This window comes from Somniosus microcephalus, chromosome 4 (assembly GCF_052327205.1).
Source record: "Somniosus microcephalus isolate GS21.2 chromosome 4, FLI_Smic_1.0, whole genome shotgun sequence".
Lineage (NCBI taxonomy): Eukaryota > Metazoa > Chordata > Chondrichthyes > Squaliformes > Somniosidae > Somniosus > Somniosus microcephalus.
In genome coordinates, this window is record NC_140990.1 from 98,619,833 (window position 1) to 98,691,008 (window position 71,176).

The 71,176-nt window shown below is 48.8% G+C and overlaps 1 protein-coding gene across 2 annotated transcripts; it reads right to left on the minus strand.

Moving 5' to 3' along the window:
• Nucleotides 1–506: 506 nt before the first annotated feature.
• Nucleotides 507–33,104, minus strand: LOC147119568 (uncharacterized). 2 transcript variants are annotated; one of them, XM_085985133.1, is made up of 2 exons: nucleotides 32,244–33,104; nucleotides 507–1,841 (listed from the first exon to the last, which is right to left on the minus strand). In XM_085985133.1, exon 2 carries the CDS (start codon nucleotides 1,726–1,728, stop codon nucleotides 577–579), a length of 1,152 nt encoding a protein of 383 aa, XP_085841259.1. In that variant the 5' UTR covers nucleotides 1,729–1,841; nucleotides 32,244–33,104; the 3' UTR covers nucleotides 507–576. The 2 variants fall into 2 exon arrangements, with proteins under 2 accessions (XP_085841259.1, XP_085841258.1); XM_085985132.1 differs by lacking the exon at nucleotides 32,244–33,104 and adding an exon at nucleotides 3,213–3,444.
• Between the last annotated feature and the right edge of the window lie 38,072 nt (nucleotides 33,105–71,176).

A 71,176-nucleotide genomic window follows, 5' to 3' on the forward strand; every position in this document is an offset into this window, starting at 1 on the left:
CACTCCCACCCTCCCCCCCACTGTCTACCTCCTCATTGGACAGTTCCTGGGCCTGGCCAAAGTGGCCATTAACTGGTCCGGGCAGCGGGCGGTCGAGGGGGTCGTTCGGCCCGATTGCCTGCCTCTCTTCCGTGGCCACGTTCGCGCCCGGGTGGCCCTGGAGTTGGAGCACGCCGTGTCCGCCAGCACGCTCGCTGCCTTCTGCGACCAGTCTGCGCCGCGGGGGACTGGAGTGCATCATCAACCCGGCCAACCAAATTTTAATTTAATTTGTTAAGATTGTTTTAAAGTTTTATTAGTTACAGTCTATTTGTTTTACACAAAAGAGTACACCCCACCCCCACCCCCCACCATCTGCCCCACCCCCAGACCAAAAAAAAAACCATTTCAGCTTTTAGGGTGCAGTGCAAAAAAAACAAACAAGCTAATTTATTTGACATTGATACAGAATATTCAAATTTCCAGCCCAGCTATTAAACATCAGCACAAACAAACCCCACCCACCCTCCCCACTGGCCAGAACGAACAGGGTGCAGTCCTGTGATGGGCCGAATGGCCAAACCCATCCGTCTGCGGTCAGACATGGACCCGCTGGTGCCGGAGCAAGTGGGAGGAGCGGCTGAAGCCCTTGCCGCACTGGGAGCAGGAGAAGGGCCGCTCCCCGGTGTGGATGCGCTGGTGGGTCAGCAGGGAGGAGGACTGGGTGAAGCCCTTCTCGCAGACGGAGCACTGGAAGGGTCGCTCCCCGCTGTGGACCCGCAGGTGCCGCAGCAGGTGGGACAAGCAGGTGAAGGCCTTGGCGCAGACCGAGCACTTGAAGGGCCTCTCGCCGGGCTGGACCGCCCGGCCGCTCAGCAGTAGCGCCTCGCCCTCCGGCCCGTCGAAGACCCCGCCACCCTCGCTGCCGCCGCTGCCCTCGGGGTACTTGACGGGGTTGTTCTCGGCGTGGACATGCTGGTGGGCCAGGAGCAGGGAGAGCTGGGTGAAGCCCCGGCCGCAGACCGAGCAGCGGAAGGGCCGCTCCCCGGTGTGGCTGTGCTGGTGGGTCAGCAGGTGGGAGGACTGGGTGAACTTGCGGCCGCACACCGAGCAGCTGAACGGCCTCTCGCCGGTGTGGACTCGCTGGTGGGTCAGTAGGTGGGGCGAGCGGGTGAAGCCCTTGCCGCAAACCGAGCAGACGAAAGGCCGCTCCTCGGTGTGCAGGCGCTGGTGCCGCAGCAGGGTGGACGAGTCGGTGAAGCCCTTGCGGCAGACGGGGCAGGAGAAGGGCCGTTCCCCGGTGTGCAGCCGCTGGTGCCGCAGCCGGTTGGACAGCTGGCTGAACCCCTTGCCGCAGACCGAGCAGCTGTAGGGCCGCTCGCCGGTATGGACCCGCTGGTGGGTCAGCAGGTGGGAGGAGCGGGTGAAGGTCTTCTCGCAGACGGGGCAGGGGAAGGGCCGCTCCCCGGTGTGGACCCGCTGGTGCACCCGCAGGTCAGACGAACGGCTGAACCCCTTCTCGCACACGGAGCAGAAGAACGGCCTATCCCCGGTGTGGCTGCTGCGCCGGTGGCTCTCCAGCTCGGACTGAGAGCGGAAGCCCTTCCCGCAGTCCCCGCACTTGCACGACTCCTCCCCGGTCTGGCTGCCCTGGTCTCTCACTGGGTTCGGCGACTGGCCGAGGCCTCGTCCACGCGCCGTGCTCGGGCATGTCTTCTCCTTGTCGTGACTGCCGCTTTCTTCTGCCATATCCAAAAGGCCTGATGATATTCAGGGTCTTAACGAATTGAGCGACTTTTGTCAGATCTTGACGTGTTGTCTGGTTTGAGCTTCCCGCCTGCAAATCCTCGTCTTCTAACGCCCTGTAAAAGGAGTTTATAAAAAAGTCATCACTATAAGTACAGAATAGAAATTCAGATGCTGGGAAAACGTTTCCCTTGGCTGGGGAGTCTAGGACCAGGGGCCACAGCCTCAGGATAAAGGGTAGGCCATTCAGGACTGAGGTGAGAAGAAATTTCTTCAGAGGGTGGTGAATCTTTGGAATTCTCTACCCCAGAGGGCTGTGGAGGCTCAGTCATTGGGTATATTCAAAACAGAAGTCGATAGATTTCTGACTGGTAAGGGCATCAAGGGATATGGCGATAGTGCCGGTGAATGGAGTTGAGGCAGAAGATCAGCCATGATCACATTGAATGGCGGAGCAAGCTCGAAGGGCCGAATGGCCTACTCCTGCTCCTATTTCTTATGTTCTTAACATACAATTCTAGGTTCTACAAAACATTCTTTCCTCTCTCGTTCCCCAAATCTGTAAATTCCAAATCCCCGCACACTCTTCTTCTCTGATCCTCTTTGAAATCATGCAAAATTCTGACAAGCAAATCAAATAGTTCGTCAAAAAGAACATACTTTAGAAACGCTGGAGTCACTGAAATAAACAGGTTTGCAATCACCGCGCTGAGTACAGAAGGGACTGAGTGTTAATGGGAGCCCTGTTGGTGAAGTCCCTCGACACCATTAAAAAGGGAGAAAATATCTCAGAATGACTGCAACCAGTTCATCAACACTGACAACCGTCTACACAATTACATATATTAATTAACGCCACCGCACAAATGGGACTATCCATTTAATTGTAAACACGCCGAGAAAAGTGAGTCGCTATCCCTTTAAATATCTGCCCCTCTATAGACAAAAAAAAAATCAGCCTGACAAAAGTTCTCAGTTTCCAGAGATTCAGGTCACAAGAACCATAAGGCAGAGAAGTAGGCCATTCAGCCCCTCGAGCCTTCAATCAGATCTCCACCTCAACTGCATTTGACCGCCTTTGCTCCATACCCCTTGACAAAAACAAAAACCTATGGATCTCAGTCTTGGAAATGCCAGCTGATCACCCCCACCCCTCCCCACATCCACAGCCTTTTTGGAGAGAGTTCCAGATTTCCATTAGCCTTTGTGCAGAAGGTGGGAGAATGCAATTTTAACCATAAACCTGCAGATAAAGCAGAGTTACTGCCACCTTTTAAATATTTGCCCCAGGTAAGGAGGATTGGGGGGGGGGGGGCGGTGTTGTACCTTTAAGTGCCATAAGCACTCTTGTCCCTTGAACAGTCAATTGCACAGAGACAGTGTCCCTTTAAGAGCCAGACCCTCCCCCCACCTCCCTCCCTTCCTTCCCCACTTCCCATCTTAACCGCCTGAAATCCCAGCGAGAGACAAAAAAAATTCTCACAAACCCCCAGGCTGCAGATCGCTCCACCAAATTTCTTGGGGTTTTTTTTTTTGCAAATAACAATGCACGTTTCTTTTTTTTTTGCAAATAGCAATGTGCATCTGTAAAATCCTCCGATGCAAAAAAAAAAAAATGATAATAAAGGTACGGAGGCGCAAACAGTGCAATGCAATGCAGTGCAGCGCAGGCCCAGCCCGGATCAGGGCTCCAGACAAAGAGACACTGGCCTCAGATCCACCCGGCTCGCCTGGCCCAGGTCCCGCCCCCGCGCCTGCCCGCCATTGGTCGGAAGGCAACCGCTCCGGCTCCCGCCCCTTCCCATTGGTCGCGGCCGCGCGTCAATCACCGCCGTGCCGAGGAGGTGACGCAAGCACGTCACGCACGGTCGGCACGCAAACGCAACGCACGCACGCACCAACGCTGAGGCTGCTGGGCGGCCGGATGGCCAACCTAGGCCCAGAACAAAGAACTGACAGAGGATTTTGTAAAAAAAAGAAAAAGAGAAAGACTAGCATTTCTGCAGCGCCACTCACGTCCCAAAGCGCTTTACAGCCAATGAAGTACTATTATTTGGAGTTGCAGTCACTGTTGCAGTGTAGGAAACGTGGCAGCAGGCCAAATAGCGCACAGCAAGATCCCACAGTGAGCAAGGTGATAAAGACAGAAAGACTTGCATTTATATAGCGCCTTTCACGACCACCAGACGTCCCAAAGCGCTTTGCAGCCAATTAAGTACTTTTGGAGTGTAGTCACTGTTGTAATGTGGGAAACGCGGCAGCCAATTTGCACACAGCAAGATCCCACAAACAGCAATCTGATAATGACCTGATAATTTATCCCTCAATCAAAAAACAGATTTTGACCAGGACACCGGGGATAACTACCCTGCTCTTCTTCAAAATTGTGCCTTGGGAACTTATATGCCCACCTGAGAGAGCAGACAGGGCCTTGGTTTAATGTCTTATCCAAAAGACAGCACCTCCGACAGTGCAGCGCTCCCTCAGTACTGCACTGAAGTGTCAGCCTGGAGTGGGATTTGAACCCACAACCTTCAGACTCAGAGGCAACTGTGCTACCCACTGAACCACAGCTGACTACAAAATGAGCAATGTGATAATGACCAGATCATCTGTTTTTATCCTTCTGCCTGAGGGAGGCAAGAGTGCCAGCCACAGCTGACACTCGCTATATGATATATATAAATGAAAGAAAAACTTGCATTTTGTAAGAACATAAGAAATAGGAGTAGGAAGCGGCCATTCGGCCCTTCGAGCCTGCTCCGCCATTCAATGAGATCATGGCTGATCTTCTGCCTCAACTCCATTCACCGGCCCTATCGCCATAACTCTTGATGCCCTTACTAGTCAGAAATCTATCGACTTCTGTCCTGAATATACCCAATGACTCAGCCTCCACAGCCCTCTGGGGTAGAGAATTCCAAAGATTCACCACCCCCTGTGTGAAGAAATTTCTTCTCATCTCAGTCCTGAATGGCCGACCCTTTATCCTGAGGCTGTGGCCCCTGGTTCTAGACTCCCCAGCCAAAGGGTGGATGCTGGGAGAATGTTTCCTATCAAGCCCTGTAATAATTTTGTATGCTTCAATGAGATCCCCTCTCATTCTTCTGAATTCAAGAGTGTTGTGTATGTACCTTTAAGGGAATAACGGGTCTTAGACTGCAGTACCGGCAGTGACCACCCCTGTATAAAAGGCCCTAGCGGGCTTCTGTAGTTTCAGTTTCAAGCTGCCTCTTGTTCAGTAAAGTACCTGTTAAACTGTTCTCCCGAAGTCCGTGTATTATTGAGGCGCGGACTTTACAGTGGTGACGAGTAAGTTCGAACTCACCTGTAGTGTGGCATCATCTCACGGGGATCTCGCCTGAAAGGAAGGTCCTGGAAGGTCGTAGTCTGAGCAACGGGCGTCGACCGAGGGCAACCGCCCAAAGAATCCATCGGTGTTTGGAGAATTGCGGGAGAGACTGTGGTTCCAGCGAATCGTGCTGGTAGCAGGTAGCGCGCTGACCTTTCCGGACTGCGGCGGGCTCAAGCTCGATCGAGCGGCTCTACAAATCGGGCCGTGCAGCGTCGCCGGGAAAAGAAAACAAGAGAGAGAGGGTGGAGCACACGGGGCGCGGTCGGTGCTCGAGAACAGGACAGCGGAGAGAAACCAAATGGGGGGGGGAAGGAAAGCGAGACGCGCCGAAGCTGCGGGTCGCCGCCATTACCCTGTAGAATGCTAGGAGCAGCGTGGCAGTAAGGGGAAGAAGCAAAAGCGCGGGAGGCGCCATTTTATCCCGTTGGGGAAGAAGCAAAAGCGCGGGAGGCGCCATTTTATTCCATTGGGGAAGAAGCAAAAGCGTGGGAGGCGCCATTTTAAATCGCCCAAGATGCCGAAAAGTGGCAGTATCACTGCTTTCGACAACGAGGTAGAAGACTGGACCACGTATGTAGAAAGAATCAAAGTGTACTGCAAGGCAAATGAGGTGGCCGATGGAAAGAGGGCGTCGGTATTATTAAGTCTGATGGGTGCGAATACATACGGCCTATTGCGGAATTTAATTACCCCAGCTAAACCAATGGAGAAAACTTTTGAGGAGATTGTTCATATCTTACAGGAACACCTAAGCCCTACACCACTGCTGATAGCAGAAAGATTCAAGTTCCATAAAAGAAACCAGCACAAAGATGAGAGCAATGCTGACTATCTTACGGAACTACGCGAGTTATCGAAGCACTGCCAGTTCGGAGCAGGACTGGCAGACACCTTACGGGATAAGTTTGTCTGCGGGCTCCAGAGTGAAGGAACCCAGAAACGACTACTTTCAAAAAAGGAACTGACGCTAGAACAGGCTTTCAGCGTGGCAGTATCCTACGAAGCAGCAGCACGGGGAGCTGCGGAAATACAACAGAAACCACAAGAATACAGCGCTAACGAAATAGCGTATGGAGCCGAAACGTGCTATCGCTGCGGCAGAACAACCCATGAGCAGAAGGACTGCTGGTTTAAAGACAAAATATGCAGGCAATGCGGAAAAATAGGACATATAGCAAGAGTCTGCAGGTCGGGAAAGAAGACCAACACGACAAGAACTACTAAGGAACAGTACAGGAAAGTAAAGAAACTGACAGATAGTTCCGAAGATCAGGAGAGTGATAAGGACTCCGGGAGCAGGTGACTAAGTTGTTTAAAATTACACAACGTGATCGCAAAAGAAGATCACTGAACCATTTGGGTCACCCTCATGATAGCAGGGTCCCCAGTGAAGATGGAATTGGACACAGGATCAGCCCTAACTGTCATGAATCGACAAGACTATGAGCGGCTATTCTCACACATACCCTTAAAGGACACGTCCATTGTATTGAAGACATACACGGGGCAAAAGGTCTACCCCAGAGGAAAAATAAGGGTGCCAGTTGAATATAACGGAAAGGAAACACAGAAACTATACATGTATATACTACGAGATGGAGGACCACCATTATTGGGACGTGAATGGATCCGAAGACTACAATTGGATTGGCATTCCATTCTGGCACTAACTGTGACTGACAAAAAAGATGATGACGTCGCACTTGGACGTCTGTCACAAATTCTATCTGACGCGGAAGAGGTGTTCCAACAAGGACTTGGGACTCTAAAAGGAGTAAAGGCAACCATAAAGATTGAGGATAACGCAACCCCAAAATTTTTCAAGGCCAGACCGGTGCCATACGCGATACGCCCAGCTGTGGAAGCTGAACTGGAGAGTCTGGAGCGTTCGGGGGTGCTGTCTAAGGTGGACTGGAGTGAGTGGGCCACACCCATCGTTCCTGTAATGAAGAAAGCATTGAGCAGCACGCCTGGGGAGCCAAGGAAGGTTCGCATCTGTGGGGACTTCAAGGTGACTGTGAACCCAGTCCTGCACACAGTACAGTATCCGCTTCCACGGATAGAAGATATTTTCGCCTCACTATCTGGAGGGAAACGCTTTACAAAGATTGACCTGGCTCAAGCGTATCTACAAATGGAGGTGGAAGAAGCACCTAGGAAATACCTCACGATAAACACTCACAAAGGCCTTTACCAGTACAATCGACTGGTATTTGGGGTAGCATCGGCCCCGGCTATGTGGCAGAGGGCAATGGAACAAGTCCTGCAAGGGATCCCGGGGACCCAGTGTTATTTGGACGACATCCTGGTTACGGGCGAAAATGACAATGAACACCTTGCCAACCTGGAACAGGTGCTCACGAGATTGCAGGAATATGGGCTACGAGCCAACCGTCCCAAATGTGAGTTCTTCAGGAGACAAATCTCGTATTGTGGCCACATGATTGATGAGGAAGGGTTGCATAAGTCGCCGGACAAGATTGAGGCTGTAGTCAAGGCTCCAGCACCAGAAAATGTGTCGCAACTGAGGTCGTTCCTTGGGTTGGTGAACTACTACCATAAGTTCTTGCTGAATTTATCTACAATTCTGCACCCACTGAACGGTGGCATAGTGGTTAGCACTGTTGCCTCACAGCGCCAGAGACCCAGGTTCGAATCCGGCCTCGGGCGACTGTCTGTGTGGAGTTTGCACGTTCTCCCCGTGTTTGCGTGGGTTTTCTCCGGGTGCTCCGGTTTCCTCCCACAGTCCAAAGATGTGCAGGTTAGGTTGATTGGCTATGATAAATTGACCCTTAGTGTTAGGGGGATTAAATACGTGGGGTTACAGGGATAGGGTGGGATGGGTGTTGGTGTAGGGGTTACGGGGATCGGGTGGGATATGTGTCGGTGCAGGCTCGATGGGCTGAAATGGCCTCTATCTGCACTGTGGGGTTTCTGTGATTCTGTGAAACTGGTGTAACATGGAAATGGAGTGATGAGTGTAAGCGTGCCTTTCAGGAATGTAAATGCCAAATCACTTCAAAAGAAGTATTGGCCCACTACAACCCAACACTACCGATTCAGTTGGCATGTGATGCGTCACCTTACGGCATTGGAGCGGTGCTGTCACACAAATTCCGTGACGGTTCAGAGAGGCCAATAGCCTTTGCATCGCGCTCGCTAACCTCAGCCGAGCGTAACTACGCCCAGATTGACAGGGAGGCCCTCAGCCTGGTGTGGGGGGTGAAGAAGTTCAATCACTATCTGCACGGGCAGAAATTCACCCTACTGACTGATCATCAACCCCTGGTCTCAATTTTTAACCCAAAGAAGGGCGTTCTGGTGATGACGGCGCAACGGCTGCAGAGATGGTCACTTTTTCTAGGGGCACATCAGTATGACATAGAGTACAAAGGTACGAAACAACATGGAAATGCTGATGGGCTGTTGCGCCTACCGCTGCCTACGGCGGAAGAAGCATCTGCAGTGGACCCTGTGGAGATATTCCATGCATTGAGAAGGAAACCCGAAATGACCCGACACACTCTCGGGTCTATGATTTGACGGTGAAGGGATGGCCAGCATATGGGGAATCACTGTTGCCAGCATTCTCGCCAAGGAGGGAACAGCTGTCAGTGTGCCGGGGGACCTTGATGTGTGGATCCCGAGTGGTAATTCCACCCAAGTTGAGAGATAGAGTGCTCAATGAGCTTCATTGGGGTCATCTGGGAGGGGTAAAAATGAAGAGCCTAGCCAGGGCGTTTGTGTGGTGGCCGGGAATCGATAAAGAAATCGAGGATATGACCAAGAGATGCACAGGATGCCAGAAGGTCCAAAACGCTCCACCACAGGCCCCACTACATCCATGGGAGTGGCCCTCATCTCCATGGCAACGGGTACACATTGATTTAAAAATCAAATCAAATCAAATCAAATCAACTTTTATTGTCATTGTTAGTGCACAAGTGCAGTACAACGAAATGTAGGCTTGCGGCTCCCGAGAGTGTACATTTGGATTAAGACATTTAAACATTCAACATACATTTGGCTTGTAATACATTAACATAAACATAACCATAATAAAGTGCATTGGCAGATGAGTTTATTTGTGGAGTTCAGTAGGATGACAGCCCTGGGAAAGAAGCTGTTCCTAAATCTGGTCGTTCGGGTGCGAATGCATCTGTAGCGTCTCCCAGATGGCAGGAGGGCGAACAGACTGTGGCTGGGGTGGGTAGGGTCTTTGATGATGGACCGTGACCTCCGTAGACAGCGTTTCTGGTATATGTGCTCTATGGTCGGTAGCCAGGTGCCGGTAATGCGTTGGGCAGTTTTGACTACCCGCTGCAGGGCTTTCCGGTCATAGTAGCTACAACTGCCATACCATACTGTGATACAGTTTGTCAGGATGCTCTCTATAGTGCAGCGGTAAAAGTTGGAGAGGATCAGGGGTGCCAGGTTACATCCCTTCAGCCTCCTTAGGAAATATAGGCGCTGCTGGGCCTTCTTCACCAGAGAGGAGGTGTTGAGGGACCAGGAGAGGCCTTCCGTGATGTGGACTCTGAGGAACTTAAAGCTGTCCACCCTTTCCACCACAGCCCCATTGATGTGGATGGGGGTGTGACTTCCGCCTTTGGACTTCCTGAAGTCCACAATGATTTCTTTGGTTTTCTTGATGTTAAGGGCCAGGTTTTTATCGGCGCACCACTTCACGAGATGCTGGACCTCCTCCCTGTAGGCTGACTCATCGTTGTTGGTGATCTGGCCTACTACCGCTGGTCCATTTATGGACTCAATGTTTCTAATCGCTGTGGATGCCCATTCGAAATGGCCAGAGGTCATTAAAATGTCCTCCACCACCATGGAGAAAACTATTGCAGTCCTAAGGACCATCTTCGCCAGGAATGGGTTACCAGAACAGATCTGTTCCGACAATGGCCCACAGTTTGTGTCTGAGGATTTCCGGAGGTTCCTGAAGAATAATGGGGTGAAACATTACACATCTGCCCCATATCATCCAGCCACAAATGGATTGGCTGAGAGGTTTGTTCAGACCTTTAAAAAGGCCATAAAGGCAATGTATAATGACGACATACCACTGCAACACAAGGTGGATAACTTCCTGTTTGCTTACCGGAATGCGACACATGCAGTAACCAACCAAACTCCAGCCGTACTGTTTTTCAACCGGAGACTAAGATGTCGCTTGGATTTGCTCAAACCAAACATAAGACGAGATGTTGAGGATAAGCAGTTCCAGCACATAAATGAGAAGCCAACCAGGAGCTTCAAGATAGGGCAACCAGTCTTGGCCCGCGACTACCGAACAGAAAAATGGCAGCCAGGCACGATATGCACACAGCAGGGACCACTAATGTACACAGTGGACGTTGGAGAGAGCATCGTGAGACGCCATGCTGACCAGATTCTAGAGTCACAGGAACAAGCCAAACCTGTACCACAAGCATGTGCACCTGGTAATGAGCCCGAAGTACAGATTGCGTCTACCTCAGAAGCAGGGGTATTGGAAGCTGACGAACCAACCAATGACAATGAGCCAGAATTGACTCCACCGCCAGAACAGGATACTCGAGAAAGGCGCTATCCAGTCCGGATCAGGAAGCCTCCTCAAAGACTGAACTTATAAATGACTATTCCAGTTGATGTATATATTACTGAAGAAATTGTAATTGTAATTAGTTATTTAGTTAAATGAATGTTATGTACTGTTTATCTAAAAGGGGAGGAATTGTTGTGTATGTACCTTTTTAAGGGAATAACTGGTCTTAGACTGCAGTACCAGCAGTGACCACCCCTGTATAAAAGGCCCTAGCAGGCTTCTGTAGTTTCAGTTTCAAGCTGCCTCTTGTTCAGTAAAGTACCTGTTAAACTGTTCTCCCGAAGTCCGTGTATTATTGAGGCGCGGACTTTACAAAGAGAATACAGGCCGAGTCTACTCAATCCCTTCTCATACGACAGTCCCGCCATCGAAGGAATCAATCTCGTGAACCTATGTTGCACTCCCTCTATGGCAAGTATATCCTTCCTTAGGTAAGGAGACCAAAATTGTACACAGTACTCCAGGTGTGGTCTCACCAGGGCCCTGTATAATTGCAGTAAGACTTCTTTACTCCTATATATAGTGCCTTTCACGGCCACCGGACATATTATTGTATTCCATATACAATATCCCTTGCCCTCCTATCCAACTTCATTTAAAAAAATGCTCAAAACAACTCTTCCAAAAACTTGTATTTGACTTCTGAAGAAATCTCTTCACCCATTTGATTCTAAAGGATTTTTTCTTCAAATCAATATCTGGGAAATTGAGTCCTCCCTGTTTTCTCCATCCAATGATGGTATCGTAAGCCACCAAGGCTGGTTTCCCTTCCCATAAAAACCTCACACAAGCCTCTCGGATGGACTTTTCCACCCACTCAGGAATATCCTCCACCGTCAATAAGTACCATAGCTTAGATAGCAGGAGAGCAGACACCACTGTCGCTCTTCCTTGCACTTTCAACCACCTTCTTTCCCATCTTCCCAAAATCTTTTTAATTTTCATAACCTTCGGTTCCCAATTTAATCGATCCACTTCATCCCTGTCTTTCTTGCACCCCATATGCACCCCCCAGAACCTCCAAAACTGCCACCACCTTAAAGGGACTTTCCCCCAACCATTCCCCCCTACCCCTCCCTGCAACCAGACATTGGGACTTACTATAATTCACTCTGGCTGCTGAAGCTCTACAATATTCCTCCACTACCTCCATAGCTTTCCTCACTGACTCCCCATTTCTCAATGTTAAGGTTCTGACATCTACATATTAGTGTATCACCGACACCAGCCCAGAACTGGGAACCACAATCCCAACTACACCTTGTTTCTTTCGCATCATGTAACCTAATGGTTCTGCTACCAATGTGTACAATGGGGACAGGGGACAACCCTGTCTCACTGATCTCTGTATCGGAAACCATTACATTTAACACAGCTAAATATGTTTGAATAAAAAATCCTTATCCACTCAATGAAATTTTCCCTGAAACCAAATGCTTCCAAAACCTTCAATAAAAACTCAGGAGAGACCCTATCAAAGGCTTTCTCTTGATCTATCTTTAATACATAAGCCTCCCTCCCACTCTCCTCCATGAGCTCTATCGCATCTCGGATTGAGACCACAGAGTCTGCGATGTCCCGACCTATGACTCCATAGGACTGAGAGGGCCAAACTATCTCCGGTAACACCTCCTTCAAACGATTTGCCATAACCCTCGCCAAGATCTTATAATCCACATTTAATAATGTGATGGGCCTCCAATTCTTCAGATCCCTTCTATCCCCTTTATTTTTATAAGCTAAGCTTATGATACCTCTCCTCATAGATGGGCCAGGCTTCCCTCAATTTTAATTTCCTTAAAAACATAAGAGCAATGGACTTAAAATCTCAAAAAATTCTTTATAAAATTCTGCACTTAGTCCATCGGACCCTGGGCTTCCCCCTCCCCCCCCCCTTCATTCCACTTACTGCTACTTTTATTTCCGCTAATCCTACTTCTTTATCACACATGCTTCTCTCATCCTCCTTTAAACCCTCTTCAATAAAAGCACTAACCTTCTCCATCGCCAAATTGGAAATGTCTTCTTTTGTATATAACTCTTGATAAAAGCTGCTAGCCGCCTCTAAAATCTCCCCACTTTCATGAATGATCTTCTCCCCAACCTTCAACTCTTCAATTGACGATAATCTCTGTTGCAGCTTCTCTTGCTCTAGAAAATATCTAGTGCATCTTTCGCCCTCCAATGCATCTCTAGCCTTTGCACGGAGAATGGCCCCCTTGCATTTTTCAGCTTGCAATAATTCCCACTCTTCCTTTAGCACCCAGAACTTAGTCTCAGCTCCCTTATCCCCTCCGTCAACTGCTTTACAGACATCCGTAAACCTTTTGTTTATATTCTCTTCTCGACGCTGGTTAGCTGCCGCTCTCTTTTTCCCCTAACGTACTGAAAAAACTTTTACCTCATATTTGAAATTGTCCCACCAAACTCTTCTTTCTTTCAAGAACAAAGGTTCCTTCTGAGCATTCTTTATTATATTTAAAATTCCTTCTTTCTAAGCAATTTCTTTCAGATATTGATTGTTTAAAATCCACACCCCTGAACCGATCTTAACTCTGCTGTTCCTAATTCTAAGAACCAAAGCCGAGTGGTCACTAAGAAATACTGTTTTATAATAAATCTCCATCACCTCAGAACTTAACCCTTCCCGCATGAACACAAAATCTATTCAGCTCTGTTTTAAAACATCACCCACCCAACTTGTTCTGGAGAACTCCCTTTTTATGGGGTTCCGGTCCCTCCATAAGTCTCTCAAATTTAAATTTGCCATCATTTTTACAATCATCCCTCTGGAGTTATCATCCTTAAAGGTCATCTGGGCTGAAATGTCCATCCGAGATAAAAATACATTAAAATCCCCCACTATACAAGGATTTTCCACCTCTGCCACTTCAGTGAATAACCCCATAAAAAACTCGCGACACTTGCAATGGTCATTCGGTGCATAGATATTAAAGAGATCGCAATTAAATTCCTCCAGTTTTACCCTTAGCCGTAAAAATCTCCCCTCAGTGTCCTTGTCCACCAAGGCAACGTTCTCTTTTATGGACGGACTCACCAAAACAGCCACCCCTCTACAGTTATTGTTTGCACAACTTGCAAACACCTCTCCCTTCCAAACCTTCTGAACTCTTTCTAGGATATCCTCATCCCAAAAGGTTTCTTGCAGACACAACAAGTCCAAACCTTTAAAACTCTGCAACAACTGCTGCAATTTCTTCTCACCCCTCAGTCCGTTCACATTAATCGAGACCAATGTAATCATGGCTCCGAAGAAGGGAAGTATGCCTGATAATCTCCCCATCATTTAATCTCTGGCCCTTCCCTCCTCTCATGCTCCTTCCCAACTTTTTGGTCAGCTGTTGCTTTTTCCTGCAGCCTCTGACTCTTTTTCACCTCCTGTTTGAACTGTCCCTGCTGTTTCAGCCTCTTCCTTGCATTAACTTTGGGCCAAGGAGCTGCCCTTTTGCCCTTCTTCTGCCCCTCACTAACCTTTCCCTTTCCACATGATGCCACCCCACCCCCCACTTCCATGTCTCTGTCCCCCTCTAATTCCTCACACTCAAGCTCTTCTGTAACCCTCTGTGCCTGCTCCCCGTCAGATACATAATCCTGCTCCCCGTCAGATACATCATCTCCCATAGAGAGTCTTCCTGCCATCGCGGTTTCTCCAACAGTGCCGTTCCCTTCGACCTCATCTCCACCTCTGACCCTTGCTCCCTGATCCTTCTCTCTCTGGGACAATGGAGCACTTATATTGCTCCCTTCTGGCGTCTTTGTCTCGCCGCTCCCGTCCTGCTGCCCCTTTAAGGCTCCTGCCTCTTGCACCCTCTCCTTGTCTTGCCCCCTCCTGCTCACCGAGATGTCTGACTCCCCGTCTTTCTTTGGAGTACTTACATTTACCACGCACCCCGCTCCCGCCTCCTCTCCCTCCGCGGACACCAGATTCTTTAGGGAGAGCTGAACCGTATTAAGGCTCGAGTCTGCACTCGACCCTTGCTGCCCGCTGCTATCTTTGTTCTTTTCCAGTGTACTTGGTGTATTTTCCACCATCTCCACCCTGTTCTCTGCTCCGCAATTTTCTGCCTCTTCCTGTGCTCTTTTCTCCTTCAATTTACCAGCGGTGTCCTCCGACTGCTCCGCTCCTCCAGCCGTTCCACTCACACCTCCTGCTCCTTTTCCCATCTCCTCATCACTCATAGAGCTTCCTTCTGCCTCACACTCACAGTGGGTGGGGCCTTTGTGACACACCCCACAGCTCGCCGCCTTGCAGCTCCAAGTGAGGTGTCCAGATTCGCCGCAATTATAATAGTACAAGTCTGGACAGTTTCTTACAAGATGGTCGTGTCCAAGACAATAATAATAAACCTTCACTTGATTATCATGCAGTACTCGGAAGTACTGCACTCCTTCCATTGTCTCGCATTTCATGCTGTACGGTAATGACTTCACCCCCTCTGGGAACCGCACCTTTACGTAACGGGTTCCATCTGCTACCCATGTTCCTGGATAGTATCTCCTCTTTATTGCTGAGCAAATTTTAATGTCCCACGACTCCAACTTTTTGATTAGCATATCGTCCTCAATATAAACTGGCAAGTTTAAGAATGAGCCCACCACCTCTTCCGAATATAGCAGAGATACCTCCAAGAACTTATCGCCAACTTTCAAACTAAGTAAAAGGCTTTCCACCTCCTCTCGGCCACTGACCGTCACCTCGAACCCAACATTCGGCTTTGGTCGGCAGGCAAAGCAGCTTCCCTCGCCACAGTCCTCATGTACCGCTTGGATAATATCCCAAGCTCGTATCTCCTTATCCTTGCACTGAACCACCACCATGTTTTCTTTTCCAAACTGTTGTGTATGTACCTTTAAGAGAAGAACTGATTCTATACTGCAGTACCGGCAGTGACCACCCCTGTATATAAAGCCATAGCAGGCTTCTGTACTTCAGTCTTAAGTTACCCTCTGTTCAGTAAATACCTGTTATTATTGTTCTCCTGCAGTCCGTGTATTATTGATACTCGGACATTACATTGGCGACGAACAGGTTCGAACTCACCTGCAGTACTGCATCACCTCACGGGGATCTTTCCCTGAGAAGAAGCTTCTTGGAGGTCGAAGTCAGAGCAACGGGCGTCGACCGCGGGCAACCGCCCAAGGATCCATCGGAGTTCAGAGAGTTGCAGGAGAGGCTGTGGAGAGCTGGGCTTGGCTCCCCAGTCAAGGTGTTCCAGCAAATCGTGCTGGTAGCAGGTAGTGCGCTGACCCTTCCGGACTGCGGCGGGCTCGAGCTTGATCGAGCGGCTCTGCAACGGGGCCGTGCAGCATCATCGGGAGGAAAAGAGAGAGAGAGAGGGTGGAGCGCACAGGGCATGGTCGGTGCTGAAGAACCGGGCAGCGTAGCGAAAATAAAACAAGGGGAAGGAAAAGTGAGACGCGCCGAAGCCGCGGGTCACCGCCATTACCCTGTAGAACACTAGGAGCAGCAAGGGGAAGAAGGAAAAGCGCAGGAGGCGCCATTTTATTCCATTGGGGAAGAAGGAAAAGCACGGGAGGCGCCATTTTAAATCACCCAAGATGCCGAAAAGTGGCAGTATCACTGCTTTCGATAACGAGGTAGAAGACTGGACCACGTATGTGGAAAGAATTGAAGTGTACTGCAAGGCAAATGAGGTGGCCGATGGAAAGAAGGCGTCGGTATTATTAAATTTGATGGGCGCGAGAACGTATGGCCTATTGCGGAATTTAATTACCCCAGCTAAACCAATGGAGAAAAGTTTTGAAGAGATTGTTAATATCTTACAGGAACGCCTAAACCCTACACTGCTGCTGATAGCAGAAAGATTCAAGTTCCATAAAAGAAACCAGCACAAAGATGAGAGCAATGCTGACTGTCTTACGGAACTGCGCAAGTTATCGAAGCACTGCCAGTTCGGAGCAGGACTGGCAGACACCTTAAGGGATAAGTTTGTCTACGGGCTCCAGAGTGAAGGAACCCAGAAACGACTACTTTTGGAAAAGGACCTGACACTAGAACAGGCTTTCAGCGTGGCAGTATCCTACGAAGCAGCAGCACGGGGAGCTGCGGAAATACAACAGAAACCACAAGAATACAGTGCTAACGAAATGGCGTATGGAACAGAAAAGTGCTATCGCTGCGGCAGAACAACCCATGATCAGAAGGACTGCTGGTTTAAGGACAAAGTATGCAGGCAATGTGGGAAAATTGGACACATAGCAAGAGTCTGCAGGTCGGGAAAGAAAACCAACACTACAAGAACTACTAAGGAAAAGTACAAGAAAGTAAAGAAATTGACAGACAGTAGTTTGGAAGATCAGGAGAGTGATAATGACTCCGGGAGCAGGAGACTAAGTTGTCTAAAGTTACACAACGTGATCGCAAAGGAGGATCACCGAACCATTTGGGTCACCCTCATGATAGCAGGGTCCCCACTAAAGATGGAATTGGACACAGGATCAGCCCTAACTGTCATGAATCGACGAGACCATGAGCGGCTATTCTCACACATACCCTTGCAGGACACGTCCATTGTATTGAAGACATACACGGGGCAAAAAGTCTACCCCAGAGGAAAAATAAGGGTGCCAGTTAAATACAACGACAAGGAAACACAGAAACTGTATCTATATATACTACAAGATGGAGGACCACCATTATTGGGACGTGAATGGATCCGAAAAATACAATTGGATTGGCATTCCATTCAGGCGCTAACTGTGACTGACAAAAAGGATGATGACGTCACACCTGGACGACTGTCAAAAATTCTAACTGACGCGAAAGAGGTGTTCCAACAAGGACTTGGGACTCTAAAAGGAGTAACGGCAACGATAAAAATCGAAGATAACGCAAACCCAAAATTTTTTAAGGCCAGACTGGTACCTTACGCGATCCGCCCAGCCATTGAAGCAGAGCTGGAGAGTCTGGAGCGTTCGGGTGTGCTGTCCAAGGTGGACTGGAGCGAGTGGGCCACACCCATCATTCCTGTAATGAAGAAATCATTGAGCAGCACGCCTGGGGAGCCGAAGAAGGTTCGCATCTGTGGGGACTTCAAGGTAACTGTGAACCCAGTCCTGTACACAGTACAATATCCACTCCCACGGATAGAAGATATTTTCGCCTCACTGTCTGGAGGGAAACGCTTTACAAAGATTGATCTGGCCCAAGCGTATCTACAAATGGAGGTGGAAGAAGCATCTAGGAAATACCTCACGATAAACACTCACAAAGGCCTTTACCAGTACAATCGACTGGTATTCGGGGTAGCATCAGCCCCGGCTATTTGGCAGAGGGCGATGGAACAAGTCCTGCAAGGGATCCCGGGGACCCAGTGTTATTTGGACGACATCCTGGTTACGGGCGAAAATGACAGTGAACACCTTGCCAATCTGGAGCAGGTGCTCACTAGATTACAGGAATATGGGCTACGAGCCAACCGCCCCAAATGCGAGTTCTTCAGGAGATAAATCTCGTATTGTGGCCACATGATTGATGAGGAAGGGTTGCATAAGTCGCCGGACAAGATTGAGGCTGTAGTCAAGGCTCCAGCACCGGAAAATGTGTCGCAACTGAGGTCGTTCCTCGGGTTGGTGAACTACTACCATAAGTTCTTGCCGAATTTATCTACAATTCTGCACCCACTGAATGCCCTGCTGCAAACTGGAGTAACATGGAAATGGAGTGATGAGTGTAAGCATGCCTTTCAGAAATGTAAATGCCTAATCACTTCAAAAGAAGTATTGGCCCACTACAATCCAACACTACCGATTCGGTTAGCATGTGATGTGTCTCCCTACGGCATCGGAGCGGTGCTGTCACACAAATTCCTTGACGGTTCAGAGAGGCCAATAGCCTTTGCGTCGCGCTAGTTAACCTCAGCCGAGCGTAACTATGCCCAGATTGACAGGGAGGCCCTCAGCCTGGTGTGGGGGGTGAAGAAGTTCAATCACTATCTGCACGGGCAGAAATTCACCCTACTGACTGATCATCAGCCCCTGGTCTCCATTTTTAACCCAAAAGAAGGGCGTTCCGGTGATGATGGCACAGCGGCTGCAAAGATGGTCACTTTTTCTAGGGGCACATCAGTATGACATAGAGTACAAGGGTACGAAACAGCATGGAAATGCTGATGGGCTGTCGCGCCTACCGTTGCCTACGGTAGAGGAAGCACCTGCAGTGGACCCTGTTGAGATATTCCATGCGACCATAGTCGAATGTCTACCTGTTACAAACTCAAGTATAGAGAAGGAAACCCGAAATGACTCGACACTCTCTCGGGTCTATGATTTGACGGTGAAGGGATGGCCAGCACATGGCGACTCACTGTTGCCAGCATTCTCGCCAAGGAGAGAACAGCTGTCAGTGTGCCGGCGGACCTTGATGTGTGGATCCCGAGTGGTAATTCCACCCAAGTTGAGAGATAGAGTGCTCCATGAGCTTCATGAGGGTCATCTGGGAGGGGTAAAAATGAAGAGCCTAGCCAGGGCGTTTGTGTGGTGGCCGGGAATCGATAAAGAAACTGAGGATATGACCAAGAGATGCACAGGATGCCAGAAGGTCCAAAACGCTCCACCACAGGCCCCGCTACATCCATGGGAGTGGCCCTCATCTCCATGGCAATTGGTACACATTGATTTTGCTGGTCCATTTATGGACTCAATTCCTAATCGCCGCGGACGCCCATTCGAAATGGCCAGAGGTCATCAAAATGTCCTCCACCACCACGGAGAAAACTATTGCAGTCCTACGGACCATCTTCGCCAGGAATGGCTTGCTAGAACAGATTTGCTCCGACAATGGGCCACAGTTTGTGTCCGAGGATTTCCGGAGGTTTCTGAGGAATAATGGGGTGAAACATTACACATCTGCCCCATATCATCCAGCCACAAATGGATTGGCTGAGAGGTTTGTTCAGACCTTTAAAAAGGCAATAAAGGCGATGTATAACGACGACATACCACTGCAACACAAGGTGGATAATTTCTTGTTTGCTTACCGGAATGCGACACATGCAGTCACCAACCAAGCTCCAGCCATAATGTTCTTCAACCGAAGGCTAAGATGTCGCCTGGATTTGCTCAAACCAAACATAAGACGAGATGTTGAGGATAAGCAATTCCAGCACATCAATGAGAAGCCAACCAGGAGCTTCAAGATAGGGCAACCAGTCTAGGCCCGTGACTACCGAACAGAAAAATGGCAGCCAGGAACGATATGCACACAGCAGGGACCACTAATGTACACATCGGACGTTGGAGAGAGCATCGTGAGACGCCATGCTGACCAGATTCTAGAGTCACAGGAACAAGCCAAACCCATATCACGAGCATGTGCACCTGGTAATAAACCCGAAGTACAGATTGCGTCTACCTCAGAAGCAGTGGTATTGGAAGCTGACGAACCAACCAATGACAATGAGCCAGAATCAACTCCACCGCAAGAACAGGATACTCGAGAAAGACGCTATCCAGTCAGGATCAGGAAGCCTCCTCAAAGACTGAACTTATAAATGATTATTTCAGTTGATGTATATAGTACAGAGAAAATTGTAATTGTAATTAGTTATTATTTAGTTGTTAAATGAATGTTATGTACTGTTTATCTAAAAGGGGAGGAATTGTTGTGTATGTACCTTTAAGAGAAGAACTGATTCTATACTGCAGTACCGGCAGTGACCACCCCTATATATAAAGCCATAGCAGGCTTCTGTACTTCAGTCTTAAGTTACCCTCTGTTCAGTAAATACCTGTTATTATTGTTCTCCTGCAGTCCGTGTATTATTGATACTCGGACACTACACAAACCTCCTGGTGTCCCGGCCCAAATCTTTGAGCCTTTTTCTTTCCCTTCCAACCACAGTTTCTCCCCTAATTAAATTCATTTTGGGAACACTCTCCTCTGAGGGGCACGGCACTCCGGACCCCTCAGCAGCCATCTGTCTGTTGTTTATGGGCCAAAAAGGCCCTAAAACCTGAAAGCAAAAACCCACCACCAACTTTTTACAAATTCACTCCAACTCCCTGCTACAATCAGGCAACCAGTAACACCTGCTCACTCCTAGCCCCTCCCACCTAGAGAGTGCCACAGCTGACACTCGCTAGATGCACCAGTCACTGAAGGTAAGCATGCAGGTGCAGCAGGCGGTTAAGAAGGCAAATGGTATGTTGGCCTTCATAGCGAGAGGATTCGAGTACAGGACCAAGGATGTCTTGCTGCAGTTTTACAGGGCCTTGGTGAGACCACACTTTGAGTATTGTGTGCAGTTTTGGTCGCCTTATCTGAGGAAGGATGTTCTTGCCATGGAGGGAGTGCAGCGAAGATTCACCAGGCTGATACCTGGGATGGCAGGAATGACGTATGAAGAGAGATTGGGTCGATTGGGCTTGTATTCGCTAGAGTTTAGAAGAATGAGAGGGGATCTCATTGAAATTATAAAATTCTAACAGGACTAGACAGACTAGAGGCAGGAAGGATGTTCCCAATGGTCGGGGAGTCCAGAACCAGGGGTCACAGTCTAAAGATAAGGGGTAAGCCATTTAGGACAGAGATGAGGAGGAATTTCTTCACCCAGAGAGTGGTGAACCTGTGGAATTCTCTACCACAGAAGGCAGTAGAGGCCAATTCATTAAATATATTCAAGAAGGAGTTGGATATATTTCTTAGGGCTAAAGGGATCAAGGGTTTTGGGGAGAAAGCAGGGACAGGGTACTGAATTTGGATGACAAGTGGCAAGTAACATTCGCACCACACAAGTGCCAGGCAATGACCATCTCCAACAAGCGAGACTCTAACCATCTCCCCTTGACATTCAGTGGCATTACTATCGCTGAATCCCCCACTATCAACATCCTGGGGGTTACCATTGATCAGAAACTGAACTGGACCAGCCGTATAAATACTGTGGCTACAAGAGCAGGCCAGAGGCTGGGAATTCTGCGGTGAGTGTCTCACCACCTGACTCCCCAAAGCCTTTCCACCATCTACAAGGCACAAGTCAGGAGTGTGATGGAATCCTCTCCACTTGCCTGGATGAGTGCAGCTCCAACAACACTCAAGAAGCTCGACACCATTCAGGATAAAGCAGCCCGCTTGATTGGCACTCCATCCACCACCTTCAACATTCACTCCCTCCACCACCAGCGCACTGTGGCTGCAGTGTGTACCATCTACAAGATGCACTGCAGCAACTCGCCAAAGCTCCTTCAACAGCACCTTCCAAACCCGCGACCTCTACCACTTAGAAGGACAAGGGCAGCAGACGCATGGGAACATCACCACCTACAAGTTCCCCTCCAAGCCACACACCATCCTGACTTGGACCTGTATCGCCGTTCCTTCACTGTCGCTGGGCCAAAATCCTGGCACTCCCTTCCTAACAGCATTGTGGGTGTACCTACACCATATGGACTGCAGCGGTTCAAGAAGGTGGCTCACCACCATCTTCTCAAGGGCAATTAGGGATGGGCACTAAATGCAGGCCTAGCCAGCGACGCCCACATCCCATCAATGAATAAATAAATTTTAAAAAATGATCTCATTGAATGGCGGAGCAGGCTCGAGGGGTCGAATGGCCTACTCCTGCTCCTATCTTCTATGTTTCTAATGAAAGAAAGACTTGTATTTTATACGACGCCTTTCACAGCCACCGGACATCCCAAAGCGCTTTACAGCCAATGAAGTACTTTTGAAGTGTCATCACTGTTGTAATATAGGAAAGGTGGCAGCCTGTAGTGTATGTATCTGTCTACCTTTAAGAAAATCATTGTATGTAACCGTTCACCTTTAAGAGAACTATTTTAGGTGTGGCATTACTTTGTTGGCTTCTGTATACTGTAATACCGACGGTGACCACACCAGTATATAAGTGCTGTGTCAGGATTTATTTGGCAGATTCGCCCTGACCTTCGAATAGTAAAGTCCTGTTTTAAGTTACTCTGGTAGTCTGTGTATTAATTAACTAAACAACCCACAGACTTTACAGTGGCGACGAGTCCGATCGTACCCTGCGGCAACAATACTTCCGAAGCAGTTAACGAGCGTCGAGAAGAGGCAACCGCCCTCGTCATTCTGCTGGGAGAAAACTCGAGTCTGCAGAGCTGGAAAGGAGGAAGAATTCAGAGACAAAGACTTCCATCAGCAACAGGCACACACTGTCCCTTCTGCCACGGTGAGGAGTGAGCCGATCAGCACGAGAAGCAAGCCGGCCACGGTGACTGTGAGTAAGGGAAAAGTAAAAAGAATAACCGGAGGATAAGGGCGGTGCACTCGACCACGGTCGAGGGGGAAAGGAGCCGGACAGAAGTCGGGCCCAGAGGCGCTGAGACTGGGGCAGCGTGGAGCAAGGAAGCCACAGTACAGACAGGCTGGGGACGCAACGGCGTCGTGAGACAGCTAGACCACGACCGGCGAAAAAGGCCGGGCAGTGACCGAAGCCACGAAGCGCTGCGACCGGGAGCGTAGGTGCGGGAAGATATAAAAACTCAGCCGCAGCCGGGGAGGGAAGCACCGGACTGCGAGAGGGCTGGGAGACGCGATTGGGAGCTGAGCGAGCGGGAGAGGCAGAGCCGACCAAGGGAGACTGAGCGAGAGCCAGTCCAGCGGCTGAAACTGTTCGCCGTCGACGGGGTGTACCCAGTGCCGGTAGAGCCGAGCGAGCGGGAGAGAGACAGAGCCCGAGCAAGGGGAACTGAGCGAGAGCCAGCCCAGCGGCTGAAACTGTTCGCCGTCAACGGGGTGTACCCAGCGCCGGTTGCCCTGCCGAGAAAAGGGAAAGCACTGAAGCCGACGCGCAGGCTGTGAACCTGAAAGCCAGCGGCCGTCGCCCGTGGGGAAAGTGTACCCCTCCCGCCGGGGAAGAAACGCGGGAAGCCGCCATTAGGCGGAGAAGAAGATAAGCGCGGGAAACCGCCATTTTCGCGGGAACCGCCATCTTGGAGAAAAAAAAAGAAAATTTAAAGAAATAATCCGTGGTGTTATCAGGAAGAGAGGAAGATGCCTAAGCATGGTAACATCAACGATTTTAATTCCGAGGTAGAAGACTGGGCCACGTATGTGGAACGCATTGAGATCTATTGTGAGGCCAATAAAATAGAAGAAGATGACAAAGCTATAACCTTGCTAAACTCGATGGGCGCGAAGACATACGGGCTCTTGAAGCATCTACTAGCACCAGCTAAACCGGCGGATCAGACTTTCGATGATATTGTGACTGTTCTGAAGGATCACTTGAACCCCACACCGTTGATGTTGGCGGAACGATTCAAATTCTATGCGAGAACGCAAAGGAAAGACGAAAGCAACGCAGAATACTTGGTCGAACTGCGTAGACTAGCGAAACACTGCCAGTTTGGAGAGAATCTGACAGAGGCATTGCGAGACAAGTTCGTGTGCGGGTTGTCAAAGGAAGGAACGCAAAAGCGACTACTCGAAGAGAACGACCTTACACTTGACAGGGCTGTCCTTATTGCAGCATCGCACGAAGCCGCAGCGAAGGGAACTGCGGAAATGCAGCTAAAGGCAGCGGCACTCAGTGTGGATCAAATTACCTCGAGTACAACAAAATGCTATCGTTGTGGGAAGACAACACACGACCAGAACCAATGCTGGTTTAAGAACCAGGAATGTAGGAAATGTGGCAAACTGGGTCACATAGCTAAGGTATGCCGGTCAGGGAAGAAGACCAACAACCAAAGGAAGCCATCACAGGAAAAGTACAACAAGGTACACAAGGTGGCTGAGAAGAGTTCAGATGAACAGAATTCGGACTCAGACCCAAACGGCCAGGAGCTGGGCAGTCTGAGAATTCACAATGTGAGTAAGGAAGCTGACCTACAACCTATCTGGGTCATGCTAAAAATAGCTGGAGTCCAAGTGAAATGGAGTTGGACACTGGATCAGCTCTATCAGTCATAAATCGAAGGGATTACCACCGGCTATTCTCACATATACCCTTAAGAGATACCAAGTTCGTATTGCAGACATACACGGGGCATAAAGTATACCCCATGGGGAAGATAAGAGTCAAGGTGAGAGATGGGGGTAAAGAACACACAAGAATGAACTTATACGTACTACCTGAGGGAGGACCACCACTTCTGGGATGGGAGTGGATCAAGAAAATAGATATGGAATGGCACTATCTAAAAGCCATAACGAGTGAGGACTCGGTGCAGACAATCAGCTCAGATTCTGAAACGGATGACGATAAGACCAACCCAAATATGAAAGACAAGGCTAAAATGGACTTGCCGACTAAGGTTGGAAGAATGAAGGCATGCATAAAGGCTTATGCTCCAGAGAAGAACAAAGTTTCAGAACAGAACTCCACCGAACAACGACAACATAGTTTGACAGAGAATTCTGAGTCTGTTCAGGTTACGGACATATCCATGACTGACGAACACCGAGCTCGGACTCAACTTCATTTCAAATTACGACAGCAAGTAGAACAAGTGAGTTACCGTCTCGAACAAGAGATGAAAACAATGAAAAAGTTCTATGACACCGAATGGGAGAATCTGGAAAGACAACAGAAGCAGCTAGCTCAAGCAGAGAGCGACCATAGAGCCATTGTGACCAATTACCGATCACATCTCCCTTATGCCGTTCAGGAGTTAGAATATTTGCAGGAAGGAGCAAATGAAGAGGAATCTTCAGGAAGCCAGGATTTTATTCCCGTTCTTCTCTACGACTCCTTACAAGCAGAGTTTGAGAAGTTGAAGGAACAGTATGAACAGGCCCAGGCTACAATCCTGGAGGAAATTAACTCAGCAACCTCTGAAAAGCTAGTTTCAGTAGAAGCATATGAGCAACTAAAGGTTGAACATGAGCAAGAAGTCCAAAGGCTGCAGGAAATTCTTGATGAGCTCAAGGCCAAGACAGACTCATCGGTAGAAGTTCCATCCATAGATGAGAAATTAGAGGTGAAAGGCATGGCAGAACATGAAAGACAAGATGTCCAAGAACTCATAAAAATATTGAAGGAAACCCAAGACAAATATGAGGCGGCAATGACCGAGGTTCAACAACTTGAAGAACAGATTCAACTGGGAATCCTTTCGGTGGAAGAAAAGGAAACTGTAAGAAACACAGAGACTGTAAGAATGGCCCCTGAACATGAGCTAGAGAGCATCAAGGCGCAACTTCTCCGAGCGCTGAAAGCCAAAGTACAAGAGGAAAAGAAGGTGAAAGCATTGGAGGAAAAGGTGGATGAAATGGAGAAGACTCTGATCCACAGTGTTCCCGTGGAAGAGTTAACGGTCAGCCAACTCCTTCATATGCTGAGGGACAAGACTCTGCAATGGGAACAATCTGAACACGAGCTTCAATCTTCAAAGGGAAGGAGTTCGGAGCTCTCAAAAGTTATGGAAATAGCTGAGGTTGCAACACAGATTTTACTGGGATGCCAAAAGTACGCTGAATCACGTCTATGTGAACAACAGAATGTTGAAACAGCTGCTCCAGTAGAAGGATTGAATAGCCCGATCAATCAATCCCCGATGGAAGGGGAAGTATTGAAATCACAAATGAGGTCATTAGTGAAGGATTTGCAGGAAACCCAGGAAGAGCGGGATGAATATGAACGCATGAAAAAGTTTCTTCAGGAAAGATGTCTAGGGAGGGAACAACAGTCGGCTAACGTCCAGTTGGGTAAGGAAGAAGTAGCAGGCCCTCTCGTTAGACTAGTTCAGGACAACACCGAATATTACCATGACTTGTTGAGTGACACGGAATATTACGAGGACTTGGTCTGCCCAGCTTGTGATGAAAACTCCCAAAGTGCAGAAATCAGGATGAAGCACTTAAAGTCTAAGGAACATAGGGAGATGGTGGCGCTACAGCTGGCAGCTGATAAGGGAGCCCCGAGAGTCTCCAAGAAGCAGAAAAGAAAAAGACGAAGCAGAAGGTGATAACCATCTAAATCATTATCACTTCTACCAGATCATGTACGTGGGCCCTACGAAGGGAGCCAAATCAGTTGGCAAGTAGGAAAAATTACCAAGGCAGTCCAGCTGTTTGTAAAAGTCAGCACTGCTGGTTCAGCAGGACGGAAGTTCAAGCTGTTAAGTCAAGGGAAAGACTATTGGATGAGTCATGCTAGCAATGTGAACCGGCTACACCACAGAGATGTTGTTCGGACCGAGTCAAGACCAGAGACTGAATCTGTGAACTGTTCCCGCAGAGACTGAATCTGTAAACTGTTTCCCGCATAGATTATACCTGTGAATTGTTTTACATGAAGTTGAATATATGTTATGTTTAATGGGGGACTAAGTATGTTGTAAGCTAAAAAGGGAGGATTGTAGTGTATGTATCCGTCTACCTTTAAGAAAATCATTGTATGTAACCGTTCACCTTTAAGAGAACTATTTTAGGTGTGGCACTACTTTGTTGGCTTCTGTATACTGTAATACCGATGGTGACCACACCGGTATATAAGTGCTGTGTCAGGATTTATTTGGCAGATTCGCCCTGACCTTCGAATAGTAAAGTCCTGTTTTAAGTTACTCTGGTAGTCTGTGTATTAATTAACTAAACAACCCACAGACTTTACACAGCCCAATTTTCACACAGCAAGATCCCACGAACAGCAATGTGATAATGACCGGATCATCTGTTTTTGCTATGGTGATTGAGAGAGAAATATTGGCCCCAGGACACCGGGGAGAACTCCCCCCTGCTGTTCTTTGAAAATAGTGGCCGTGGGGATCTTTTACATCCACTTGAGAGAGAGCAGAGGGAATCCCTCGGTTTAAGGCCTCATCTGAAAGACGGCACCTCCTGACAATGCAGTGCTCACTCAGTACTGCCACTGGGAGTATCAGCCTAGATTTAATGTGCCTGAGTTCCTGGAGTGGGATTATCAACCAACAACCTTCTGACCCAGTGGCGAGAGTGCCACCAACTGAGCCACAGATGGCACTCGCTATATAATATACTAGCTGGGGAGCCCCGCGTTGCGAGGGCAATTTTGGGGCGCTTGGTCTCCCTGCCCCTGTGTGTCCCCCCTCTCCGTCATGTCCTCTCCCTGTCCTATCCCTCCCTCCCCTCTCTCCCTCCCGTCCTCTCCCTCCCCTCCTCTCCCTCCCTCCCCTCCTCTCCCTCCCTCCCTCCCCTCCCGTCTCCCTCCCTCCCTCCCCTCCCCCACACCTCCCCTCCCCTCCCCCGCTCCCCCACTCCCCTCTGTCCCTCTCTCCAGCCCCTCCCCCTGCCTAGCGCTTGAGGTCCGGTGCCAATGTCGGAAACGCGGCAGCCAATTTGCACACAGCAAGCTCCCAATGTGATAATGAGCAGATAATCTGTTTTGGTAATGTTGATTGAGGGATAAATATTGGCCCCCAGGACACCAGGGATAACTCCCCTGCTCTTCTTCAAAATAGTGCCATAGGAAGTTTTATGTTTACATATAGGCCAGACCAGATCAGTACGGCAGATTTCCTTCCCTAAAGGACATTAGTGAACCAATTGGGTTTTTACGACAAGCCGCTAGTTTCATGATTATGATACCAGCTTTTTAATTCCAGATTTATTTAATTAACTGAATTTAAATTCCTCAGCTGTCATGGTGGGATTATGAACTCACGTCTCCGGATCATTAGTCCAGAACTCTGGATTACTAAGCCCAGTAACATAACCACTATGTTACCGTACCCTGAGTGATGTTTTTTCCCCGCGTTTTTATGGGATGTGGACGTCGCTGGCAAAGCCAGCATTTATTGCCCATTCCTAATTGCCCTTGAGAAGGTGGTGGTGAGCCGCCTTCTTGAACCGCTGCAGTCCGTGTGGTGAAGGTACTCCCACAATGCTGTTAGGGAGGGAGTTCCAGGATTTTGACCCAGCGACGATGAAGGATGAGCGATATACTTCCAAGTCAGGATGGTGTGTGACTTGGAGGTGGTGGTATTCCCATGCGCCTGCTGCCCTTGTCCTTCTAGGTGGAAGAGGTCGCGGGTTTGGGAGGTGCTGCCGAAGAAGCCTTGGCGAGTTGCTGCCGTGCATCTTGTAGATGGTACCCACTGCAGCCACGGTACGCCGGTGGTGGAGGGAGTGAATGTTGAAGGTGGTGGATGGGCTGCCGATCAAGCGGGCTGCTTTGTCCTGGATGGTGTCGAGCTTCTTGAGTGTTGTTGGAGCTGCACTCATCCAGGCAAGTGGAGAGTATTCCATCACACTCCTGACTTGTGCCTTATAGATGGTGGAAAGGCTTTGGGGAGTCAGGAGGTGAGACACTCGCTGCAGAATACCTAGCCTCTGACCAGCTCTTGTTGCCACAGTGTTTATGTGGCTGGTGCAGTTAAGTTGATGTTGATTGAGGAACAACTATTGGCCAGGACACCGGGGATAACTCCCCTGCTCTTCTTTAAAATAGAGTCATTGGATCTATTTATGTCCACCTGAGAAAGCAGACGTGGCCTCAATTTAACATCTCATCTGAAAGACGGCACCTCAGACAGTGCAGCACTCCCCTGGAGTGTCAGGTTGATTTTTGTGTTCAAGTCTGTGGAGTGGGAATTTGAACTCTCAACCTTCTGACTCAGAAGGCAAAGGTGCTACCCACTGAGCCACCAGCTAACATAAAACATTCTTAGTGCCTGTGCCACACCAGTCAGCTACCATGAAAGGGTGAGTCACTCCCCGACTAACCACAGAAATAGACCTCGGAATATATCAGTTACCTGTAACGACAGCCAAGTGGGACTTCAGCAACGGGAGGGGCAAATTAAATTGACTCCTCAATTTGATAAAGGTGCTTAAAATCATGAAGGGTTTCGATAGAGTGAATAAGGAGAAACTGTCTCCAGTGTCAGAAGGGTCAGTAACCAGAAGGACACTGATTTAAGGGAACTGGCAAAAGAACCAGCGGTGACATGAGGAAAATAAAGTTATGCAGCGAGTGGTTGCGATCTGGAAGGGTGGTGGAAGCAGGTTCAATAACATTCAAAAGGGATTTGGAGAAATACATTCTATGATTAAAATAAAATGAGTCATCTCGTCTGCCCTATTTTACGAATAGAAATATCTAAATGAGTGACTAGCCCAGTTAAAGATTCATATTTAAAATCTTTTTTTTAAGAAAGACTTGCATTTCTATAGCGTCTTTCACGGCCACCAGACGTCACAAAGCGCTTTACAGCCAATGAAGTACTTTTGAAGTGCAGTCACTGCTGTAATGTAGGGAAACGCGGCAGCCAATTTGCGCACAGCAAGCTCCCACAAACAGCAATATGATAATGGAATATAATGTGGAGAAATGTGAAGTTATCCACTTTTGCAGGAATAATAGAAAAGCAGAGTGTTTTTTAAATGGTGAGAGACTGGGAAATGTTGGTGTTCAGAGGGACCTGGGTGTCCTTGTACATGAATCACTGAAAGTTAACATGCAGGTACAGCAAGCAATTAGGAAAGCAAATGGTATGTTGGCCTTTATTACAAGAGGATTTGAGTATAAGAGTAAAGACGTCTTACTGCAATTATATAGGGCCCTGGTGAGACCACACCTGGAGTATTGTGCACAGTTTTGGTCTCCTTACCTAAGGAAGGATATACTTGTCATAGAGGGAGTGCAACGAAGGTTCACCAGACTGATTCCTGGGATGGAGGGATTGTCCTATGAGGAGTGATTGAGGAGACTAGGCCTATATTCTCTAGAGTTTAGAAGAATGATAGGTGATCTCATTGAAACATACAAAATTCTTACAGGGCTTGACAGGGTAGATGCAGGGAGGATGTTTCCCCTGTCTGGGGAGTCCAGAACCAGGGGTCACAGTCTCAGAATAAGGGGTCGGCCATTTTAGGACTGAGATGAGGAGAAATTTCTTCACTCAGAGGGTGGTGAATCTTTGGAATTCTCTACCCCAGAGGGCTGTGGAGGCTCAGTCGTTGGGTATATTCAAAACAGAGATCGATAGATTTTTGGATATTAAGGAAATCAAAGGATATGGGGAAAGTGGAGTTGAGGTCGAAGATCAGCCATGATCTTATTGAATGGCGGAGCAGGCTCGAGGGGCCGAATGGCCTACTCCTGCTCCTATTTAAAAAAATGACCAATCTGTTTTTGTTATATTGATTAAGGGATAAATATTGGCCAGGACACCGGGGATAACTCTCTGCTCTTCTTCAGGATAGTGCCATGGGATCTTTTATGTCCACCTGAGAGAGCAGACGGTGTCTCAGTTTAACGTCTCATCTGAAAGACGCACCTTTATTTTTATTCGGTCCTGGGATGTGGGCGTCGCTGGCAAGGCCAGCATTTATTGCCCGTCTCTAATTGCCCCTTGAGAAGGTGGTGGTGAGCCACCTTCTTGAACCGCTGCAGTCCGTGTGGTGAAGGTACTCCCACAGTGCTGTTATACTACTTTGTTTGCTACCACTGCGTGACTTGCTCAGCCATTCTAGAGCGCAGTTTAGAGTCAACCACATTGCTGTGGGTCTGGAATCACATATAGGCCAGACCGGGTAAGGATGGCAGATTTCTTTCCCTGAAGGACATTAGTGAACCAGGTGGGTTTTTACAACAATCCAGTAGTTTCATGGTCACTATTACTGACACTAGGTTTTTATTTCACATTTATTTAATTATCTGAATTTAAATTGAAGTGGGATTTGAAATCATGTCTCTGGATCATTAGTCCAGACTTCTCAATTACTAGGCCAGTAAAATTAACACTCTATGACTGTACATCCGACAGTGCGGCGCTCCCTCAGTACTGCCCCTCCGACAGTGCGGCGTTCCCTCAGTACTCCCCCTCTGACAGTGGAGCGCTCCCTCAGTACTGACCCTGTGACAGTGCAGCGCTCCCTCAGTACTGCCCCTCCGACAGTGGAGCGCTCCCTCAGTACTGCCCCTCCGACAGTGGAGCGCTCCCTCAGTACTGCCCTTCCGACAGTGCGGCACTCCTTCAGTACTCCCCCTCCAACAGTGGCGTGCTCCCTCAGTACTGCCCCTACAACAGTGCAGCGCTCTCTCAGTACTGACCCTGTGACAGTGCAGTGCTCCCTCAACACTGCCCCTCCGACAGTGCAGTGCTCCCTCAGTACTGCCCCTCCAACAGTGCAGCACTCCCTCAGTACTGCCCGTCCGACAGTGCAGTGTTCCTTCAGTACTCCCCCTCTGACAGTGGAGTGCTCCCTCAGTACTGCCCCTCCGACAATGCAGCGCTCCCTCAACACCGCCCCTCCGACAGTGCAGTGTTCCTTCAGTACTCCCCCTCCGACAGTGCAGCACTCCCTCAGTACTGCCCCTCCGACAGTGCAGCACTCCCTCAGTACTGCCCCTCCGACAGTGCAGCGCTCCATCGACACTGCCCCTCCGACAGTGCAGCGCTCCCTCAACACTGCCCCTCCGACAGTGCAGCACTCCCTTAGTACTGCTCCTCCGACAGTGCAGCGCTCCCTCAGTGCCGCCCCTCCAACAGTGCAGCGCTTCCTCTGTACTACCCCTCCGACAGTGCAGTGCTCTTTCAGTACTCCTTCTCTGACAGTGTAATGCTCCCTCAGTACTACCCCTCTGACAGTGAAATAAAGACTTGGGATTTATACAGCACCTTTCAGGACCACCGGATGTCTCAAAATGCTTTACAGCCAATGAAGTACTTTTTGAAGTGTAGTCATTGTTGTAATGCAGGAAATGCGGCAGCCAATTTGCACCCACAAACAGCAATGTGATAATGACCGGATCATCTGTGTTAGTGATGTTGATTGAGGGACAAATATTGGCCAGGACACCGGGGAGAACTCGCCGCTGCTCTTCTTCAAAATAGTGCCTGTGGGATCTTTTATGTCCACCCGAGAGAGAGCAGATGGGGCCCTCGGTTTTAACGTCTCATCCGAAGGGCGGCACCTCCGACAGTGCGGCACTCCCTCAGTACTGCACTGGAGCGTCAGCCTAGATCTTTGTGTTCGAGCCCCTGGATTGGGGCTCGAACCCACAACCTTCTGACTCAGAGGCGAGGGTGCTGCCCCCTGAGCCACTGGCTGGCACTTTACAGAACAGCGGGGATTAATGGCGGAGGCATCACCCGGCGTGCCCCACGCGAGGGAAACCGCTCTATCCTCCAATGCTGTTTGTCATCGCTCCCGCCGCCTTCGTGCTCGGTCCCGCCCCTCGCAGCTCGGATCACGGGAAATCTCCGATCATTGATTTTCCGCGACTTCAGTGACGTTCGAATGCTCCTCGTCCCCGGTCACAGGAGAGCACCGCGCATGCTCAGAGGAGGTTCCCTGCAGCCACGAAATGGAGACCAGGGAATGCGCGGCTCGAGCAGGTAGGAGACGGCGAGGGCTGAGGTTCACAACCAACCCGCTGGTGGATGCGCCGCGGGGCTTAGAAACATCGACCGAGGCCTCGGGCCCCGGAATAGGATGCTGTGCGTGTCCAGCGGGACGGCCGGAGCTGCTGCTCTCCATCGCCGCCGGGACGATCTGGGGTTGCCTGGGCAACCGGCCGCCATCTTATTAGATGGGTTCAGTGTGCGGCACAGCGCATGCGCAGCCATTTCAGGCTCTGACAAGGCAGAGGAGGCCGTTCAGCCCATTGTGCCTGTGGCTGGCTCTTTGTTGCAGCTATGCAAATATTTCCACACCCCCATTGCCATGTAAATTTATCCTTTTCAAGTACATATGCAATCCCCTTTTGAAAGTTAACACTCAATCTGCTTCCGCCACCCTCTCAGGCAGTGCATTGCAGATTATAACAACTCGCTGCATTAAAAAAAATAAAAACACGCTTTTCATCATTTTTTCCCCCCTTCCTGTGGTTCTTGTTCCAATTCCCTTAAATCTGTGTCCTCTGGTTACTGATCCTCCTGCCAGTGGAGACTGTTTCCCCCTATCTGCTTTATCAAAATCTCTCTTAAACATTTTAAGGTAATTGGCAGAAGAACCAAAGGCGACATGAGGAAAATCTTTTTTACGCAGCGAGTGGTTATTGTATTGATTTCTTTGTGGGTTCAATGACGAGACATTTATGAAAGAGAATGTCTTTTAATCTAAAGTCTGTTCAACTCTTTATACAGCATTACAGGAGACATCATGCTAGTGATCCATCTAGAACGAAACTGAAACTAAACTCAACTGCTTGTCTCTCACATGACCTCTGCTGGTCAGGCATAAGTAATCAATACATGCAAACATGCTGGTAAGGCATCATAATCAAACAGGCAAATAACATCACTATTTGCTGATATCATTACATCTCCCTTTCTTAAAACAAAAGTATTTTACTTTTAACTAACAACATGTTTTTGTATTAATCTGCATTTTAACTGTAACACTTAATGAACTTACATTATCATTATCATGATCAAGGTTTTTTAACCTTGCTTTGTGTGTTCACATGAAATATGTAAATACACTAGAACTTGAAGAAAGAATAAGATAACATTACTTCCTTCTATAACAATGGTCCTTAAATTTGCTCAGTGAGTCTCTCAGGAGGCTTCACGTGTCTTGAGGATTTTCTGATTGATTGTCCTTGAATCTGAGTTGTTGCCTCAGATGATGTTTTCTCAGCTGTGTGATCAGGTTGTTCAACAGTATCAGTCTTTTGACTTGCTGTGGCTGGTCCCATGAGAAGATCTCGACGATTTCTTCTCCGAACAGCACCCTCATCTGTCTGAATGGTGTATGATCTTGGTTGAACTTCACTCAGGACTTCTGAGTCCATATGTTTGTTTTGTCTTTGAACCTTACTTGGTCACCAGTGTGGAGTTCAGGTAGGTTTTGTGTTCCTCTGTCATAGTAGTACTTTTGCTTTTCTTTCTGTTGCTCTTTGAACTTCCTCACTTTCTCCCCCTCTTTTGTTTTCAGGAGGTTCTCCGGGATGGGTAGGTTTGACCTTAGCCGACGTCCCATAAGGAGTTGGGCTGGTAACATACCACACTCGAGCGGCGTTGTGCGGTATACAAGCATGCTCTGGTAGAAGTCAGTTCCACTGTCTTTTGCCTTGTACATCAGTCTTTTCACTGTCTGGACTGATTTTTCCACTAGACCATTGGACTGTGGAAAGTGAGGACTTGACGTTGTGTGGACAAAGTCCCACTCTTTGGCAAAGTGTCGGAAACTTGCATTGTAAAACTGAGGTCCGTTGTCTGTGAAGACCTCGCTTGCCACGCCATGTCTGGAGAATATGGCTTTCATACATCTTATCACAGCATCTGCAGTGGTGGTGTACAGTCTACAAACCTCTGGATACAGGGAGTAATAGTCTGTGACTACAAGATAGTCCTTCCCTTGACATACGAATAGGTCAGCGCCTACCTTCTGGTAAGGTCTGTCTAGTGCTGGGTGTGGCTTTAGTGGTTCTACCGGATTGCTTGCTCAATATTTCAGGCATATTGTGCAGTTTGACACCTCATTTGTCACATCTTGGTTGATTCGTGGCCAGTACATCACCTCTCGTGCTCTTTTCTTACACTTTTCGATTCCCAGATGTCCTCCATGGATCCTTTTTAGCATCTCTTTTCTCAGACTCTTTGGGATAACTATTTTACTTCCTTTGTAGATGATGTCTTCGACCACTGATAGTTCCGCCCTGCAGTTCCAGTACTCTGCCATGTCAGGTGAGCAGTCTTTCTTCATGTTGGGCCATCCATCCAAGATGCTTTTTCTCAGTCGTCTCATTGTTTCATCTTTGTTCGTCTCAGTCTTTATGAGCTCCATTTTTGCATCTGCTATGGGCAGTGCACTTGTGACCATATCCACGTAGGCGTTCACTTTTTCATCCATTGTGGTGTTTGCGGGCTCACTTGGGTCTACAGTTCTGGACAACGTGTCTGCTGTATACATCAGCTTACCCGGTGTGTATGCAACATTCAGTGTATAGCGTTGCAGCCTGATCATCATTCTTTGTATTCTAAGCGGACAGCTATTTAGTGGCTTTTGGAACAATGCAATCAAGGGCTTATGGTCAGTCTCTACACTGATTGCTTGTCCTGCCACAAACTGGTGAAATCTTTCACAGGCGTATGTGATGCTGAGCAGCTCCTTTTCTATTTGAGCATATTGCGTCTCCGCGTCTGTCATTGAGCGCGATGCATATGCAATAGGTTGCCAGTAGTCATATTTTTGCAGAAGAACGGCACCGAGGCCACTCTGTGATGCATCTGATGATATCTTGATGGGTCTCGCTGGGTCATAAAACCTCAGAACTGGTTCCTCTGTGAGCAGTTTCTTTAGATCGCTCCATGACTTCTCATGCTCATGATTCCATTCCCATTCTATGTTCTTTTCAGTTAGTCTTCTCAGTGGCGCCATCTTTTCTGAGAGGTTGGATATGAATTTACCCATGTAGTTGATCATTCCATTAAACCTCTGCACGTCCTTTTTGCATTGTGGCTTTGGCATATCCTCAATGGCGGACACCTTTCTGGGATCTGGTCTGATGCCCTCACTGCTAAGGATATCTCCCACGAATGTCAGCTCTGTCACCCCGAGCTGGCATTTCTCTCTATTCAGCTTCAGGTTTGTTTTCCTTGTTGCTTCCAGCACTTTTTTCAGTCTCTCGTCATGCTCAGTTCTCGTGGTTCCCCATACTATGATGTCATCCATTGATGTATCAACTCCCTCCAGGTGCTCATAGATCATATGGATAGCTTTGTGATACACTTCAGGAGCTGAGGCAATGCCAAACGGTAACCTTAGGAATCTGTATCTGCCAAATGGACTGTTGAACGTGCACAGTCTTGAACTTGCCTCGTTCAATTTCATTTGCCAAAATCCTGATGATGCATCTAACTTGCTGAAATACTTTGCATTTGCAAACTGTGCCATGATTTCCTCACGTGTAGGAAGCTTGAAGTGCTCTCTCTTTATTGCTCTGTTTAGATCTCTTGGATCCAGGCAAATTCTGAGCTTTCCATTCTTTTTGTCCACAACGACGAGGGAACTCACCCACTCAGTTGGCTCATCTATCTTCTGAATCACGTTCAGGCTTTCCATCCTGTCCAACTCTGCCTTCAGTTGCTTTTGAAGAGCAAACGGAACTTTTCTGCATGGATGTATGACCGTTGGCATACTTTTATCTACTCTGCTTGTGTGTTCTCCTGGAATGCAGCCTAGACCCTTAAATAGGTCGTTGTACTCTTTCATGAGTTCATCATAGACTGTCTCTCCTTCGCTTTCCACAACGAGGACTCTCTTTACCAGGTTCAGTCTCTCACAAGCTTTTAAACCTAGTATGGCCTGCACATCCTTTGGCACCACGATTAATGCTAGCGTGTGCTCTCTGTCCTTGTGTGTCACTTTGACAATGCATCTTCCTTTCACTGGTATATCAGTACCTGAGTATCCTGTCACTTTCACTTTTATTCCATGTATCTTTGGTCTGGGTCTAATTTTCTTAAAATCAGTCTCTGATATCACATTAACTTGTGCTCCAGTATCCAATTTAAATGGAATGTGTGTGTCATTCACTTTTAATGTCAACATCCAGTCTCTTTTTTCTTTTTTGTTTTCAGACACAACATCTACATAGAACTCCTCTATCTCGCTTTCATCTACTGCATGGACCTTGCTTTGTTGCACTTGGTTCTTACAGCAACGGGCATAATGGTTGTTTTTGTTGCAACTATTGCATGTTTTACCATATGCTGGACACTTTTTTGGTGGATGCTGTGTACCGCATCGACTACATGACTTTCGATTGTCCCTTTCATTTTTGTTCGCTGGCCACGCCACTTTTTTCACATTGGCGCTCTTTTTGTTAAACGGTTTGTGTCCGTTCTTACTCACTGCATCCACGTTGCAGCTACTGTCACTGAACAGCTCCTTTGCCTGCAACTTCACAGTCTCTGTAGCCCTACACAGTGCTATGGCTTTTCCCAGGTCTAGATCTTGCTCTCTTAGCAGTCTTTCCCTTAGACCATTATCTGGAATACCACACACCAGTCTGTCTTTTATCAGCGAGTCTGTCAGTCCCCCAAATTCACATGTTTTGCTTCTGTTTCTCAGTTCAGTCACATACTGATCAATAGTCTCACCCGTTTTCTGTACACATGTGAAAAATCTGTGCCTCTCAAACGTCACGTTACGTTTAGGTATGCAGTAGGCCTCAAACTGTTCCATTATTTTATCTAGCTTCATTTTGTCTCCATCAGCAGCGAATGTGAAGTTATTATACACCTCCAGCGCTTCATCACCCACGACATGTAAGAACACTGACGATTTCTTTTTATTACTTTTCTCGTCGGCTCCAATTGCCGCTAAATACAACCCCACACGTTGTTTGAATCTCCTCCAATTTTCAGCCACATTACCTGTCAACTGAAGCTTCGCCGGTGGGTGTAATCCTTCCATTTTTTCACTTCGTTAGCTATTCTCCAAGGTAAGTAACGATTTTCTCTTTTGGCTTGCTAATATGTGGAGAGCTGATATAACTTCAGATTTTTCCTCTTCATCTCTTTCAATCACTTCTGACGCCATGTATTGATTTCTTTGTGGGTTCAATGACGAGACATTTATGAAAGAGAATGTCTTTTAATCTAAAGTCTGTTCAACTCTTTATACAGCATTACAGGAGACACCATGCTAGTGATCCATCTAGAACGAAACTGAAACTAAACTCAACTGCTTGTCTCTCACATGACCTCTGCTGGTCAGGCATAAGTAATCAATACATGCAAACATGCTGGTAAGGCATCATAATCAAACAGGCAAATAACATCACTATTTGCTGATATCATTACAGTTAGGATCTGCAACGCACTGCCTGAAAGGGTGGTGGAGGCAGATTCAATCATGGCTTTCAAAAAGGAATTGGATGAGTACCTGAGGGAATAAGATTTGTAGGGCTACAGGGAAAGGGCGGGGGAGTGGGACTAGTTGAAGTGCTCTTGCAGAGAGCCGGCACAAGCTCAACAGGCCGAATGGCCACCTTCCGTGCTGTAATCATGCTATGATTCTATGCCCTTAACCTTCTCTGAAAAGAAAGACTTGCATTTATGTAGCGCCCTTCACGACCACCAGACGTCCCAAAGCGCTTTACAGCCAATGAAGTACTTTTTGAAATGTGGTCACTGTTGTAATCTCTGCTCTAAGGGGAACAATCCCAGCTTCTCTAGTTTCTCCACAAAACTGAAGTCCCTCATCCCTGGTCTGTAGGGTTTCCCAACCCTCCCATTTTGGCGGGAGTCTCCCGGAATTGGGGGTGTTCCTCTCCTTGCTGCAGGGCTGGGATCAGCAGCAACTTGGTGAGTGGGAGCAGCCAGTAAAGGGGTGCGTGCAACCTGGGGACCTTACTGTGGGTAAATAGTGAATGACTGTTTCCACTGGCAGGTGAATGGGGAACGGGGGAATGGAAACCAAGGATTCTCGCTGGAAGAACCCAAGGGGAAGGGAGGAGGAAGGTTCTTGAACTGAGTGCTATTCTGTTGTGGAAACCTTCACCACATGTGGCTATTGAGGTAGAGACTGCAAATTAATTTTAAAGGGAAGGGGATAAATTTGAAAAGGGGGAATAGTAAAGGATCAGGAGGGAATGGGGTTATAGGAGAGAGTGCTGGCTGAATGGCCTTCTCCTGTGCTGTAATCTCTATAATTCTGTGAAAACTCTCCTTTTATTGAGGCTGAGCCCATGGGGTGGTTTAGACATGTCGGTGCTGAGTTTAGGGCAATTGTGCCCTGTGAGAAGTGTCCCAAACACTGATCCCGCTGCCCTTGGTGCGATCGCTCAGCTTGGTTCAGGTCGGTCTGCACCGGCTGGTTTTGACATGTGACATCCAAGTATAGATTAGCTCTGACTGAGGGTCCCAGTTCAGTGTTGTCACCTTCGCACAGAACCGGAGTCCAAACCCAGAGTCCAGAGAGAGAGAGACTGGGCCTGTGAAAAGTGGCATCAACTGCGGAGCCTGACCGAGCCTTGTGCAGTTGCGAGGGGTTTTCTGACTATGGTTTCAGGCTGAATATCAGCGGGTTATAGGATTACTAGTAGTTACAAACTATCTTAGTCAGCCATTGTATTGCTGTTGATTTATGAGGTGGGGCTCTGGGGGTTACCAGTATTGCTATTAGTTATCAGAGCAGTTTCAGTGAGTTGCCATTAGTTACGATAGCAAAATACTGCGGATGCTGGAAATCCAAAATAACAACAGAAAATGCTGGAAAAACTCAGCAGGCCAGGGCAACACCCGTGGAGAGAGAAACAGAGTTAACGTTTCAGGTCAAAGACCCTTTGTCTGAACTGGAAAAAAGCAGGAAAGGGAATAGATTTTAAAGCAAGTTGGGGGCTGGGAAAAGGGGGAGGGGACGAAAGAATAAAAGGGAATTTCAGTGATAGGATAGAAAGCAGGAGAGGTGAAGAGACATTAAGAGATATTGAACGCCAGAGGAGGTGGTAATGGGACGGGTAAAGGAACAAAGGATGGCTCTAGATGAAGTGTGAATGACGCTGGCAGAATGAAGGACAGCTGCCATGTGGGAGGGAAGAAAAAAGACCAAACGAAAGTGTGGATTAAAAAAAAATTAATTATATATAATATATATGTGGTTATGATCTGAAATTGTTGAACTCTGTTGAGTCCAGAGGGCTGTAGAGTGCCTAATCGAAAGATGAGGTGCTGTTCCTCGAGCTTACACCGAGCTTCATTGGAACAGTGTAAGAGGCCAAGGACGGTGCGGTCTGAGTGGGAGTGAAGCGGAGAATTAAAGTGACAGGCCACCGGGAGCTCAGGGTCCCCCTTACGGACTGAACGGAGGTGTTCTGCAAAGCGGTCACCCCAAAGTAGAGGAGACCACATTGTGAGCAGCGAATACAGTCTACTAAATTGCAGGAAGTCCAAGTAAATCGCTGTTTCACCTGGAAGGGGATTTTGGGGCCCTGGACAGTGGGAAGGGGGGAAGGTATAAGGGCATGTGTTGCATCTCCTGCGCTTGCACGGGAAGGTGCCGGGCGAAGGGGAAGGGGTGTTGGGGTGATAGAGGAGTGGACTAGGGTGTCGCGGAGGGAGCGGTCCCTACGGAATGCTGAAAGGGGAGGTGAGGGGAAGATGCGTTTGGTGGTGAGATCACGCTGGAGGTGGCGGAAATGGCGGAGGATGATCCGTTGAATGTGGAGGCTGGTGGGGTGAAAGGTGAGGACAAGGGGAACCCTATCGTGGTTCTGGGAGGGAGGGGCAGGGGTGAGGGTAGAAGTGCCTTTTGTGGTATTTATCAATGATTTAGACTTGAATGTAGGGGGTATGATAAAGAAGTTTGCAGATGATACTAAAATCGGCTGTGTGGTTGATACTGAAGAAGGAAGCTGTAGACTGCAGGAAGATATCAATGAACTGGTCAGGTGGGCAGAACAGTGGCAAATGGAATTCAATCCGGAGAAGTGTGAGGTAATGCATTTGGGGCGGGCTAACAAGGAAAGGGAATACACATTAAATGGTAGGACACTGAGTAGTGTAGAGGAACAGAGAGACCTTGGAGTGCGTGTCCACAGATCCCTGAAGGTAGCAGGCCAGGTAGATAAGATAGAAGGCATACGGAATGCTTGCCTTTATTAGCCGTGGCATAGAATACAAGAGCAGGGGGGTTATGCTTAAACTGTATAAAACACGAGTTAGGCCTCAGATAGAGTACTGCGTGCAGTTCTGGTCACCACATTACTGGAAAGATTGATTGTACTAGAGAGGGGAAAAAGGAGATTTACAACGGTGTTGCCTGGACTGGAGCATTTTAGCTCTGAGGAAAGACTGGATAGGCTGGGTTTGTTTTCTTTGGAACAGAGGAGGCTGAGGGGAGACCTTATTGAGGTGTATAAAATTATGAGGGGCCTAGATAAAGTGGATAGGAAGGACCTATTTCCCTTAGCAGAGGGGTCAACAACCAGGGGGCACAGATTTAAAGTAATTGTTGGAAGGTTTAGAGGGGATTTGAGGGGAAATTTCTTCACCCAGAGGGTTGTGGGGGGTCTGGAACTCACTGCCTGAAAGGGTGGTAGAGGCAGGAACCCTAACCACATTTAAAAAGTACTTGGATGTGCACTTGGGATGCTCTAACCTGCAGGGCTACGGATCAAGAGCTGGGAAGTGGGATTAGGCTGGATAGCTCTTTGTTGGCCGGCGCGGACATGATGGGCCAAAATGGCCTCCTTCCGTGCTGTAACTTTCTATGATTCAATGATTGCCCTGCCACAAGATTTGTGTACGTACACCCCCAGGTCGCCCTGTTCCTGCACCCCCTTTATTAAAATTGTATAATTCAATTCATACAGCCTCTCCTCTTGTGGGCGGGGCTTCAGGGTCCCAGTGACCAGGAGAGAAAAGTCATTGACTCATTGATTTTACTCTCTCTCTCGCTCTGGACACGGGCTTTCTCCACCATTTTCTCTCCTGACGACACTGACTCGCTCGGGTTGCCAACCCCTCCCGGATTGCCCTGGATTCTCCAGGAATGAAAGATTCACCTCCAGGCCACCGCAGCGAGCAAAGACAGCGATCCGGATGCCAATCGCACTCAAAATGGATGCTGGTTTTCAGAAGTGTTTTTTCCTCCACCCCCACCCCCCCCTCGGGGTCCCGCTCAAACTCGTTTGCGTATCGCCGAACGTAAAAGCTGCCGTGAACCAGCACAACCGGGCAACGTTTTAGAACGTCATTAAAAAAAAATGTTCTGCATCCAAACATATTCCTTGATCTATTTAAAAGCGGTTACTTGGAACTTGGCTGCTTTTTCTTTCCCCCCCCCCCCCCCCCAAATGGCAGCTGTCCTTCATTCTGCCAGCGCAATTCACACTCCATCTAGAGCCATCCTTTGTTCCTTAACCTGTCCCATTACCATCTCCTCTTGCCTTGAATATCTCTTAATACCTCTTTTCTTCTCCTGCCTTCCATCCTATCACAGACCTTCAATTTTGTTCTTTCACCCCCTCCCCCCCATTTCCCAGCCGCTAAACTTGCTTTAAAATCTGTTCCCTTTCCTGCTTTTTTCCAGTTCTGACGAAAGGTCTTCGACCTGAAACGTGAACTCTGTTTTTCTCTCTCCACGGATGCTGCCCGGGCCTGCTGAGTCTTTCCAGCGTTTTCTGTCGTTATTTCGGATTTCCAGCATCTGCAGTATTTTGCTATTGTAACTTGGTGCCAGTGTTCCCTTTAAGCCGCGCAGCGCTCCAGGGGTCCCGGGCAGCCGGTGGGCCAGCTTTTCAATTGAAAAAAAACCCCCGCGCGTGCGTGGACTTGAGAATGGGCCGCACGGCCCCCCCCCAAAAAATTACGGGGAACGTTTTATTAATACAGCTGAAAATGGGTTTATTACCCCAAAAAATAAGCATTTTTAATCAGAGCGTCTAGTCCACCACCTGTGAGTAACCCGATTTTAAATAACCGCAAATGACTTTTAAAAATACTGTACAGACCATTTACCAGCTTCATTGGTGTACTGTAGTCAGTTTCTTAGTAAATTAATTTAAGCGCTTTTTAAAGAAAGACTTGCATTTATATAGCGCCATTCATGACCACCGAACGTCTCAAAGCGCTTTCCAGCCAATGAAGTACTTTTGGAGCGTAGTCACTGCTGTACCGTAGGAAACGTGGCAGCCAATTTGCGCACAGCAAGATCCCACAAACAGCAATGTGATAATGACCAGATAATCTGTTTTTGTTACGTTGGTTGCGGGATAAATATTGGCCCCAGGACACCGGGGATAACTCCCCTGCTCTTTGAAATAATGCCGCAGGATCTTTTCCCTCCTCTTGAGAGAGCAGACGGGGCCTCGGTTTAACGTCTCATTCTCCGGCAGCACCTCCCAAACTCGCCACCTCTTCCACCTAGAAGGACGAGGGCAGCAGGTGCATGGGAACACCACCACCTCCAAGTTCCCCTCCAAGTCACACACCATCCTGATTTAGAAGTATATCGCTGATCCTTCATCGTCGCTGGGTCAAAATCCTGGAACTCCCTCCCTAACAGCACTGTGGGAGTACCTTCACCACACGGACTGCAGTGGTTCAAGAAGGCGGCTCACCACCACCTTCTCAAGGGCAACTAGGGATGGGCAATAAATGCCGGCCTTGCCAGCGACGTCCACATCCCATAAAATGAATTTAAAAGAAAGACGGCACCTCCGACAGTGCAGCACCTCCCTCAGCACTGCACTGGAGTGTCAGCCTAGCTTTATGTGCTCAAGTCCCTGGAGTGGGACTGTGAACCACAACCTTCTGACTCAGGGGCGAGTGTGCTACCCACTCAGCCACAGCTGACACCCTAAAAGGTGCCAATTAGTGTCCTTGCGCCTAAAAAAAAAGCTTAATTTTAAGAGCCTCCTCGAAGTGCCGCAAACGAGAGTAATTAGCGGAAACTCGCCATGGTCTGCGGTGGTGGGGGGGGGGTCGGGGGGGAGGAGGTAGACCAGCGATGTTCCTGCTAATTCTTTTTGGGTGCACGGCCCATTCAAATTATCGCCATGCTCCCTCGTTTTCCCATTTAAAAGCCGGCGACCGGCCTGCGTGGGACCTCCAAAGCTGCGCAGCCACGCAAGGTTCGACGGGAACATTGGCGACCAGTTTTGTGGACGGGGCTGGCTTCTAGCACCACGTGTTTTAAATTGGCGCAAAAAGATCTCAGAAACCCGACTTGCGCTTAAAACTCTGCCATCGTCTGTGCTGGTTTGGCTGATTGCGGGCGATTGTGGGCTCAACCAAGCGGAAACTCCAGGCCGTTCTATTATGATGTGCTGATATGGTGAGACAAAGTTGGGTGGGAGGAGGCTCGTGTGGAGCATAAACACCGGCACAGACAGGTTGGGCGGAACGGCCTGTTTCTCTGAGGTACATTCGATGTAGTTCTGTGTTGTTGTGATCTGGAATGCACTGCCTGAAAGGGTAGCAGATTCAGTGCTAACTTTCCAAAGGGAATTGGATAAATACTTGGTGGAAACATTTTCAGGGCTGCGAGGAAAGAGCGGGGGAGCGGGACTAATTGGACAGCTCTTTCAAAGAGCCGGCATAGGCACGATGGGTCAAATGGCCTCCCTCTGTGCTGTACCGTGGTTGGAGGTGCGTGGTCATGTGATAAAACTTCCAGGAATAAGTTCAAGCAGAGTTGGCAACCCTATGACTCGCACTGGAGCCGCTACGCTGGAACCAACACCTCCGCGTGGCCGGGTTTGGGGAACGTGTGGCTGGGGCGGGGGAGGAAGGCCCAGGCTACCATGGTAACCAGTGTCAGGGATGTACTCGCTGTGGAGGGGGAGCGGGTTGGATGTGGCCTAAAGAATGAGAGGTGAAAGAATGAAGCTGAGGAGTCTAGAACCAGGGGTCACAGTCTCAGAATAAGGGGTCGGCCATTTAGGACTGAGATGAGAAATTTCTTCACTCAGAGGGTGGTGAATCTTTGGAATTCTCTACCACAGAGGGCTGTGGAGGCTCAGCCGTTGGGTATATTCAAGACAGAGATCGATAGATTTTTGGATATTAAGGGAATCAAGGGATATGGGGATAGTGCAGGAAAGTGGAGATGAGGTAGAAGATCAGCCAAGATCTCATTGAATGGCGGAGCAGGCTCGAAGGGCCGAATGGCCTACTCCTACTCCTAATTCTTACGTTCTAAGTGTTGTCACACAGGATGTCCTAACGCGACGTCGAGCCCGCGGACGAAGCTATCCAGGCTCTGAAAGCAATGCCTCGAATTTAAAATTCTCATCCTTGTTTTCAAATCCCTCCCTGGCCTCGCCCCCCCCCCCCCCTCCTTATCTCTGTAATCTCCAGCCCTATAACCCCCTAGACCTCTGCCCTCCGCCCATTCCTGCCTTATGAACACCCCGATTTTAATCGCGCCGCCATTGGCGGCCGTGCCTTCTCTTACCTAGGCTCTAAACTCTGGAATTCCCTCCCTAAATCACTCCGCCTCTCCACTTCTCTTTCCTCCTTTAAGACGCACCTTAAAACCTGCCTCTTCGACTAAGCTTTTGCTCATCTGCCCTAACATCTCCTTATGTGGCTCGGTGTCACTTTTTTTTTGATGACACCCTTGTGATGCTCCTTGGGATGCTTTATTACGCTAAAGGTGCTGTATATAAATATAAGTTGTTGTTGAAAGCCGCACTCGGCCCCGATTCCACCAGGTGTGGGGTGAGGAGGCTCGAGTGGGTGGAGCGATCCCGCCCGATCTTCTCTCCCCCCCCCCCCCCCCCCCCCCCCCCAGCCAATCGGATGGAATTTCTCATCAGCTCGAGGCCACGAATCCTCCCTTGGGAGCCTCTGTCCCTTGCAAAGTCCCCTCCCCGCCATTCCACGCAGCGTGGAGGGGTTTCCTGTGCGGGCTGCTCCTGTGCGTCCTCCACTCCCCGGCCCGAGCGAGCCCTCTTGCCTTCCGGCAGGAGGCTGGGGGTCCCTCAGTTGGACCATCAGGCATCTGGACTGGAGAGTGTTGCCTGCCTCTCTTCCGCTGTCTTGTCCGTGCCCGAATGGCCCCGGAGACTTAGATTAGAACAGCTACTTGCATTTAAAGAGCACCTGTAACATTATAAAACGTTCCCAAGGCGCTTCACAGGAGCATTCTCAGACAACATTTGACACCGAGCCACCAAAGGCGATATTAGGACAGGTGACCAATAGCTTGGTCAAAGAGGTAGGTTTTAAGGAGGGTCTCAAAGGAGGAGAGTGGGGGGGGGGGGGTGGGGCGGAGAGGTTTAGGGAGAGAATTCCCGAGGTTGTGGTCTAGAAACAATTCAGCCACACCTCCGTACCCCAGTGCACACTGGACATGGTGCCACTCTACGCACTCCATTTGGTCATGCTTAACCAGTAATGTCAACTCTCGCGAATTAATCGCCAGATACGGGATTTTTAATCAAAATTTACCCCAACTCTCAAAGGGTGGTGATAACTGGTCGGATTTAAAAAGAAATAACAAATTTTGTAAAGCATTTTCAGATGCAGCAGTATAGTTTTTGTAAAGAGTGCTGAAGGCATGGCCGCCATTGATGGGGGCGAAGGAAATTGGGGTCGCATAAGAGGTCAGAATTGAAGGAATGGAGAGATGTATGACTCTATCTCAGCAGGTTGTAGTGTAGGGCTGGAGGAGTTTGTACAGTCCCAGGGTTGGAATCCCTATTAGGGGACTAATTCAGAATAACAAATTGCATTCATCTAGTGCCTTTGGCAAGGTGCCAGCCTTGGCTCAGAGGCAGCACTCTCAGCCCTGAGTCAGAAGGTTGTGGGTTCTAAGTCCCACTCCGGGGACTCGAGCACAAAATCCAGGCTGACGCTCCCGTGCAGTGCTGTCGGAGGGGCCGTCTTTCGGAATGAGATGTTAAACCGAGGGCCCCCCTGTCTGCCCCTCTCTCAGGTGGGCGTAAAAGATCCCACGGTCACTGTTGGAAGAAGAGCAAAGGAGTTCTCCCCGGTATCCTGCGGCCAACATTTATCCAACATCACTTAAAAAACAGATGATCTGGTCATTATCACTTTGCTGTTTGTGGGATCTTGCCGTGCATAAAACTGGCTGCGACATTTCCAGTACATTACAGCAGTGACTACAATTCAAAAAAGTGCTTCATTGCTGTAAAGTGCTTTGGGACATCCTGAGGTGGCGAAAGGTGCTGTAGAAGTACGAGTCTTTCCTTAGAACTAACATGTCAAGGAGCTTCACCGGAGCTGGAGGAAGTTACTGACAGAAACATCGAAGGTAGGAGCAGGAGTAGGCCATTCAGCCCCTCGAGCCTGCTCCGCCATTCAATGAGATCATGGCTGATCATCCAAATTCAGTACCCTGTCCCTGCCTTCTCCCCAAATCCCTTGATCCCTTTAGCCTTAAGAAATATATCCAACTCCTTCTTGAATGTATTTAATGAATTGGCCTCTACTGCCTTCTGTGGTAGAGAATTCCACAGGTTCACCACTCTCTGGGTGAAGAAATTCCTCCTCATCTCTATCCTAAATGGCTTACCCCTTATCCTTAGACTGTGACCCCTGGTTCTGGACTCCCCCGCCATTGGGAACATCCTTCCTGCATCTAGTCTATTCAGTCCTGTTAGAATTTTATAAGTTTCAATGAGATCCCCTCTCATTCTTCTAAACTCTAGCAAATATAAGCCTAATCGACCCAATCTCTCCTCATACGTCATTCCTGCCATCCCAGGTATCAGTCTGGTGAATCTTCGCTGCACTCCTCCATGGCAAGAACATCCTTCCTCAGATAAGGCGACCAAAACTGCACACAATACTCAAGATGTGGTCTCACCAAGGCCCTGTACAACTGCAGCAAGACAACCTTGTTCCTGCACTCGAACCCTCTCGCTACGAAGGCCAACATACCATTTGCCTTCTTAACCGCCTGCTGCACCTGCATGGTTACCTTCAGCGACTGGTGCACAAGAACACCCAGGTCTCGTTGCATTTCCCCTTTTTCCAATCTATTGCCATTCAGATAATAATCTGTCTTCCTGTTTTTGCCACCGAAGTGGATAACCTCGCATTTATCCACATTATACTGCATTTGCCATGTTTCTGCCCAATCACCCAACCTGTCCAAATCATACTGGAATTTCTCGGCATCCTCCTCACAGCACACAGGCCCACCCAGCTTTGTGTCGTCTGCAAACTTGGAGATATTGCATCTAGTTCCCTCATCTAGATCATTTATATATATTGTGAATAGCTGGGGTCCTAGCACCAGATGTCAGACAGATTGCTTGACAAGACAGAAGCAGTGGAGGGGCTAATAACCTTGATTCTTCTTTACAAGATGCTCTTGTCCAATGTGATTCTGTTCTGAGTAAGGGAGAACTTGAGATCGTGCCTCTTCCCCCCCCACCCCCACCCCCCCCCCCCCATCACACAGGATGATATCCCCTCCTGTTTCCTTCCCTGTCCAGCCCATAATGAGCAGTCGTCAGGGAAGCTGGTTGCTGGGGGCACCGCAGTATGGGTGATGTCATAAGGCATTTTCGTGATGCCCTGCCTGAGCTCTGTGACATCATGTAAGCTAGCAACAGTGAACCAATCCCTGGCCATTATATAATGGGCGTCGCCATGCCAACCCATCCTCCCCACAGCCCCCAATCCCTCCACCTCCTCCTGAATGTGACCAGCGCCGAGAATCTCGCCGCCTTGTCTCCACAGGTGAGTGTGAAGTGGGCACAGAACCGTCGCAAATAAGCGGTCTTCTTTTCATGGGTTCTCAATATTGCGGGCGTCCCTGGTTGCCTCGAGAAGGTGGTGCTGGGCGCTCTCCTTGAAAGGCTGCAGTCCGTGTGGCGATGGTGCTTCGGACCCTGGTCTTGAGCCAGTCCGGAGCCCTCAGCGCAACCAGCACGCTTATTCATAAATAGAAAATTAGCACAAATCTCAATACTGCCATTAACATTTTAAAAACTTAAAACGGGGGCGGGGGGGTGGAGGGGAACTGTTGATGTTACATTGTTATCGTATCACATCGGTAAATGGAACTACTTTGGTATGGAACTACTTTGGTATGGTGTAGTTATGTTGCTATGTGGCACACTGTGCACGGGGAGTGCACAGTGCAGCGTCGGACATCTTGTATCACTCCGCACCATGCGGCAGCACAGAAACAAAGCAGAAATACAGCTAGTAAAAGCAGTAACTAAAATGAGCTAAAAGTGTCTGTATTATTTATAGTAAAAGAACACAAGGAGACACAACATGGTGGCAGCGGTATAAGTGAGTAAAAAATTGTGCTATACGAACGACGAATAAGACGAAAAGTGATTTTATGAGCTGATTGTGAGTGCCGATGTCTGCGGTGATTTGAGAGTGAATCGTACGGGAAACTAAAATGACGACTGTGCAAATGCAACCCCTCATGAACTGGGAAGCCGACGATATAGTAGAAGCATTCCGCAAGTTCAAACAGAAATGTGAGCTTACATTCAAAAGCTTCCTGAAGGGCGCTACCAACGAGGAAAAGGTTAGTTACATTCTGTTGTGGACAGGAGAAAAAGGTTTAGATTTGTATAATAGCTGGAGTTTGACTGAAGATGAAAATGAAAACCCTGCGACAATTTTTGATAAATTCAGCAACCATCTAGAGCCTAAATCCAATCACCGTATACACAGATACAAATTCCAGAGTCTAAGACAGGAACCCGGTGAAACAGCTGACAATTTCCTGACAAGGCTGAGAAATGAAGCCAGCAAGTGTAAATTTAAGGAAATGGAAGAAAAGCTTGTGGACCAGCTAATATGGGGGTCAGCGCATGTAGAGGTACAAAAAGCCCTGATAGGAAAAGAAAAGCTGGGAAGAACAGAGGCTGTAGATACTGCGAGAGCTCATGAAGCCATGAAGCAGCAAATGAAAACGCTGATTTCTCAAACGGCTGACATGTGGACGGCTTCTGAGATGGACAACAGAGTGGATGCAGTGAGAGAAAAGTACAACACACAAAGACATACACATGACAACGGGGGAAACATGTGCAGAAATTGTGGAAGACCGCACGATTACACAGACAAGAGGAAATGTCCAGCATATGGAACAAGCTGCAATGCATGTGGCAAACTAAACCACTGGGAAAAGAGGTGTAGAATGAAGAAAGAAGGAACCTACATCAAAAAACAAAGGCGGACAGCAGAACCAGAGAAAGAAACACAATATCCATGCCATGGATGAGCAGGATGATGATGATGATCACGACAATGCACTAAACATCGAAACCATAAAGATACAGCTTCACGAGATGTCCAGAGCGGAAAATACTCCGAGGAGAGAATTGCACACCATCATCCAAATCAAAAAAAAGATCAAAGGTCGGCCCAAAACCACCAACTTAAAGTTGAAGCTGGACACAGGGGCTCAGAGCAACATTCTCCCATTGAGACTGTACCAGCAGATCTTTCCCGAAAACCTGAGAGAAGATGGCTACCCGAAAAATGGTTGTTTAAAGGCAAGTAATGTCACGCTGACAGCATACGGGGGGAGTGAGATTAAACAACTCGGAATAACCTTTATCAAAGGGACACATAAAAGAAAGAACATCAACTGCATGTTCTATGTCACCGACACTGAGGGGCCAGCGATCCTGGGATTAAACAGTTGCGAGAAGTTGAGATTGATCTCAGTGCATCACGAGCTGACGGAAACGTCACTGAAGATAGACAGCAACACCCCACTGGAGAACCGCCCACAAATCAAGAGTAAAAAAGACTTGATAGACATGTATCCGGAATGTTTCGATGATACAGTGGGATGTTTCGGAGATTTCCAATACCACATCACCATCGATCCAGAGGTAAAGCCCGTTATCCATGCTCCACGAAAAGTACCCATCGAGCTGAAGACAAAGCTTGAAAGAGAGCTAAAGGAGATGGAAGAAAAGGGAGTGATCGTAAAGGTCACTGAACCCACAGACTGGGTAAACTCAATTGTGGTACGAGAAAAGCCAAATGGGCGTCTCAGAATATGTTTGGACCCCAAAGATCTAAACCAGGCGATAAAGAGGGACCACTATCCCACCCCAACACTAGAGGAGATTACGCCATCACTGGCAGGAGCCAAGGTTTTCTCAAAACTAGATGCCAGAAATGGATATTGGAACGTGAAGTTGGATGAGGAATCAACAACACTGACAACATTCAACACACCATTTGGGCGTTACAAATTCCTGTGGCTACCATTCGGGCTAAAGGTCAGTCAAGATATCTTTCAACAGAAAATAGACGAGACATACAGAGGCTGTGAAGGAGCTATAGGAATAGCTGATGATATTCAGATCTATGGAGCAGATGAAAGAGACCATGACATGCACCTACATGAGGCCATGGAGAGTACCAGGAAGGCTGGCATCAAGTTAAATGCAGATAAGTGCATAGTTAAAGTCAAGGAATGCCAATTCTTCGGTATGATTTATACACCAGAGGGAGTCAAGCCAAATCCAGAGAAGATTGCGGTGATTGCTGAAATGAAACCACCCAAAGACAAGAAAGAGCTGAGGAGTTACCTCGGCTTGGTCCAATACATGAGGTCTTTCATCCCACACATGTCGGAACATACAACAAATCTCAGAGAGCTATTGAAATAAGACGCCGAATACCAGTGGTCTGAATCACACGAAAGGAATTTCAAACAACTTAAAGAACTGTTGTGCAAAGAAACAAGTCTGTCATATTATGACAGAAGAAAACCAGTCACTCTGCAAGTAGACACTTCTACCAGAGGACTAGGGGCAGCTCTGGTGCAGGAAGGAAAGCCGATAGCTTTCGCATCAAAGGCCTTGACGTCAGCCGAGACGAGATACGCCAACATAGAAAGAGAACTATTAGCAGTAGTGTATGGATGCGAGAAATTCCATACATACCTATATGGCAGGCGATTTACAATAGAGAGTGACCATCGTCCACTAGAACAGATCTATAAGAAGAATCTGTGCAAAGTGCCTGCAAGACTGCAAAGACTACTTCTAAGGATCCAAAGCTATGACTTCACGCTTAAATATAAGCCAGGAAAGGAAATGGTGCTAGCAGATGCGTTATCTCGATTGTCACCATATGAGAAACACGAGGTGGAGGGTCTAACAGTAAAAATCCACCACCTAGTGAATGTTACCCCTACAAAGCTCAGTCAAATCAGAGATGAGACTAGCAAAGATGAGGAGTTGCAACTACTCACACAACAAGTAATACAGGGGTGGCCGGAGAGAATCCAGCAGGTACAGGCGACAATTCGTCAATATTGGACGATTAAAGACGATATTGCAGTAGAAGACGGTATTCTCCTTGCTGGATCGAGGATCATCATGCCAAAGACGATGCAGACACAACTTCTCCATCTCATACATGAAGGCCACATGGGAATGGAAAAATGCAAGCTGAGAGCCAGATCAGCTGTATACTGGATAGGCATGTACAAAAATATCGAACAGATGGTCTCTGCATGTGGTATATACCAGAAATGCACAACAGAAAGAGGAGATGATACCTAGTGAAATACTGTCAAGACCATGGCACACTGTTGGGGCAGATCTCTTCATGTGCAATCAAGAATGGTATCTCATAGTGGCAGATTACTATTCCAAGTTTCCTTTTGTGAGAAGGATGAAAGATCTGAGAGCCACAACTACCACCAGGATTGCAAAGAGCTTGTTTGCTGAACAAGGAATCCCGGAAAAGGTAATCTGTGACAACGGAACCCAGTTCACATCGAGTGAATTCAGAGCTCTGGCAGAAAAGTATGGGTTCAAAATAGTAACCTCATCCCCACATTTCCCAAGGGGACACGGGCTCATCGAAAGACAGATCCAGACTGTCAAGAGAACTCTCATCAAAAGTAGTGAGATGGGGGAAGACCAAGACCTTGCCCTCCTATCACTCAGATCAACACCACTGAAAGCAGACATGAAATCACCTGCGGAATTGCTGAATGGGAGGAAGTTTAAGACTACACTACCAGCAAAAATACATCCTCCCCAGGACCAGGAGGACTTCAGACAAAAGCTGGCAGAAGCACAAATCGTAGGAAGCAAATATTACGATAAACATGCAAAGACGCTACCAGAATTGCTGAATGGACAATCCGTGCATGTGCAAGACCCGGTGTTGAAAACCTGGAATCCAGCCAAGGTCATTGGAAAAGCTGATACTCCAAGATCCTACTTCGTAGAGACTGAACCTGGTAACCAATACAGACGGAACAGACTCCACATCAGACCTTCACCTGAACTGGATAAGCAGCAGACAACATCAGCAACATTGACAACACCAGCTACCACAAGCAGCACAACACAAGAAACAAGCGCTACAAATCAAACAACCACGAGCATGCACACTCCAACTCCAAAGGCGACAGCAACAACAACAACGAGAGCGGAACACACCAAAACACCGCAGAGAGGAATGGTCACCACCAAATCCACAAGATGGAGGGACAACATCCAACCACCCGAGCGATATCGCAAATAAAAAAAAACCTCACGATTCTTTGTAGTTGATAATAATAGTTTAGATATAATATTTGTTAATTTAAATTGTTAAATTTCATGTTTTAGTTTTTGAGAAAGAGGGATGTTACATTGTTATAGTATCACATCGTTAAATGGAACTACTTTGGTATGGAACTACTTTGGTATGGTGTAGTTATATTGCTATGTGGCACACTGTGCACGGGGAGTGCACAGTGCAGCGTCGGACATCTTGTATCACTCTGCACCATGTGGCAGCACAGAAACAAAGCAGAAATACAGCTAGTAAAAGCAGTAACTAAAATGAGCTAAAAGTGTCTATTATTTATAGTAAAAGAACACAAGGAGACACAACAGTTGACAGCGCGATTTAGGGTTAGTGTTCGGAGCTAATTCGGGTCAGGATTGGGAGTTGGAGTTAGGAGGGGGTTGGAGTTCGTGGTTAGGAGTTGGGGTTCGTGACTAGGGCCTGGTGTTTCCGTTTGAAGATCGCAGAATTTTAAGCGCAAATTACGTTCCGCGCAACTCGAGCTTCCGCGATCTTTTGCGCTACTTTAAAAAGCATCGCGCTAGAAACAGGCTCCGCCCACAAAACTGGCCACGCCTCCAGGGCAAATTAGTCACCATGGCGCTGCACAGGAGTATTTTAAGACGACAAATTTGACACCGATCCACATTAAGGATAAATTAGGGCAGGTGACCAAAAGCCTGGTCAAAGAGGCAGGGTTTATGGAGCGTCTTAAAGGAGGAAAGAGAGGTAGCGAGGCGGAGAGGTTTAGGGAGGGAATTCCAGAGCTTAGGGCCTAGGCAACAGAAGCCACGGCCACCAAAGATTGAGCGATTATAATCAGGGATGCTCAAGAGGGCAGAATTAGAGGAGTGCAGATATCTCCTGGGGGTGGGTGGGGGGTTGGGGGGGGTTGTGGGGATCACAGAATCACAGAAACCCCACAGTGCAGATAGAGGCCATTTCGGCCCATCGAGCCTGCACCGACACATATCCCACCCGATCCCCGTAACCCCTACACGGTTGAAGGAGATTACAGAGATAGGGAGGGGGCGAGGCCCTGGAGGGATTTGAAAACAAGGATGAGAATTTTAAAATCGAGGCGCTGCTTAACCAGGAGCCAGTGTAGGTCAGCAAGCACAAGGGTGATGGGCGAACAGGACTTGGTGCGAGTTAGGACACGGGCAGCCGAGTTTTGGATGACCTCAAGTTTACGTAGGGTGGAATGTGGGAGGCCGGCCAGGAGTGCGTTGGAATAGTCAAGTCTAGAGGTAACAAAGGCATGGATGAGGGTTTCAGCAGCGGATGAGCTGAGGCAGCAGCGGAGACGGGCGATGTTATGGAGGTGGAAGTAGGCGGTCTTTGTTATGCTGCGGATATGTGGTCGGAAGCTCATCTCGGGGTCAAATATGACACCAAGGTTGTGAAGAGTGTGGTTCAGCCTCAGACAGATGTTAGGGAGAGGGATGGAGTCGGTGGCTCGGGAACGGAGTTTGTGGCAGGGACCGAAAACGAAGCAGAAACTCTACCCCTAGAGGTTAGGGAGTTGGAGTCAGGCGTTTAGGGGTTGGTGGTTAGGATTCGGGGTTAGAATCATAGAAATTTGCAGCACAGAAGGAGGCCATTCAGCCCAGTGTCTGTGCCGGCCGATAAAGAGCTTTCCAGCCTCAGCCCACTTTCCAGCACTTGGTCCGTAGCCTTGAAGTGTCGTAACCTACAAGTGCACATCCAAGTACTTTTTAAATGTGATGAGGGTTTCTGCCTCTACCGCCCTTTCAGGCAGTGAGTTCCAGACCTCCCTCTGCCCTCTGGGTGAAAAGATTTCTCCTCGACTCCCCTCGAATCCTTCTACCAATTACTTTAAATCTATGCCCCTTGGTTATTGACCCCTCTGCTAAGGGAAATAGGTGCTTCTATCTATCTAGGCCCTTCATAATTTTATACACCTCAATTAAATCTCCCCTCCGCCTCCTCCGTTCCAAAGAAAGCAACCCCAGCCTATCCAATCTTTCCTCATAGCTAAAATTCTCCAGTCTTGGCAACATCCTCGTAAATCTCCTCTGTACCCTCTCTAGTGCAATCACATCTTTCCTGTAATGTGACCAGAACTGCACACAGTATTCTAGCTGAGGCCTAACTAGTGTTTTATACAGTTCAAGCATAACCTCCTGCTCTTATATTCTATGCCTCAGCTAATAAAGGAAAGTATCCCATAGGCCTTCTTGACCTCCTTATCTATCTGGCCTGCTACCTTCAGGGATCTGTGGACATGCACTCCAAGGTCCCTCTGTTCCTCTGCACTTCTCAGTATCCTCCCATTTATTTTGTATTCTCTTGCCTTGTTAGCCCTCCCCGAATGCATTACCTCACACTTCTCCTGATTGAATTCCATTTGCCACTTATCTGCCCACCTGACCAGTCCATTGATATCTTCCTGCAGTCTACAGCTTTCTTCCTCACTTTCAACCACACAGCCAATTTTTGTATCATCTGCAAACTTCTTAATCACGCCCCCTACATTGCAGTATGAATCGTTTCTTATATACCACAAAAAGCATGGGACCCAGTACTGAGCCCTGTGGAACCCCACTGGAAACAGCCTCCCAGTCACAAAAACATCTGTCAACCACTATCCTTTGCTTGAAGGCAGTAAGCCAATTTTGGATCCAACTTGCCACTTTCCCTTGGATACTATGGGCTTTTACTTTTCTGACCAGTCTGCCATGTGGAACCTTGCTAAAATCCATGTAGAATACATCAAACGCACTACCCTCATCGACCCTCCTTGTTACCTCCTCAAAATATTCAATCAAGTTAGTCAGACACGACCTTCCCTTAACAAATCCATGCTGACTGTCCTTGATTAATCTGTGCCTTTTTAAATGGCGATTAATACGGTCCCTCAGAATTTTTTCCAATAATTTGCCCACCACCGAGGTTAGGCTGACTGGCCTGTAATTACTCGGTCTATCCCTTTCTCCCCTTTTTAAACAATGGTACCACGTTAGCAGAACTCCGGCACCATGCCTGTAGCCAGAGAGGATTGGAAAATGATGGTCAGAGCCTCCGCTATTTGTGGTTGGGGTCGGGGGTTGGGGTCAGGATTGAGAGTTACGGTTGTGGTGTTGGGCTTCGGAATTGGAGTTATAAGTACATAAGTAGGAGTCGGCCATTCGGCCCCTCGAGCCTGCTCCGCCATTCAATGAGATCATGGCTGACCTGATCTTGGCCTTGACTCCACTTTCCCGCTCTCTCCCCAAACCCCTCGACTCCCCTGTAGTTCAAATGTCTGTCAATCTCCGCCTTGAATATACTCACTGACTCCGCCTCCACAGCTCTCTGGGGCAGAGAATTCCACAGATTCACGACCCTCTGAGAGAAGAAATTCCTCCTCATCTCCGTCTTAAATGGGCGACCCCTTATTCTGAAACTATGCCCCCTAGTTCTAGATACCCCCACGAGGGGAAACATCCTCTCAGCATCTACCTTGTCAAACCCCCTCAGAATCTTATGTCTCAATAAGATCCCCTCTCATTCTTCTAAACTCCAATGAGTAAAGGCCCAACCTGCTCAACCTTTCCTCATAAGACAACCCCTTCATCCCAGGAATCAACCTCGTGAACCTTCTCTGAACTGCCTCCAATGCAAGTATATCCCTCCTTAAATAAGACCAAAACTGTACGCAGTACTCCAGGTGTGGTCTCACCAATGCCCTGTACAGTTGTAGCAAGACTTCCCTACTTTTATACTTTATCCCCCTTGCAATAAAGGCCAACAAAGGAATAACAAGGGGCAGAAAACACTGGTAGGAGAAGTATATAGGTCCTCTAACAGTAGCTATACCATTGGACAGAATATTAATCAAGAAATAGTAGGAGCTTGCAACAAAGGCAATGCAATAATCTTGGGGGGACTTTAATCTTCATATAGACTGGGCAAATCAAATCTGGAGGACGAGTTCATGGAATGCGTTCGGGACAGTTTCCTGGAACAATATGTCCCTCTTTCCCCAGTACTGGTGCCAGTGCCCCACGAATCAAAACCCATTTCTCCCACACCAATCTTTGAGCCACTCGTTCATCTCTCTGATCTTATTTACCCTATGCCAATTTTCTCGTGACTCAGGTAGTAATCCAGAGATTTTTAATTTAGCCCCTAGCTGCTCATACTCCCTCAGCAGAACCTCTTTCTTAGTCCTACCTATGTCGTTGGCACCTATGTGGGCCACGACAACTGGATCCTCCCCCTCCCACTCCAGGTTCTCCTCCAGCCCCGAGGAGATGGCCTTACCCCTGGCAACAGGCAGGCAACACAGCCTTCGGGACTCACGCTCTCTGCTGCAGAGAACAGTATCTATCCCCCTAACTATACTGCCGCCTACCACTACTACATTCCTTTTTACTCCCCCAACTTGAATGGCCCCCTGTACCACGGTGCTGTGGTCAGTTTGCTCATTCTCCCTGCAGTCCCTGCTCTCGTCCACACAGGCTTTTTAAAAATTCGTTCATGGGAATGTGGGTGTCGCTGGCAAGGCCAGCCTTTATTGCCCATCCCTATTTGTCCTTGAGAAGGTGGTGGTGAGCCGCCTTCTTGAACCGCTGCAGTCCGTGTGGTGATAGTACTCCCACAGTGCTGTTAGGGAGGGAGTTCCAGGATTTTGACTCAGCGACAATGAAGGATCGGTGATATATTTCCAAGTCAGGATGGTGTGTGACTTGGAGGGGAACTTGGAGGTGGTGGTGTTCCCATGCGCCTGCTGCCCTTGCCCTTCTAGGTGGACGATGTCGCGGGTTTGGGAGGTGCTGCCGAAGAAGCCTTGGCGAGTTGCTGCAGGGGCATCTTGTAGATGGTACACACTGCAGCCATGGTACGCCGGTGGTGGAGGGAGTGAATGTTTAAGGTGGTAGATGGGGTGCCAATCAAGCGGGCTGCTTTGTCCTGGATGGTGTCGAGCTTCTTGAGTGTTGTTGGAGCTGCACTCATCCAGGCAAGTGGAGTGTATTCCATCACACTCCTTACTTGTGCCTTGTAGATGGTGGAAAGGCTTTGGGGAGTCAGGAGGTAAGACACTTGCTGCAGAGTACCTAGCCTCTGCAAGAACCTCATACCTGTTGGCAAAGGCTGACGCTCCTCCAATGCTACCTTCTGGATCCCCATACCTGCCTCACTATTAGTCACACCCTCCTGTCCCTGACCACGGACCAAATCTGAAGTATTTAACCTGAGGGGTGTGACTACCTCCTGGAACACAGTGTCCAGGTAACTTTCTCCCTCCCTGAGGTATCGCAGTGTTCGAAGCTTGGACTCCAGCTCATCAACTCTGAGCCGAAGACCCTCGAGCTGCAGGCACTTACTGCAGATGTGGTCGCTGTGGATCACACTGCGGTCCACCAGCTCCCACACCCTACAGCTGCCATCTCTATAGTATTTTATTGAACTAATTAGGTTTTCAAGTTTTGAAATACTCAAATGCCTATTAATAGTTTTCAATCTAGTTCATAACCTTGTTTAATTTATGAAGTTTAGTTATATGCTTTAGGCCGTTACTGTAACTTAGCCCACAGTCCTAATTTAACCCTAGTTGTTTCTATTTGTCGGTGGTTAGGATTGAGGGTTAGCGTGTTAGGCTTGGTAATTGGAGTTAGTGTTGGGGTCAGTGGTTCGGATGAGGGTTAGAAACCGCTTTTGCCAACTCATTGTCTCTAAACGTGTCTCTTTCAAAATGCATATCAAAATACAATTTTTCTCTTCGTTCGGTAATATACTTACTGAGGATTTTACAATTTGAGATGGGTTTGAAATTAGGTGAATCGACGCAAACGGTCTCCTTTTCCCCAGCTCCACTCGTTTTGAAACATGAACTCATTTCTGCAAGTCGAAAATAATAATTTTTCACATCACAGAACACAACTGGAAAGTAAGTCGGTCACTGGGCAATCGTCTGGTCTGATAAGAAAGTAGGCTTGTGCCTAATTATATCTCTCCACTCCAGTAAATGTTCTCTGGGGAGAGAACCCATGCCCTTCAACGTAAATCATAATGGAGGAATCCCTGACTGCTCCTGATAATAGCTGTCCCCCCTCAACCGGGTTTAAAGTGCTGCTGGGGTTTCAACCTCCCTCCCAGCTCCCCCCCAGCTCTCGATCCTAGTCAATGCATGCTCGGATTTCTGATCCGAGGTGTCGGCCGTGGCTCAGTCAGTCGCACTCTCTCCTCCGAGTCACGAGGCCATGGGTTCAAGCCCCACCCTGTAATGATCAATAACATGTCATTCTATAGTGGACACTAGGTGGAGCCGTAGAGCTGTATATAGCTGTATGTATATTAAGACTACATTACCCATGAGGCACTAGGCTACCCACAAGGCAGCAGTCAAGATGGAAGCCTCTACAGATACTGTACCTAGTCCACATGTGCTCAATAAAAGTGTCTAGCAAAAGCTAGCTGTGTTCATAATAAGAATGTCTATTTATTAATGAACATAAGACACCCCAGAGACTTAAAGCCCATAATCTAGTTTAACGTCTCATCCATAAGGCCCTAAACTCTAGAAGTCTCTCTCCAAACCTCTCCGCCTCGCTATCTTTCCCTGCTCCTTTAAGACCCTCCTTAAAACCTACCGCTTTCACCAAGCCTTTGGTCACCTGTCCTAATATCTCCTTACGTGGCTCGGTGTCACATTGTTGTCTGATTACGCTCCTGTGAAGCGCCTTGGGACGTTTTACCACGTTGAAGTTGCTGCATAAACCCAAGTTGTTGGGAGTATCGGCCTGGATTTTTATTTATTCGTTCATGGGATGTGGACGTCGCTGGCAAGGCCAGCATTTATTGCCCGTCCCTAGTTGCCCTTGAGAAGGTGGTGGTGAGTCGCCTTCTTGAACCGCTGCAGTCCGTGTGGTGAAGGTACTCCCACAGTGCTGTTAGGGAGGGAGTTCCAGGATTTTGACCCAGCGACGATGAAGGATCGGCGATATACTTCCAAGTCAGGATGGTGTGTGACTTGGCGGGGTACTTGGAGGTGGTGGTGTTCCCATGCGCCTGCTGCCCTTGTCCTTCTAGGTGGAAGAGGTCGCAGGTTTGGGAGGTGTTGCCGAAGAAGCCCTGGCGAGTTGCTGCAGTGCATCTTGGAGATGGTGCACACTGCAGCCACGGTACGCCGGTGGTGGAGGGAGTGAATGTTTAAGGTGGTGGATGGGGTGCCAATCAAGCGGGCTGCTTTGTCCTGGATGGTGTCGAGCTTCTTGAGTGTTGTTGGAGCTGCACTCATCCAGGCAAGTGGAGAGTATTCCACCACACTCCTTACTTGTGCCTTGTAGATGGTGGAAAGGCTTTGGGGAGTCAGGAGGTGAGTCACTCGCCGCAGAATATCCAGCCTCTGACCTGATCTTGTAGCCACAGTATTTATGTGGCTGGTCCAGTTAAGTTTCTGGTCAATGATGATCCCCAGGATGTTGATGATGGGGGATTCGGCGATGGTAATGGGTGTGATGGAATACTCTCCACTTGCCTGGATGAGTGCAGCTCCAACAACACTCAAGAAGCTCAACACTATCCAGGAGAAAGCAGCCCGCTTGATTGGCACCCTATCCACCACCTTAAACATTCACTCCCTCCACCACTGGCTCACCGTGGCTGCAGTGTGTACCCTCTACAAGATGCACTGCAGCAACTCGCCAAGGCTTCTTCGACAGCATCTCCCAAACCCGCGACCTCTTCCACCTAGAAGGACAAGGGCAGCAGGCGCATGGGAACACCACCACCTCCGAGTTCCCCTCCAAGTCACACACCATCCTGACTTAGAAGTATATCGCCGATCCTTCATCGTCGCTGGGTCAAAATCCTGGAACTCCCTCCCTAACAGCACTGTGGGAGTACCTTCACCACACGGACTGCAGCGGTTCAAGAAGGCGGCTCACCACCACCTTCTCAAGGGCAATTAGGGATGGGTAATAAATGCTGGCCTTGCCAGCGACGCTCACATCCCATGAACGAATAAAAAAAAAAAAGGCTGTTGATGCTAGATCAATTCAAATGTTCAAGATTGAGATTGATAGATTTTTGTGAGGTTAAAGGTATTGAAGGATATGGAACAGAGGCGGGTAATTGAAGTTGAGGTACAGCTCGGCCACAATCTAATTGAATAGTGGAATATGTTAGGGTGGAGTGTACATGAGCTGTGAGAGTGAGTAAATAGGTGGGTAGATTCCATGACAGGGTAGGCTAACCATACGTCCCCATTTTCCGGGGACAGTCCCCAGAGGAGGTACTGTGTCCCCGGCCAAAACAATGTCCCCTGGAAGAGTGCACGGTTCACAAGACTTCTCCCCGAAGTGTACCCCACCTGACCCGACCTGAGCTGGCAGTTTGCGGCTCCGAGGCTCTCCCCTCCCCTCTAATCATCGATTTTCCCCTTCTGCCCGCCCCCCCCCCCCCCCACCCCAGGATCGGGCACTCGGGCGGTTTCGCCCCCGCTCTCCCCTTCCTTTCCCCGTCAGACGAGTTGCCTCCGAGGGCCAAAACAGCCCTCGCGGTTGGCTGCCTGATTAGCACAGCAGGCACAGTTGGCCCCAGCAGCGCCAGTGAGTCCTCGCGGTTGGTTTCTGACCCTTGTGTTGACCCCACTCCCCAGAGCTCGAGTGTTAGAAATAAACTGACAGATGACCACTCTGACCTGATCCACTGTCAACCTGTGCCATTCCACAGCTCATCCTTTCAACATCCAAATCTGGAACTGGAGATAAAGCTCCCGCCTGAGACTGTCAGCGAATCCAGTGGGGCTTTCCATTGCCAGGACAATAAAAATGCTCATGAACAGAGGCAAATAGAGCAACAAGCTGAATGGAAATTGTGGATAGCTTTGGTCAACTGTGTAATATTTATGACCAGAGAACTGGTTGGTGAGTACATCATTCCTAGACACTGTGTGGGGGGTCAGGATCAGGAGTGACCTCAGTCACTGGGGGTCAGGATCAGGAGTGACCTCAGTCACTGGGGGTCAGGATCAGGAGTGACCTCAGTCACTGGGGGTTCAGAGTCAGGAGTGACCTCAGTCACTGGTGGAGTGCCAGGAGTGACCTCAGTCACTGGGGGGTCAGCGTTGGGGTCAGGAGTGACCTCAGTCACTGGGGGGGGTCGGGGTCAGGAGTGACCTCAGTCACTGGGGGGGTCAGGAGTGATCTCAGTCACTGGGGGTCAGGGTCAGGAGTGACCTCAGTCACTGGGGGGTCAGGATCAGGAGTGACCTCAGTCACTGGGGGGTCAGGATCAGGAGTGACCTCAGTCACTGGGGGGGTCAGGAGTGATCTCAGTCACTGGGGGTCAGGGTCAGGAGTGATCTCAGTCACTGGGGGTCAGGGTCAGGAGTGACCTCAGTCACTGGGGGTCAGGGTCAGGAGTGACCTCAGTCACTGGGGGGTCAGGATCAGGAGTGACCTCAGTCACTGGTGGAGTGCCAGGAGAGACCTCAGTCACTGGGGGGTCAGCGTTGGGGTCAGGAGTGACCTCAGTCACTGGGGGCGTCGGGGTCAGGAGTGACCTCAGTCACTGGGTGTCGGGGTCAGGAGTGACCTCAGTCACTGGGGGTCGGGAAGGTCAGGAGTGACCTCAGTCACTGGGGGTCGGGGTCAGGAGTGACCTCAGTCACTGGGGGCGTCGGGGTCAGGAGTGACCTCAGTCACTGGGGGTCAGGAGTGACCTCAGTCACTGGGGGGAAGATCAGGAGTGACCTCAGTCACTGGGGGGAAGATCAGGAGTGACCTCAGTCACTGAGGGTCGGGGTCAGGAGTGACCTCAGTCACTGGGGGTCGGGGTCAATAGTGACCTCAGTCACTGGGGGTCGGGGTCAATAGTGACCTCAGTCACTGGGGGTCGGGGTCAGGAGTGACCTCAGTCACTGGGGGTCGGGGTCAATAGTGACCTCAGTCACTGGGGGTCGGGGTCAATAGTGACCTCAGTCACTGGGGGTCGGGGTCAATAGTGACCTCAGTCACTGGGGGTCGGGGTCAATAGTGACCTCAGTCACTGGGGGGTGAGGGTCAGGAGTGACCTCGGTCACTGGGGGTCAGGATCAGGAGTGACCTCAGTCACTGGGGGTCGGGGTCAGGAGTGACCTCAGTCACTGGGGGTCAGGATCAGGAGTGACCTCAGTCACTGGGGGTCAGGAGTGACCTCAGTCACTGGGGGTCGGGGTCAGGAGTGACCTCAGTCACTGGGGGGAAGATCAGGAGTGACCTCAGTCACTGAGGGTCGGGGTCAGGAGTGACCTCAGTCACTGGGGGTCGGGGTCAGGAGTGACCTCAGTCACTGGGGGTCGGGGTCAGGAGTGACCTCTGTCACTGGGGGTCGGGGTCAGGAGTGACCTCAGTCACTGGGGGGTCGGGGTCAGGAGTGACCTCAGTCACTGGGGGTCAGGATCAGGAGTGACCTCAGTCACTGGGGGTCGGGGTCAGGAGTGACCTCAGTCACTGGGGGTCAGGATCAGGAGTGACCTCAGTCACTGGGGGTCGGGGTCAGGAGTGACCTCAGTCACTGAGGGGTCGGGGTCAGGAGTGACCTCAGTCACTGAGGGGTCAGGGTCAGGAGTGACCTCAGTCACTGGGGGTCGGGGTCAGGTATGACCTCAGTCACTGGGGGTCGGGGTCAATAGTGACCTCAGTCACTGGGGGTCGGGGTCAATAGTGACCTCAGTCACTGGGTGGTGAGGGTCAGGAGTGACCTCGGTCACTGGGGGTCAGGATCAGGAGTGACCTCAGTCACTGGGGGCCGGGGTCAATAGTGACCTCAGTCACTGGGGGGTCGGGGTCAGGAGTGACCTCAGTCACTGGGTGGTGAGGGTCAGGAGTGACCTCGGTCACTGGGGGTCGGGGTCAGGAGTGACCTCAGTCACTGGGGGTCAGGAGTGACCTCAGTCACTGGGGGTCGGGGTCAGGAATGACCTCAGTCACTGGGGGGTGAGGGTCAGGAGTGACCTCAGTCACTGGGTGGTAAGGGTCAGGAGTGACCTCAGTCACTGGGGGGTCGTGGTCAGGAGTGACCTCAGTCACTGGGGTTCGGGGTCAGGAGTGACCTCAGTCACTGGGGGGTCGGGGTCAGGAGTGACCTCAGTCACTGGGGGGTCGGGGTCAGGAGTGACCTCAGTCACTGGGTGGTAAGGGTCAGGAGTGACCTCAGTCACTGGGGGGTCGTGGTCAGGAGTGACCTCAGTCACTGGGGGTCGGGGTCAGGAATGACCTCAGTCACTGGGGGGTCGGGGTCAGGAGTGACCTCAGTCACTGGGGGGTCGGGGTCAGGAGTGACCTCAGTCACTGGGTGGTAAGGGTCAGGAGTGACCTCAGTCACTGGGGGGTCGTGGTCAGGAGTGACCTCAGTCACTGGGGGTCGGGGTCAGGAATGACCTCAGTCACTGGGGGTCGGGGTCAGGAGTGACCTCAGTCACTGGGGGGTCGGGGTCAGGAGTGACCTCAGTCACTGGGGGGTCGGGGTCAGGAGTGACCTCAGTCACTGGGTGGTAAGGGTCAGGAGTGACCTCAGTCACTGGGGGGTCGGGGTCAGGAGTGACCTCAGTCACTGGGGGTTCGGGGTCAGGAGTGACCTCAAGTCACTGGGGGGAAGGTCAGGAGTGACCTCAGTCACTGAGGGGTCGGGGTCAGGAGTGACCTCAGTCACTGAGGGGTCAGGGTCAGGAGTGACCTGGGGTGGAGGGGGCGGGAATGTCACGAGTGACCTCAGTCACTGAGGGGTCAGGGTCAGGTGTGACCTCAGTCACTCGGGGGGTGAACGGGGGGGGGGGAACGGGGAGGTCAGGAGTGACCTCAGTCACTGAGGGGTCAGGGTCAGGTGTGACCTCAGTCACTCGGGGGGTGAAGGGGGGGGGAACGGGGAGGTCAGGAGTTATCTCAGTCACTGGGATGGGGCGGTGGAAGGTCAGGAGTGACCTCAGTCACTGGGGGGGAAGTTCAGGAGTGACCTCAGACACTGGGGTGTGTCGGGGTCAGGAGTGACCTCATTCACTGGGTGGGGGTGAGGGGATCATGTGTCTGAATGCGCTTCACTAGTGTGACATCACCTCCGTGGTAGTGATATGCGCATTTCTAATGTATATGTACAACTGTTAAAATATCGGCTGCTAAAAATTTTTGCCTCGCTATATTTTCCGTCCTGACTACTTTGCTGTGCTACCACCATCTGAGTCCCCGGATTTGGTTTCGAAAATATAGTCACTCTGTGATAGGGTAGAGTGTACATGGACTGTGGAACGAGATTAAATAGGTAGGTTGAGTCCATGACAGGTAAGATATATTCTATCTGATATAAAACAACCCCACAGTCACTGACACCAATCTCCTCCTGTCTGATATAAAACAACCCCACAGTCACTGACACCAATCTCCTCCTGTCTGATATAAAACAACCCCACAGTCACTGACACCAATCTCCTCCTGTCTGATATAAACCAGCCCGACAGTCACTGACACCAATCTCCTCTTGTCTGATATAAAACAACCCCACAGTCACTGACACCAATCTCCTCCTGTCTGATATAAAACAACCCCACAGTCACTGACACCAATCTCCTCCTGTCTGATATAAACCAACCCCACAGTCACTGACACCAATCTCCTCCTGTCTGATATAAAACAACCCCACAGTCACTGACACCAATCGCCTCCTGTCTGATATAAACCAACCTCACAGTCACTGACACCAATCTCCTCCTGTCTGATACAAACCAACCCCACAATCACTGACACCAATCTCCTCCTGTCTGATATAAACCAACCCCAGTCACCGACACCAATCTCCTCCTGTCTGATATAAAACAACCCCACAATCACTGACACCAATCTCCTCCTGTCTGATATAAACCAACCTCACAGTCACTGACACCAATCTCCTCCTGTCTGATATAAACCAACCCCAGTCACCGACACCAATCTCCTCCTGTCTGATATAAAACAACCCCACAGTCACTGACACCAATCTCCTGCTGTCTGATATAAACCAGCCCCAGTCACCGACACCAATCTCCTCCTGTCTGATATAAAACAACCCCACAGTCACTGACACCAATCTCTTCCTGTCTGATACAAACCAAGTCCACAGTCACTGACACCAATCTCCTCTTGTCTGATATAAACCAACCCCACAGTCCAGCTGAGTGATCTAAGGAGAACAGCCCCAGCTTCTCTAGTCTATCTATGTAATTGAAGTCCCTCATCCCTGCAACCATTTTTGTAAATCTTTTCTGCACCCTCTCTAAGGCCTTCACATCCTTCCTAAAGTGCGGTGCCCAGAATTGGACACAATACTCCAGTTGAGGCCGAACCAGTGTTTTATAAAGGTTCATCATAACTTCCTTGCTTTTGTACTCTCTGCCTCTACTTATAAAGCCCAGGATCCCATAAGCTTTTTTAACCACTTTCTCAACCTGCCCTGCCACCGTCAACGATTTGTGCACATATACCCCCAGGTCTCTCTGTTCAGGCACCCCCTTTAGAATTGTACCCTTTAGTTTATATTGCCTCCCCTCGTTCTTCCTACCAAAATGTATCACTTTGCACTTTTCTGCATTAAATTTCATCTGCCACGTGTCAGCCCATTGCACCAGCCTGCCTATGTCCTCTTGAAGTCTGTCACTATCCTCCTCACTGTTCACTGTACTGCCAAGTTTTGTGTCATCTGTAAATTTTGAAATTGTGCCCTGTACACCCAAGTCCAAGTCATTAATATACTTCAAGAAAAGCAGTGGTCCTAGAACCGACCCCTGGGGAACACCACTGTATACCTTCCTCCAGTCCGAAAAACAACCATTCACCACTACTCTCTGTTTCCTGTCACTTAGCTAATTTCGTATCCATAAGAACATAAGAATTAGGAGCAGGAATAGGCCACTTGGCCCCTCGAGCCTGCTCCGCCTTCAGTAAGATCATGGCTGATCTTGAGCTCAAAGCCACTTCCCTGCCCGCTCCCCATAACCCTTCACTCCCTTATCTTGGCAAAAACCTGTCTATCTCCACCTTAAATGTATTTAATGACCCAGCCTCCATGGCTCTCTGGGGCAGAGAATTCCACAGTTTTACGACCCTCTGAGAAGAAATTCCTCATCTCCGTTCTGAAAGGGTGACCCTTTATTCTGAAACTATGCCCCCGAGTTCTAGATTTCCCCACGAGGGGAAACATCCTCTCAGCATCTACCTTGTCGAGCCCCCTCAGTATCTTATATGTTTCAATAAGATCACCTCTCATTCTTCTAAACTCCAATGAGTATAGGCCCAACCTGCTCAACCTTTCTTCATAAGACAACCCCTTCATCTCCAGAATCAACCTCGTGAACCTTCTCTGAACTGCCTCCAATGCAAGTATATCCTTCCTTAAATAAGGAGACCACTCAAGGTGTGGTCTCACCAATACCCTGTACAGTTGTAGCAGGACTTCCCTGCTTTTCACAGAATCACACTGAAACCCCACAGTGCAGATAGAGGCCATTTCAGCCCATTGAGCCTGCACCGACACATATTCCCACTCAATCCCCGTAACCCCTACACCAACACATATCCCACCCTATCCCCGTAACCCCACGTATTTAATCCCCCTAACACTAAGGGTCAATTTATCATAGCCAAACAACCTAACCCGCACATCTTTGGACTGTGGGAGGAAACCGGAGCACCCGGAGGAAACCCACGCAAACACGGGGAGAATGTGCAAACTCCACACAGTCACCTGAGGCCGGATTCGAACCTGGGTCCCTGGCGCTGTGAGGCAACAGTGCTAACCACTATGCCACCGTGCTGCCCATACTCCATGCTGCCACTGTCCCTTTTATTCCATGGGCTTCAACTTTGCTGGCAAGTCTATTATGTGGCACTTTGTCAAACGCCTTTTTGAAGTCCATTTACACCACATCAACCACATTGCCCTCATCAATCCTCTCTGTTACCTCATCAAAAAGCTTAATCAATTAGTTAAACACGAATTGCCTTTAACAAATCCGTGCTGGCTTTCCTTAATGAATCCACACTTGTCCAAGTGACTGTGAATTTTGTCCTGGATTATCGTTTCTAAAAGCTTCCCCACCACCGAGGTTAAACTGACTGGCCTGTAGTTGCTGGGTTTAGCCTTGCACCCTTTATTTAACAATGGTGTAACATTTGCAATTCTTCAGTCCTCTGGCACCACCACCGTATCTAAGGAGGATTGGAAGATTTTGGCCAGTACCTCTGCAATTTCCACCTTTACTTCACTCCGCATCTTAGACTGCATCCCATCCGGTCCTGGTGACTAAGTACAATCAGCCTTTCTAGTACCTCCTTTATCAATTTTTAGCCAATCCAGTATCTCAAGTACCTCCTCTTTCCCTATGATTTTGATTGCATCTATCTTTACCAAGGAAGATGATGCTAAGTACTCATTTAGTACCTCAGCCATCCCCTATGCCTCCATGCATAGGTCTCCTTTTTGGTCCCTAATCGGCCCCACCCCTCCTCTTACTACCCGTTTACTATTTATATGCCTATAGAAAACTGTTGGATTCCCTTTTAGGTTCGCTGCCAGTCTATTCACATACTCTCTCTTTGACCCTCTTATTTCTTTTTTCACTTCCGCTCTGAACTTTCTATATTCAGCCTGGTTCTCATTTGTATCCTCAACCTGGCAACCTGACAACTGTCATATGCCCCCTTTTTCTGCTTCATCTTACTCTCTATCTCTTTCATCATCCAGGGAGGTCTGGCTTTGGTTGTCCTACCTTACCCCCTCGTGGGAATGTACCTCGACTGTCCCCGAACCATCTATTTTTAAAGAACAGAACGTAAGAAATAGGAGCAGGAGTAGGCCATTTGGCCCCTCGAGCCTGCTCCGCCATTCAATAAGATCATGGCTGATCTTCGACCTCAACTCCACTTTCCTGCACTATCCCCATATCCCTTGATTCCTTTAATATCCAAAATCTTTCGATCTCTGTCTTGAATATACTCAACGACTGAGCCTCCACAGCCCTCTGGGGTAGAGAATTCCAAAGATTCACCACCCTCTGAGTGAAGAAATTTCTCCTCATCTCAGTCCTGAATGGTCAACCCCTTATTCTGAGACTGTGACCCTTGGTTCCTCAGCCAGGGGAAACATCCTCCCTGTCAAGCCCTGTAAGAATTTTGTATGTTTCAATGAGATCACCTCTCATTCTTCTAAACTCTAGAGAATATAGGCCTAGTCTACTCAATCTCTCCTTAAAGGACAATCCCCCCATCCCAGGAACCAGTTTGGTGAACCTTCGTTGCACTCCCTCTATGACAAGTATATCCTTCCTGAGGTAAGGAGACCAAAACTGTGCACAATACTCCAGGTGTGGTCTCACCAGGGCCCTATATAATTGCAATAAGACGTCTTTACTCTTATACTCAAATCCGCTTGTAATAAAGGCCAACATACCATTTGCTTTCCTAATTGCTTGCTGTTAACTTTCAGTGATTCATGTACAAGGACATCCAGGTCCCTCTGAACACCAACATTTCCCAATCTCTCACCATTTAAAATATACTCTGCTTTTCTATTTTCCCTACCAAAGTGGATAACTTCGCATTTCTCCACATTATACTCCATTTGCCATGTTCTTGCCCACTCACTTAGCCTGTCTATCCCGTGAAGCCTCCTTGCATCCTCCTCACAACTTACATTCCCACCAAGCTTTGTATCATCAGCAAACTTGGATATGTTACATTTGGTCCCCTCATCCAAATCATTGATATAGATTGAATAGCTGAGGCCCAAGCACTGATCCTTGCGGTACCCCACTAGTTACAGCCTGCCGACCCGAAAATGACCCGTTTATTCCTACTCTCTGTTTTCTGTCTGTTAACCAATCCTCAATCCATGCTAATATATTACCCCCAATCCCATGAGCCCTAATTTTGTTTAATAACCTCTTGTGTGGCACCTTATCAAATGCCTTCTGAAAATCCAAATACACCACATCCACTGGTTCCCCCTTCTCTATTCTGCTCGTTAAACCTCAAAAAACTCTTAACAGATTCGTCAAACACGATTTCCCTTTCATAAATCCATGTTGACTCTGCCCAATCCTATTATTATTTTCTAAATGCCCTGTTACTACTGATGTCAGTAGTAGGGAAAAAGGCAGCTCATTTTTCGATTACAGTTTAAAAAAATTCGTACCTGGGATGTGGGCGTCACTGGCAAGGCCACATTTATTACCCATCCCTAGTTGCCCTTCAGAAGGTGGTGGTGAGCTGCCTTCTTGAACCGCTGCAGTCCGTGTGGTAAAGGTACTCCCAACCGTGCTGTTGGGGAGGGAGTTCCAGGATTTTGACCCAGTGACGGTGAAGGAATGGCGATATATTTCCAAGTCAGGATGGTGTGTAATTTGGAGGGGAACTTCCAGGTGATGGTGTTCCCAGGCGCCTGCAGCCCTTGCCCTTCCAGGTGGTAGAGGTCGAGGGTTTGAGTTTTGCCTGCCAGTCTTTGATTCCAATTTGCCTGGGCCAGATCCATTCTGAACCTACTGAAATTGGCCCTCCTCCAATTAAGTATTTTTACTCGAGATGACTCCCAGTCCTTTTTCATAGCTAAGCTAATCTAAACCTTATGATACTATGATCACTGTTCCCTAAATGCTCCCCTAC

Bases quoted from the DNA above. Each gene is read 5' to 3' on its own strand.
- LOC147119568 (XM_085985133.1), bottom strand. From the start codon at position 1,728: ATGGCAGAAGAAAGCGGCAGTCACGACAAGGAGAAGACATGCCCGAGC.